At 51.1% G+C, this 69190-nt stretch overlaps 3 protein-coding genes and 1 long non-coding RNA gene across 10 annotated transcripts; 1 reads left to right on the top strand and 3 right to left on the bottom strand.

Moving 5' to 3' along the window:
• The first annotated feature begins 13169 nt into the window (after nucleotides 1-13169).
• A1BG (alpha-1-B glycoprotein) lies at nucleotides 13170-17572 on the top strand. Its single transcript, XM_082607564.1, has 8 exons — nucleotides 13170-13234; nucleotides 13322-13357; nucleotides 13443-13721; nucleotides 14198-14470; nucleotides 14749-15045; nucleotides 15659-15955; nucleotides 16751-17038; nucleotides 17393-17572. Exons 1-8 carry the CDS (start codon nucleotides 13201-13203, stop codon nucleotides 17398-17400), a joined length of 1512 nt encoding a protein of 503 aa, XP_082463690.1. The 5' UTR covers nucleotides 13170-13200; the 3' UTR covers nucleotides 17401-17572.
• Nucleotides 17573-27064: 9492 nt separating this feature from the next.
• On the bottom strand, nucleotides 27065-45584 carry LOC309795358 (zinc finger and SCAN domain-containing protein 22-like). 3 transcript variants are annotated; one of them, XM_082607638.1, is made up of 4 exons: nucleotides 45390-45584; nucleotides 40173-40262; nucleotides 29585-30037; nucleotides 27065-28032 (listed from the first exon to the last, which is right to left on the bottom strand). In XM_082607638.1, the coding sequence occupies exons 1-4, from the start codon at nucleotides 45421-45423 to the stop codon at nucleotides 28028-28030; spliced, it is 582 nt and encodes a 193-aa protein (XP_082463764.1). In that variant the 5' UTR covers nucleotides 45424-45584; the 3' UTR covers nucleotides 27065-28027. The 3 variants fall into 3 exon arrangements, 2 of the variants coding, with proteins under 2 accessions (XP_082463764.1, XP_082463763.1); XM_082607637.1 differs by having other exon boundaries at nucleotides 27065-30037; XR_014292240.1 differs by lacking the exons at nucleotides 27065-28032; nucleotides 29585-30037; nucleotides 45390-45584 and adding an exon at nucleotides 38662-38719 and having other exon boundaries at nucleotides 40173-40260.
• Nucleotides 34569-37748, bottom strand: LOC309795359. Its single transcript, XR_014292241.1, has 3 exons — nucleotides 37664-37748; nucleotides 36814-37425; nucleotides 34569-35843 (listed from the first exon to the last, which is right to left on the bottom strand). It is a non-coding gene; the product is annotated as an uncharacterized lncRNA (long non-coding RNA).
• A 1182-nt stretch (nucleotides 45585-46766) lies between the features above and the next one.
• On the bottom strand, nucleotides 46767-63471 carry ZNF8 (zinc finger protein 8). Of its 5 annotated transcripts, none has more exons than XM_082606575.1 (5): nucleotides 63307-63471; nucleotides 58691-58817; nucleotides 58307-58402; nucleotides 52369-53812; nucleotides 46767-50609 (listed from the first exon to the last, which is right to left on the bottom strand). In XM_082606575.1, the coding sequence occupies exons 1-4, from the start codon at nucleotides 63370-63372 to the stop codon at nucleotides 52416-52418; spliced, it is 1686 nt and encodes a 561-aa protein (XP_082462701.1). In that variant the 5' UTR covers nucleotides 63373-63471; the 3' UTR covers nucleotides 46767-50609; nucleotides 52369-52415. The 5 variants fall into 5 exon arrangements, with proteins under 5 accessions (XP_082462701.1, XP_082462697.1, XP_082462699.1 ...); XM_082606571.1 differs by lacking the exon at nucleotides 63307-63471 and adding an exon at nucleotides 62868-63040; XM_082606573.1 differs by lacking the exon at nucleotides 63307-63471 and adding an exon at nucleotides 62868-63040 and having other exon boundaries at nucleotides 46767-50425.
• Nucleotides 63472-69190: the final 5719 nt, after the last annotated feature.

The raw sequence follows: 69190 nt of genomic DNA, 5'->3' as shown, positions 1-69190 counted from the left end.
GAGCTTGGCTTGTGATTCAGGGTGGTGGAGCCGCCCCCGCCTCGGCACGGAATCTGTGCCCTCCTCACCTCAAAACTGCCTCTTTTTTTTTTTTTGCGTTATGTCGGCCTCTCACTGTTGTGGCCTCTCCCGTTGCGGAGCACAGGCTCCGGACGCGCAGGCTCAGCGGCCACGGCTCACGGGCCCAGCTGCTCCGCGGCACGTGGGATCTTCCCAGACCGGGGCACGAACCCATGTCCCCTGCACCGGCAGGCGGACTCTCAACCACTGCGCCACCAGGGAAGCCCAAAGCTGGCTCTCTTGATTTCCCTGAAAACCCTCTCATTAGCCTCAGTGGGCCACGTCCAGGTTCTGAGAACGTTCAGCCTCACTAACCTCCTTTCCATGGGCTGTTGCCATGCGGTTCTGCAGGACTCGGCCTGGGTCATATTAACCTCTCAGCACCCCACCTCCCTGCCCAGAGGTGGTTGCCTCGTGTCCTATTCCCGTACACCAGCAGCCCCGGGGACAGTTAGAAAAGCTGGGCGAGCACCTAGAGTGGAGGTCGTGGTTACCCAGGGCAGACGGGAGGTTACTGGTAGAACACCTGGAGCAGCTGCAGTTCAGGGCCAGGGACAGGTTCCTGGCAGCCCTTGCCGAGCTCAGTCACAGATCCTGGGTCCATGGCTGGAAGGTCATCCAGCTACAGGTAAGGGAGTTCGATGGTGCAGGCTACGAGCAGGGCAGGAGGGGCGGAGAGACGCAGCCATGGTCTGCAGCTTCCCTCTGCTGAGTCCAGCGCCGGGAAGCAGTTGGGCAGAGGGGCCACGGTGGGAGCAGGGTGTCTGGGGACAGTTCTGGAGGTGCCCTGTGCACATGGCTAATGGGTGCCCTCAGCCCCTGCCTCCTGTGAGTTCAGGGTCCCTTCCTGTAAGACGGGGGCTGCTGCTTCCTGGGACCACGCAGTCTTCCTGACCCTCTATCTAGGCACTGACCAGTCATCTGACTCTGCATCACCAGGGATCAGGAGAGCCCCCTGTGCAACCCACCCAACCTGTCGAGGGTGCTGGGCCGGTCTCTGCATTGGTTTCCTGTAGCTACTATAAATTACAACCTACTGGGCATCTTAAAACAACAGAACTTTATTTTCTCATTTCGATAGGCCAAAAGTCTGAAATCAAGGTGTTGGCAGGGCCATGCCCTCGGCAGGCTCTGAGGCAGAAACCATCCTGTACATCTGTCATGGCTTCTGGTGGTTCCATGTGTTCCTTGGCTTGTGGCTGCCTCACTCCAATCTTGGTCTTCTCTGTCTACCTCCCTGTTATAAAGATTCTGTCACTGGATTTAGGGACCACCCCAGGAATTCAAGATGATCTCATCTCAAGATCCTTTTTTTTTTTTTTTTTCTGGCCACACCCAGCGGCATGTGGAACTTCCCCAACTAAGGATCAAACCCGCACCCCCTGCAGTGGAAGCACAGTCTTTTTAAAAATTTTTATTTATTTAATTTAAAATTTTAATTTTAGTTATTTTTTTATACAGCAGGTTCTTATTAGTTATCTATTTTATATATATTAGTGTATATATGTCAATCCCAATCTCCCAATTCATACCACCACCACCACCACCCACCACTTTCCCCCCTTGGTGTCCATACGTTTGTTCTCTACATCTCTGTCTCTATTTCTGCCCTGCAAACCGGTTCATCTGTACCATTTTTCTAGGTACCACATATATGCGTTAATATATGATATTTGTTTTTCTCTTTCTGACTTACTTCACTCTGTATGACAGTCTCTAGATCCATCCATGTCTCTACAAATGACCCAATTTTGTTCCTTTTTATGGCTGAGTAATATTCCATTATATATATGTACCACACCTTCTTTATCCATTCGTCTGTTGATGGGCATTTAGGTTCTTCCATGACCTGGCTATTGTAAATAGGGAAGCACAGAGTCTTAACCACTGGACCACCAGGGAAGTCCTCAAGATACTTAAGTACACCTGCAAATACCCTTTCCCCAAATAAGGTCACATTCACAGGTTCCAGGGATTAGGGTGTGGACATATCTTTTGGGGGTGGCGGTGCCATTCAATCTACTACAGCCTCCTTCAGTGGAACCTGCTCAGTCCTAGGTGACCTCATGTCCACTGATTCCACGGTGACTGGTTGTCCTGGGTTGGCCAGGCTGCCCTGACGTCTTCTCTCATCCTCTGGGTCCTTGGCCTCTGGGTCCCTGGGAGTCCAGAAAGTCATACTCGGGATGGCCTGAGGCCCTGCTCTGGCTGCCAGCTGTTGTGCAAACCAAGATGTGAGGCCAGCAGTCATGACCCCACGGGGGCAGCATTCACTGGAAGCCTTGGGACAGGTCCCAGTATCCTTCACACAGGTGACCTGGTGTTGTGTCAGAGGGACCTGGAACCTGGCTGTGGGGCTTCCAGGATACACATTGTAGAAGTCTGGTCCCTCTCCTGAGCTGATGCACAGAAACCTGGGCGCCTGCCCTCCTGCTGCTCAGCACTCATGTGGCGTCCCCTCCTCTGTGTGAGGGGCTGGAGTTCACCCTGGGGTTATAGTTGTACAAGGAGAAGGGGTGGCAGGGTCCCCACATCAGCACTCATGGCTGGGGAGCCCCCGCTCCCTTGTGTGTGGGGACCTCGGATCCTAGCCTGGTGGTGTCCCTGGACTGCTCCCCATTAGTAGAGGGTCCTGGTGGCAGCGCCAGCAGCTCTGCAGTTGGTCCCCCTGCAGGGTCAGCCTGGCTTCTCGGAGGCAGACCAAGGAAATCCACAAAACCTGCAGCGCCCAGAGGCAGAGACTCAGGGGTACAGGGAAAGCTGGGGTGATGGCGGCATGGGCCTGACCTGCACAGCTCTCTGGCTGGCAGACACCTGCCAGAGGGTGAAGCCCACACCTGTGAGAGGCAGATGCTGAAAGCCGTGGGTGGTGGTAGAAGCCAGTGGGCCCCCTGGGTGCGGAGACAGGGCTCCAGGGTCAGACAGGCTCGGCATGAGCGCACGTGCTCCACGTCCTGCCCGTCTCGCTCTCGCTGAATCGCAGCTTGCCATCTGTGAATTGGGACAGCAGTGCCCTGGGGCTGGGGACACCATAAGGCGTCACCCTGTGCCCAGCATGCTACCCTTTATTCCCAGCAGGTATGTCCAGCTTCCCACAAAGCGTCTTCTTCTTGAAACGAGTGGATTAAGAGACACCCGACTGAAGAAAAGTCTGTGCCCTGTGGGAGAATGCTGCCAACCCGGCATTAAGCTTCTGATGTGAAAACTGCTTGGTGTGCAGTTAGCTTGGCCATGGGCAAGAAGTTGATGTTTTATTTTTACCTAACGGTTTTGTAGACCTTGTTTTTCTTGCTATAAGAGTATTGTATAAACACACACACACACACACACACCTCCTTTCCATGCAGTATTGTCCCTGGGGCCGGGGCTCAAATGACTTCCTGGATGTGGCAGGGTGGGCTGGCCCAGGCAGCCTTGGGCAGACACACCGGCACACCAAAGGCAGGAACACCTTGTGGCATGAGTGCATTCCATTTTTTGGGGGGAGGGGATACAATTCACATAACATAAATGAACCATTTTAAAGTGTACAATTCAGGTTGGCTTTTGGTATATTTTTTAGTTTATGTGTTTTCTGTGTTGTGCAGTCATCATCACTAATTCCAGCATCCCAAAATGAAACTCCACATTCATTAAGCAGTTACTCCCGATTCTTCCTCCCCTCAGCCCCTGGCAACCACGAATCTACCCTTTGTCTCTGGATTTGCTTTTTCTGGATTTTTCATATAAATGGAATTATACACTATGTGGTCTTTTGGTGTCTGGCTTCTTTCACTGACCATGATATTTTCCGAGGTCCAACCGAGTATCAGTACTTCATCTCTTTTTATTGCTGAGTAATATTCCATTGTATGGATAGACCACAATTTGTTTATCCATTCATCAGCTGATGGACATTTGGGTTGTTTCCACTTCTGGCTGTTATGAAGAATGCTGCAGTGAACATTAGCATACACATTTTTGCTTGAACACCTGTCTTCATTTCTCTCAGGTAGATACATAGGAGTGGAGTTGCGGTGTCATGTTTAACCATTTGGGGCAGCTTCCAGGCTGTTGTCCACAGTGGCCGGCCGCGTCCTTCTCCACTCCCACCAGCCGTGTGGGAGCGTGTTCTGCACTTGCCTTTTTCTCCCGGCTCTTCCTGTGCATCTGTCCTTGTCAGGGCAGACTCTGCCTGTGGAGAGTGCTGGATGAGTCTGAGCAGTTTACCTGCAGTGGGTGACGCACAACAGGGCTTGCTGCCAGCAGCTCTGCGAGTCCTGGTGTACAAGTGACGCTTTTTGGAAACTGGACCCTCCAACTTGTCTACTTTATTTGCACAGCACACTCCACATTCTAGAGAAAGCGCCTCCCTTGACCTCCCCCAGGCAGGGCCCCTCAGGAGCCACGGCCACTGAGCCCAGCTCCATCACCCCTGAACTCGTGTCCGCTGTAGGTTAGATTTGTCCCCACCTGCTGATGATCACGCTAGTGGGCAGGTGAGGCCCACAGCTGCCTGTTTCCCAGTGTGCCCAGGTCACCCCCACCCATGTTCTCAGGAAGCTGCACAGTCAGTGTCTCAGGTGGACAGGCAGGATTGCATCCAGTCCACTTCCCACATGGGAAGAATATCCTTGGACTCAAACCCACAAGTGTTTGGGAAAGAGATGTTTCTCTTTCACATCCTCCCATTTTTTCACGTGGTGATGGGTGGTGACTCTGTCAGGGTCCCGTGGACAGTTCACCATGGGGCAAGATGTGCCAGTGTTCATTGTCACCCAGGTGTCCTCATACTTGCTTGGAGAAGGGGCTCCGAGTACCCACCCTTTGGTCTCGAGATCCAGCTGGCTAACTTGTCAGGTGGAGAAACCAAAGTACAAAGTGGCAGTTGCCACAGTGCGGGGGAGGTGTTGGATTTCCAAGGAATTAGCCCTGATCAATGCCACGGGTGGGGGAAGGAGAGCCAGCAAGGGGAGGGGGTGGTGTCGGCTTCACCTGCCCTGGGTCAAAGGCCAGTCCTGCACAGGCCCAGAGGGGATGGAAGCGTTGTGCAATTATCACATGTGTGATGGATCCTGCAGGGTCCTGTCCTTCTTGTCATCCTTTTTTTTTTTTTTTGAATTTTATTTTATTTATTTTTTATAACTTAGTTATATAGATAACTAACTTATTAGTTATTTATTTTATACATATTAGTGTATGTATGTCAATCCCAATCTCTCAATTCATTCCCCCCCCACCCCCCCTGCCACTTTCCCCCCTTGGTGTCCATACGTTTGTTCTCTACATCTGTGTCTCTGTTTCTGCCCTGTAAACTGGTTCATCTGTACCATTTTTCTAGGTTCCACATATATGCGTTAATATATGATATTTGTTTTTCTCTTTCTGACTTACTTCACTCTGTATGACAGTCTCTAGATCCATCCACGTCTCTACAAATGACCCAATTTTGTTCCTTTTTATGGCTGAGTAATATTCCATTGTATAAATGTACCACATCTTCTTTATCCATTCGTCTGTCGATGGACACTTAGGTTCCTTCCATGACCTGGCTATTGTAAATAGTGCTGCAATGAACACTGGGGTGCATGTGTCTTTTTGAATTATGGCTTTCTCTGGGTATATGCCCAGTAGTGGGATTGCTGGCTCGTATGGTAATTCTATTTTTAGTTTTTTAAGGAACCTCCATACTGTTCTCCATAGTAGCTGTATCAATTTACATTCCCACCAACAGTGCAAGAGGGTTCCCTTTTCTCCACACCCTCTCCAGCATTTGTTGTTTGTAGATTTTCTGATGATGCCCATTCTAACAGGTGTGAGGTGATACCTCATTGTAGTTTTGATTTGCATTTCTCTAATAAGTAGTGATGTTGAGCAGCTTTTCATGTGCTTCTTGGCCATCTGTATGTCTTCCTTGGAGGAATGTCTGTTTAAGTCTTCTGCCCATTTTTTTGATTGGGTTGTTTGATTTCTTAATATTGAGCTGCATGAGCTGTTTATATATTTTGGAATCCTTTGTCCATTGATTCATTTGCAAATACTTTCTCCCATTCTGAGGGTTGTCTTTTTGTCTTGTGTGTAGTTTCCTTTGCTGTGCAAAAGCTTTTAACTTTCATTAGGTCCCATTTGTTTATTTTTATTTTTATTTCCATTACTTTAGGAGGTGGATCAAAAAAGATCTTGCTGTGATTTATGTCAAAGAGTGTTCTTCCTATGTTTTCGTCTAAGAGTTTTATAGTGTCCGGTCTTACATTTAGGTCTCTAATCCATTTTGAGTTTATTTTTGTGTACGGTGTTAGGGAGTGTTCTAATTTCATTCTTTTACATGTAGCTATCCAGTTTTCCCAGCACCACTTATTGAAGAGACTATCTTTTCTCCATTGTATATCCTTGCCTCCTCTGTCATAGATTAGTTGATCATAAGTGTGTGGGTTTATCTCTGGGCTCTCTATCCTGTTCCATTGATCTATATTTCTGTTTTTGTGCCAGTACCATATTGTCTTGATTACTGTAGCTTTGTAGTATAGTCTGAAGTCAGGAAGTCTGATTGCTCCAGCTCCATTTTTTCCCTCAAGACTGCTTTGTCTATTTGGGGTCTTTTGTGTGTCTCCATACAAATTTTAAGATTTTTTGTTCTAGTTCTGTAAAAAAAATGCCACTGGTAATTTGATAGGGATTGCATTGAATCTGTAGACTGCTTTGGGTAGTATAGTCATCTTGACAACATTGATTCTTCCAATCCAAGAACATGGTATATCTCTCCATCTGTTAGTGTCATCTTTGATTTCTTTCATCAGTGTCTTATAGTTTTCTGAGTACAGGTCTTTTACCTCCTTAGGTAGGTTTATTCCTAGGTATTTTATTCTTTTTGTTGCAATGGTGAATGGGATTGTTTTCTTAATTTCTCTTTCTGATCTTTCGTTGTTAGTGTATAGGAATGCAAGAGATTTCTGTGCATTAATCTTGTATGCTGCAACTTTACCAAATTCATTGATTAGCTCTAGTAGTTTTCTGGTGGCATCTTTAGGATTCTCTATGTACAGTATCATGTCATCTGCAAACAGTGACAGTTTTACTTCTTCTTTTCCAATTTGTATTCCTTTTATTTCTTTTTCTTTTCCGATTGCCATGGCTAGGACTTCCAAAACTATGTTGAATAATAGTGGTGAGAGTGGACATCCTTGTCTCGTTCCTGATCTTAGAGGAAATGCTTTCAGTTTTTCACCATTGAGAATGATGTTTGCTGTGGGTTTGTCATATATGGCCTTTATTATGTTGAGGTAGGTTCCCTCTATGCCCACTTTCTGGAGAGCTTTTTTTTTTTTATCATAAATGGGTGTTGAATTTTGTCAAAAGCTCTTTCTGCATCTATTGAGATGATCATATGGTTTTTATTCCTTAATTTGTTAATATGGTGTATCACACTGATTGATTTGCATATATTGAAGAATTCTTGCATCCCTGGGATAAATCCCACTTGATCATGGTGTATGATCCTTTTAATGTGTTGTTGGGTTCTGTTTGCTAGTATTTTGTTGAGGATTTTTGCATCTATATTCATCAGTGATACTGGTCTGTAATTTTCTTTTTTTGTAGTATCTTTGTCTGGTTTTGGTATCAGGGTGATTGTGGCCTCATAGAACGAGTTTGGGAGTGTTCCTTCCCCTGCAAGTTTTTGGGAGAGTTTGAGAAGGATGGGTGTTAGTTATTCTCTAAATGTTTGATAGAATTCACCTGTGAAGCCATCTGGTCCTGGACTTTGGTTTGTTGGAAGATTTTTAATCACAGTTTCAATTTCATTACTTGTGATTGGTCTGTTCATATTTTCTATTTCTTCCTGGTTAAGTCTTGGAAGGTTATACCTGTCAAAGAATTTGTCCACTTCTTCCAGGTTGTCCATTTTATTGGCATAGAGTTGCTTGTAGTAGTCTCTTATTGATGCTTTGTATTTCTGTGATGTCCGTTGTAACTTCTCCATTTTCATTTCTAATTTTATTGATTTGAGTCCTCTCCCTCCTTTTCTTGATGAGTCTGGCTAAAGGTTTATCAATTTTGTGTATCTTCTCAAAGTACCAGCTTTTAGTTTTATTGATTTTTGCTATTGTTTTCTTTGTTTCTATTTCATTTATTTCTGCTCTGATCTTTATGATTTCTTTCCTTCTACTAACTCTGGGTTTTGCTTGTTCTTCTTTCTCTAGTTCCTTTAGGTGTAAGGTTAGATTGTTTATTTGAAATTTTTCTTGTTTCTTGAGGCAGGCTTGTATTGCTATAAACTTCCCTCTTAGAAATGCTTTTGCTGCATCCCATTGGTTTTGGATCATTGTGTTTTCATTGTAATTTGTCTCCAGGTATTCTCTGATTTTCTCTTTGATTTCTTCAGTGATCTCTTGGTTATTTAGTAACGTATTGTTTAGCCTCCATGTGTTTGTGTTTTTTACGATTTTTTCCCCTGTAATTGATTTCTAATCTCATAGTGCTGTGGTTGGAAAAGATGCTTGATATGATTTCAGTTTTCTTAAATTTAACAAGGCTTGATTTGTGACCCAAGATGTGATCTATCTCGGAGAATGTTCCGTATCCACTTGAGAAGAAAGTGTAATCTGATGTTTTTGGATGGAATGTCCTATAAATATCAATTAAATCTATCTGGTCTTGTGTCATTTAAAGCTTGTGTTTCCTTTTTAATTTTCTGTCTGGATGATCTGTCCATTGGTGTAAGTGGGGTGTTAAAATCCCCCACTATTATTGTGTTACTGTCAATTTCCTCTTTTATAGCTGTTAGCAGTTGCCTTATGTATTGAGGTGCTCCTATGTTGGGTGCATATATATTTATAATTGTTATATCTTCTTCTTGGATTGATCCCTTGATCATTATGTAGTGTCCTTCCTTGTCTCTTGTAACATTCTTTATTTTAAATTCTATTTTATCTGATATTAGTATTGCTACTCCAGCTTTCTTTTGATTTCCATTTGCATGGAATATCTTTTTCCATCCCCTCACTTTCATTCTGTATGTGTCCCTAGGTCTGAAGTGGGTCTCTTGTAGACAGCATGTATATGGGTCTTGTTTTTGTATCCATTCAGCGATTCTGAGTCTTTTGGTTGGAGCATTTAATCCATTCACGTTTAAGGTAATTATCGATATGTATGTTCCTATTACCATTTTCTTAATTGTTATGGGTTTGTTTTTGTAGGTCCTTTTCTTCTCTTGTGTTTCACACTTAGCGAAGTTCCTTAGCATTTGTTGTAGAGCTGGTTTGGTGGTGCTGAATTCACTTAGCTTTTGCTTGTCTGTAAAGCTTTTGATTTCTCCATCGAATCTGAATGAGATCCTTGCCTGGTAGAGTAATCTTGGTTGTAGGTTCCTCCCTTTCATCACTTTAAATATATCATGCAGCTCCCTTCTGGCTTGTAGAGTTTCTGCTGAGAAATCAGCTGTTAACCTTATGGGAGTTCCCTTGTATGTTATTTGTCGTTTTTCCCTTGTTGCTATCAATAATTTTTTTGTCTTTAATTTTTGTCAGTTTGATTACTATGTGTCTTGGTGTGTTTCTCCTTGGGTTTATCCTGCCTGGGACTCTCTGCGCTTCCTGGACTTGGGTGGCTATTTCCTTTCCCATGTTAGGGAATTTTTCGACTATAATCTCTTCAAATATTTTCTCAGGTCCTTTCTCTCTCTCTTCTCCTTCTGGTACCCCTATAATGTGAATGTTGTTGCATTTAATGTTGTCCCAGAGGGCTTTTAGGCGGTCTTCATTTCTTTTCGTTCTTTTTTCTTTATTCTGTTCCATGGCAGTGAATTCCACCATTCTGTCTTCCAGGTCACTTATCCGTTCTTCTGCCTCAGTTATTCTGCTATTGATTCCTTCTAGTGTATTTTTCATTTCAGTTATTGTATTGTTCATCTCTGTTTGTTTGTTCTTTAATTCTTCTAGGTGTTTGTTCTTTAATTCTTCTAGGTCTTTGTTAAATATTTCTTGCATTTTCTTGATCTTTGCCTCCATTCTTTTTCCGAGGTCCTGGATCATCTTCACTATCATTATTCTGGATTCTTTTTCTGGAAGGTTGCCTATCTCCACTTCATTTAGTTGTTTTTGGGGGGTTTTATCTTGTTCCTTCATCTGGTACAAAGTCCTCTGCCTTTTCATTTTGTCTATCTTTCTGTGAATGTCCTTCCTGTCATCCTTGTTTCTTTCTTTTTTTTTTTTTTTTTTGCAGTACACGGGCCTCTCACCATTGTGGCCTCTCCCGTTGCAGAGCACAGGCTCCGAACGCACAGGCTCAGTTGCCATGGCTCACAGGCCTAGCTGCTCTGCGGCATGTAGGATCTTCCCGGACCAGGGCTGGAACCCATGTCCCCTGCATCGGCAGGTGGACTCTCAACCACTGCCCCACCAGGGGAGCCCAAGAACATTTTATAAATAAAAATAAAATTGTGAGTTTCCTGCTGTTCCAGTGGTTAGGACTCCACTGCAGGGGGCAAGGGTTCAATCCCTGGTCAGGGAACTAAGATCCTACATGCCAGGCAGTGTGGCAAAAGAAAAAAAAAAAAAAACAGAGAGAGAGAAAAGAAATACATTAAGGGCTTCCCTGGTGGCGCAGTGGTTGAGAGTCTGCCTGCCGATGCAGGGGATACAGGTTCGTGCCCTGGTCTGGGAAGATCCCACATGCCGCGGAGCGGCTGGGCCTGTGAGCCATGGCTGCTGAGCCTGTGCGTCCAGAGCCTGTGCTCCGCAATGGGAGAGGCCACAGCAGTGAGAGGTCCGCGTACCGCAAAAAAAAAAAAAAAAAAAAGAAAAAGAAATACATTAAAATAAAATAAATACTAAACCAAGTAATGTAATAAATAATGACAAATACATTTAAATAATAGAATGGAATCATAGTTAGCAAACAAAATTGCCAATAAGTAATAAAATGACTAAAGTGAAAATAATTAATTAATGATGAGAGAAAGGATAAAACACTAAGTATTAAAAATAGATAATGCAATAAATGACAACAAATTAATAAAAGTAAAAAAATAATGTTAGAAATATATAGTATAATAAATAAGAAATACATTAAAGCAATAAACGAATATTTAAATGATGGTTTGTTTATAAGTAAAATAATTGATGATAATAAAATAATAAATCATAAATAAAATAAAAATAAATAATAAAATTATGAGGCACCTACTGTTGTGGTTCACAGCATTCTGCACGTGGACTTGGGCAGTAGGTGGTGTTACTATCAGTTCCACGTTAGGCGTGAAGGAAATGAGGCAGCTGGGGGCCTGTCCTCCTGGCATGTTCCCCTCTGCAGGGCCTCTCATGTCCTCCCCCCAACAGCTGAGCAGTACTGGGATCCCCACTCACCCTGGGGCAGGTGAAGGCAGTGGGCAGGGCCCAGGCCAACCCCAAGCCCCACGTGGGCCCACCCAACATGCAATGTCGGAGGTGTGCCAGCCAAGGTAGGATTCGCCTGTGTCTGGATTTTCTACACTTGGCATCACATGGGCCTCCTGCAGGCGCATCCTGGCTCTTGCCTGGAGCTGTGGTTCCTTCTCCCTCGTTGGTTAATTCCACAATGTGTGACCCACCATGGATTTGGAGACACATTTGCACCCAGGCCGTTCAGTTCAGACCTGTGCTTCCACCCTGGTCCTGCCCCTGTGCTCAGGTTGTGGACAGTTTTCTGAGCTGCCTTTGGTCATTCTTGTGGCTGTCACTCACTGTGGAGAGGCCAGGCCTCGCCTGTCCCCAGTGGGCCTCCCCCTTTCCCTAAGACATAGCCCAGTGGGAAAGAGTGGGAGGTGTGAGGACTTGTGTTCTCACTCTGGACCTCTGAGGGGGTCCAGTCATCCCACCCCTGGAGGTCTGGTCCTCACCCCGGGTGTCCAGGCCCCAGCTCTCCAGCTTGTCGAGGGCTTGTGAAAACCTCCCAGCTCTCATCTCCCACCTGACCCGCCTTCCTCCTCACCCATGCATCCCACAAGCATGTACTGAGCATCTCCTGTGTGCCAGACACAGAGAAGACAGTGTGAAAATGTCCACCCAGGCCCTGCCCGTGTGGAGCCCAGGCTGGTCAGGGAGACAGAGGTGCTGGGAAGAACACACATCCCGAGGACATGGTGGAGACTGGGGCAGAGGGGCCATGTGGCTCTGGAGGGTCAGGGAAGGCCTCTTGGGGATGTTGAGCCCTGCGCGTCACTGGGGGAGGAGCATCAGGCAGAGGGAACAAACAGCGTAAAGGCTGTGAGGCAGGTTGAGCAGTGAGGAAACCAGGATGGTGGGAGTGGGGGAGCGGGGGAGGTGCACAACACCTTGAACACACAACAGTAGGTGCCTCGTAATTTTATTACTTATTTTTATTTTATTTATCATTTATTATTTTATTCTCATGGATTATTATTTATAAACAGATCATCAATATAAATATTCATTTACACTTTCATGTTTTTATTTTATTTTTTGGCCGCGCCACTCACCTTGTGAGATCTTAGTTCCCCAACCAGGGATCAAAACCAGACCCCTGCAGTGGAAGTGCAGAGTCCTAACCATTGGACACCCAGGAAATTCCCACTATAATGTATCTTTTATTTATTATACTACCTATTTCTAACATTTATTATTTTACTTTTATTATTAATTTGTTGTCATTTATTGCATTATCTATTTTTAATATTTAGTGTTTTATCCTCTCATCATTAAATAATTTATTATTTTCACTTTAATCATTTTATTACTTATTGGTAATTTTATTTGCTAACTATGATTCCATACTATTATTTAAATGTATTTGTTATTATTTATTACATTACTTGGTTTAGTATTTATTTTATTTTAAAAATTATACTTATTTTTCCATTTACATTATTTTATTATTTATTAATTTTCTTCATTTGTTGTTTACTGTTATATCATTTATTTTGTTATCTTTACTCTTTATTATTAATTTAGTTTATTCATTCTGCATAGTTATTGATTGTTGCTATAGCTGAGACTCCTGAGGCCACATCTGCCCTTTGTCCCTACCCCCTGGAGTCCTGCTTTCCTGGAAATACGAATGAGCTGCGAGGTCAGTGCCCCGCACCCTCCCCCACGCCCCACCCTCCCAGCCACCCTGGCTGGGCCTTATCACCCGGCAGACACTCCTGGAGCTGCAGTGAGGCTGACCATGTCCGCACGGGTGGCCCTCCTGCTGCTCTGGGGTGAGGCGTCCGGCCTGGGGTCCCCGGGGCCGGATGAGGGGCGGGAATGAACAGCCATGGGGTCTCACAGGTGGTGGGTCTCCGCAGGTCTCACCCTGAACCCAGTGACTGAGGAGGCTGTATGTGAGTGGGCCAGGCCTGGGCATGGTGGGCGCTGCGGGGTGAGCCCCTGGCTCGGCACCCAGATCTGACACCCGTCCCCACACAGTCTTCGACACAAGGCCAACCCTGTGGGCAGAGGCCGAATCGCTGCTGGAACCCTGGGCCAACGTGACGCTGACATGCCAGAGCCCCCTCTGGACCCTGGAGTTCCAGCTCTTCAAGGATGGGGTGGCCCAGGAACTGGTGCACCTGGGTTCACCTGCCACCGAGTACAGATTCCCGTTGGGAGCAGTGACCGGTGACACCCGGGGTCTCTACCGCTGCCGCTACAGCATGGACAGTGGGAGGACCAGCCTGAGCAACCTCGTGGAGGTGACTGGAGCAGGTGAGTGGAGGGCTCACGGGCCTCGAGGCAGGAAGAGAGGCTGCTGGAGAGGTCTCCCTTCCTCCACTCCTCACTCTCCCTGTTCTCTTCCGGCCCCCTCCCCGAGTGGCTGGTGGCCTTGGGTAAGTCAGGTGACATCTCTGAGCCTCAGTTTCCCCATTGGTAAAATGAGGGTGATGTTTGTACCAACCCTAGAAGGCTGTGAGGAATAAATGACTGAATCCTCAGGAAGCGGTTAGGGCAGGCCTGGCCACAGTTGGGCCCTGAATGCGTCTTCCTCTTGTAGTAGTCCCCTGTCCCTGTCTCAGCTTGTCCCGCCACCCCTCCACCCCTCCACCCCAGCCAATGCCTTCCATCTCCTGGATCCCTCACATTTCCATGAGTGTGGAGGTCCAGGTCCGGCTGGGGCCCTGTATCTTCCAACTCAGGCAGAACCAACCATGACCCCTGCACCCCACCCCCCGCCCCCGCCGCAGATCCCCTGCCCCCACCCTTGCTCTCAACCAACCCCGTGCCCTGGATCACACCGGGCCTGAACACGAGACTGCTGTGCCTCGGGGGACTTCGCGGTGTGACCTTCCTGCTGAGGCGGGAAGGCGATGACCAGTTTCTGGAGGTGGCTGAGGCCCCAAAGGACAGGCAGGCCACCTTCCCAGTCCACCGGGCTGGCAACTACAGCTGCAGCTACCGGACCCACGCATCAGGCGCCCCCTCGGAGCCCAGTACCACTGTGACCATAGAGGAGCTGGGTGAGTGTGTGGACCATCCCAGAGGGCTTCCTGGGGGAGGAGGCTCCTGGAGACAGAGTAGCTTTTACCCTCTGACCCCGGCCCTGAATACCCCTGCCCAGGACTGGCTCTGGGAAACAGTGGCCACGTAGTTGCCCCGCCTTGATAGTGGCGTGGGAATTTGCCACAAGGAAGGTTGTTCCCAGGGCAAAAGGTCTGGAGGCTGGGCTCCAAGGAACGCTCCCACAGCGCGGGTGGCTGGGACTCTGGCCGCCCCAGTGACTGTCCCTGCCTTGCAGCCACGCCGCCGCCACCCACGCTGACTCTGAATAGCGGGTTCGACGGGCTCCTGCGCCCCGGCTCGGGCGCGACTCTCACCTGCGTGGCGCCCCTGAGCGGGGTGAACTTCCAGCTGCGGCGGGGCGAGGACGTGCTGCAGGTACCCGTGGCCACTACCAGCCCAGACCGCGTCTTCTTCCAGCTGAACACGCTGGCCCCGGGAGACGGCAGTGTCTACACGTGCCGCTACCGGCTGTCAGAGGAGCTAGCGCCCTGGTCCTTGGACAGCGCGCCCGCTGAGCTGGTGCTGAGCGATGGTGAGCCTGGGGGATGTGGCAGCGGGGAGGGAGGGCGGGGCGCTCTGCCCGCGGGGCAGCGGAAGGAGAGACCCAGGGAAGGGTCCCGGTAACTGCACGGCTCAATCCCGACTCATCTGCCCGGCCTCAGTTTCCCCAGCTGAGGATAGAAAAATGAGCCCAGCCTTGTGGCCCCGCGAAGAATAATTGGGTCCACGCGCAAGTCTGGCCATGCAGGCGCTACATGCACGGGGGCCCCCAGCCTCCGGGGTCCGGGTGGGCGCTGAGGCCTCTCTGTTGAGAGTGGCCAGTTTGGGGCCGCAGGACCCGCCAAGGACCAGGGGCGTAAACCCCAGGAGTGGACGCCGGCGGGGGAGGTGGGCGCGGATGCTCCGCCAACAAAACACGACCCCACACCCCTCGATTTTTGTGGGCACACAAATTAGTTAGGAACAGTGTAGGAGCGTGCGTGAGCGCCCAGGGAGGACAAGGGCCGGGACGTCAGGCGGATGGTGCGGGTTTACGCCGGGCGGTGCCGGCGGGCCTCCCGGGAGGGAGCAGAGGGAGCGGGGCGCACTCTTCCCGGCGGAAGGATGCGGCGTTGGGCGTCAGCCTTGCCGCGTCCTGCCCGCAGGGACGCTCCCGGCGCCGGAGCTGTCGGCCGAGCCCGCGACTCCGAGTCCCGAGCCGGGGACGCTGGTGCAGCTGCGGTGCCGGGCCCCCCGCGCCGGCGTGCGCTTCGCCCTGGTGCGCGAGGGCGCGGGCCAGCGCCGGGTGCACCGTCTCTTGAGCCCCGCGGGGACGGAGGCCCACTTTGAGCTGCGCGACGTCTCGGCGGTCGACTCGGCCAACTACAGCTGCTTCTACACAGACACGGCGCCGCCCTTCGCGGGCTCCGCGCCCAGCGCGCCCGTGGAGCTGCGCGTGCACGGTGAGCGGCGGGCACAGCGGCCCGGAGCCTCCCTCTGCCCGTGCGCAGAGCGAGGGTGACTACCTGTCCCAGGACGCCGAAGGGAAGCGCTCTGGGCCTCGGCCCTGCCCGCAGAGTCGGCTCCTTAGGGGAGCGCGAGGTCGGCCGCCAGGGCCCTGGGACACCCAGCCTTTTGGCCTGTTTCCCACCGACGTGAGCACCGGGGCTACGTGTAGCGCTTTGGTGGAGGTCGTGGAGAGAGGACCCAGAACTTAGGGTTCAGAGTGCTAACGGCTTTGAACTGGCTCACGCCTTAGGTTCCCTGTGCGACAGGCCTGTCGGCTGCGGTCAGATTATGACCCCACCGCTGCCTGCGCCCAGGGGCCCACGGCGAAGGGTTGAGCTGTAATTCTCCCCGAGCTCCCGCCGGCCCTGGGGTCTGTGTGTTCCTCTGATTTCCTCATCCGGATCTCCTGGGGTCGGAGGTCAGGCAGAGCCCCCCGCACAGGGTCCACCGCCAGACCACTGACTGCGCTGTGCCCTCTGCGGGAACCCGCTCCCCTGGATCCTGTCTTCCTTCTCCTCACCTGTCTTGAAGCCCTGAGTGCCGTTCGCTGGGGACCCCAGGAAGTCTCAGAGAAGGCCCGGGTCTGGGGGGTGGGGGGGCGTGTACGGGGAGACACTACAGTTACAGTGCAGTGACCACGGTGTGAGGCCAGCAACCTGGGCTGGAGAAGGGGGCTGGCAGCGGAGCGGGGCTGGGCCGCTGCTGCCTGGGGCAAGGGGCTTCACTTGACCGACCCGCTGCTCTCCCAGGACCCCTGCCCAGGCCGCGGCTCCGGCCCCTGTGGACGGGAGCCGTGACTCCGGGCCGCGATGCTGTCCTACGCTGCGAGGGCCACGTGCCCGACGTCTCCTTCCTGCTGCTACGGTCCGGTGAAGAGGAGCCCTCGGTGGTGGCCTGGACCACCCACCCCTCCGCGGACCTCGTGCTGACCTACGTGGGGCCCCAACACGCCGGCAACTACAGCTGTGGCTACCGCTCCAACTGGGCCCACTCCCTGCTGTCCCAGCTCAGCGACCCGGTGGAGCTCCAGGTGGCAGGTGGGGCTCGGTTCCGTGGGCACGTCGAGGCTCCCGGCCTTTGCCCGGATTGTACCTTCCTACAGGAGTGCCCTTTCCCGCACCTCCTCCCACCACTAACACTGGCCTAGTCTGCTGGGGTGCGTGGGGGGGGAATTGCAGGCAGGGAACCACATAGGCAAAGGCCCTAAAGCAGAGAGTGGCGTGGCCAGCTGGAGCACCTGGAGGGAGGCCCAGGTCTGTGTGTGTGGGAGGGGGGGTCTTAGCTGGCAGCTGACCAAGCCACTTCCTTCCTGGGGGGTCTCAGTGAGGTCTGCCCTGACTCACCAGGGAGCCTCCTTCCCCTAGCATTTCTCTCCTGTCAAATTTGTCTAGGAAGCTGATCCAGCTGCAGACCCACGCTGCTGATGGTATCCTTGGGAAGTCCTTTCTCCAGTCTGGCTCTGATCTTTCTTCCTGCAGCTGGAAGCTGGACTTCCCCTGGGGAGAGAGGGCAGGGATGGCTCTTCCTCAACCATGCCAGGAATCAATAAATGTGAAGACAGACTTTAAAAATGTGTCTTTGGCCAGTGGCAGCCCCGGTGCAGGGGGGCTGGAGTCCCAGAGCCGAGGGAAGTGGGCTGGGATCCTGGGTCTTGAAGGTGGATGGGCTCCGGGTTGGATCCTGAGGGTAGGGGTGCCGAGGATTGGCTTCTGGGCCCCCACTTTTCAACTGCCTTCTTCTGCCTTCTTCCATTAAGCTGCTCCCCAGTCCCCTCTGCCCCATCCCCAGCAGGTGTGGGTGGGCAGCGTGAGGCTCCAGACACACCCTGACTGAACTGGGAGGCAGTTTGGAGGCTGCACTGTGTAGTTATCTTCCCAGTCTGAGTGGCCACCCTGTGGTGGTGCCAGACTGTGTCTCCAACCAGAGGCCAGGTCTCCCACATCAGAGCTTGGAGCTGTGGGAGGAGTGGGAGTCCTGTCCTTCCCCACTGTCCCTCAATTCTGAGCCCCCTTTGCCCACCCGATGCCCTCCTGGACTATTGCCCAGCCCCTGCCTGGAGCTTGGCCCTCTAAGTGCTGGCATACAGCAGTTGGGTATTAGGCTACCATTATCAACTAATACTTGATAAACTGTGTTTTTTCAAGGAATTTGCCTATTTCTTCTGGGAGGTCTGATTTACTGGCATGGAGTTGCTCATAACACTCCTGCATTCTTTTAGTGCCTGCAGGGTCTGTAGTGATGTCACCTCTTTCATGACTGATGTACTGTCCTTTCTCCCTTTCTCTCTGTCAGTTTAGCTAGGGCCTCATCAACTGCATTAATCTTTTCAAAGAACTTACTACATTTTGGCTTTGCTCATTTTTGTATTGTCTCTTTTCTACTTTGTGAATCTCTTCTTGTATCATTACTAGTCCCTTCCTTCTACTTACTTCTGAATTAATTTCTTCTTTTTCCTTTTCTTCATGTGGAAACTTAGATCATTGACTTTTGGGGTTAAACATTAGTAACAGCCTAATATTAGGCTTAAAAATAGGTTTGTCTTACTTTATTTTTATTTTATTTTATTTTTTGTGGTACACGGGCCTCTCACTGTCGTGGCCTCCCCCGTTGCGGAGCACAGGCTCCGGACGTGCAGGCTCAGCGGCCATGGCCCACGGGCCCAGCCGCTCCGCAGCATGTGGGATCTTCCTGGACCGGCGCACGAACCCGTGTCCCCTGCATCGGCAGGTGGACTCCCAACCACTGCGCCACCAGGGAAGCCCTGTGTTACTTTAAATCATGGGAAATTACTTCTTTGTGAACAAAAAAAAGATCGACTATTGGCAGTTCATCCATTACATCCAGTTGGTTGATATGTTGTTCAGTTCTTTTGTATCCTTATTGATTTTCTGTCTTCTTGTTCTGCTGATTCTAGAGAGAGGGGTGTTAAAGTCTCCAAGTATAATTGTGAATTTGTCTGTTATTTTCTTTCAGCTCTACCAGGTTTTGTTTCCTGTATTTTAAGGCTTTGTTGTTAGATGCATACATATTTGGAATTGTTTTGTCTTCTTGGTGAATTGGCCCTTTATTACTATGTAATTTCTCTCTTTATTCCTGGTAATTTTCCTTGTTTTGAAGCCTACTTGGTTTGATATTAATATAGTCACTGCAGCATTCTTTGATGGAGTTTTCACATTATATACCTTTCCCCACTCTTTTACCTTAAGCTTACCTATATCATTATATTTAAAGTAGGTTTTTTATTTTCTTTTTTAAAAAATTCCTTTTAATTGGTATGTTTAGACTATTTACATGTAACAGTGGATATGCTTGGGTTTTGGTCCACCTTTTTCTTTTCTGTTTGTTCCTTCTGTTATCCGTCTGTTTCCCCTTTCCTGCCCTCTTTTGGGTTATTTTTTCTCAGGTTCCATTTTATTAATTCATCTACTGAGTTGTTTTTTTTTTTTTTTTTTTTTTTTTGTGGTATGCGGGCCTCTCACTGTTGTGGCCTCTCCTGTTGCTGAGCACAGGCTCCGGACGCACAGGCTCAGCGGCCATGGCTCACGGGCCCAGCCGCTTCGCAGCATGTGGGATCTTCCCAGACCGGGGCACGAACCCGTGTCCCCTGCATCAGCAGGCAGACTCTCAACCACTGCGCCACCAGGGAAGCCCATCTACTGAGTTTTTGATCATTTCTTTGTATAGTCTTTTTTAGGGATTTCTCTAAGGATTACAGTATGCATACTTAACTCTTCATAGTCAACTTAGAATTAATATTTTACCACTTAAAGTGGGATTTAGAAACTTTATCACTATATAGGTCTCTTTATCCTCCCCTCTTTAAATTGTTTTAAAAATCTTGTGCACTAATGGTTTTCTTTGAGATATAATTTATATACAGTAAAATGTACAAATATCAAATATATCACTGAATGAATTTTGATACCCTCCTCTCTTTATGCTGCAGTTGTCATATATACCACGTTAACATACACTGAAAACCCTACCAGAAAATGTCATAAATTTTACTTTCGACCATCATACATATCTTAGAGATCAAATGTAAGCAATCTAAAGTCCCTTTAGCATTTCTTTTAGTACAGGCCTGCTTGCAACAGATTGTCTTAGTTTTGCTTCACTTGAGGATGTCTTTATTTTGCTTTCTTTCTTTTTTTTAAAAATTCATTTTATTTATTTATTTTTGGCTGCACTGGGTCTTCGTTGCTGCGCACAGTCTTTCTCCAGGTGTGGCGAGCGGGGGCTACTCTTCATTGTGGTGCGCGGGCTTCTCCTTGTGGTGGCTTCTCTTGTTGTGGAACATGGGCTCTAGGCCTGCAGGCTTCAGGAGTTGTGGCACGTGGGCTTAGTAGTTCTGGCTCGTGGGCTTAGTTGCTCTGTGGCATGTGGGACCTTCCCGGACCAGGGCTGCAACCCATGTCCCCTGAATTGGCAGGCAGATTCTTAACCACTGCGCCATCAGGGAAGACCCTGCTTTCATTCTTGAAGTGCATTTTCACTGCATATAGAATTCGGACTGACAGTTCTTTTTCTCAGCACTTTAAAAATGTTGTTTCCCTGCCTTCTGGCCTTTATGATTTCTGATAAGAAGTCTATGATCTTACAGGACTTCGCTGGTGGTCCAGCGGTTAAGATTCTGCGCTCCCAATGCAGGGGGCCTGGGTTCAATCTGTGGTCAGGGAACTAGATCCAGCATGCTACAACTAAAGATCCTGCACGAGGCAACGAAGATCCTGTGAAACTAAGATGTGGCACAGCTAAATAAATAAAAAAGAAATCTATGATCTTTTGTATTAATCTTTATGTGAGGCATAGTTTTTCTCAGCGGCTTTCAAAAAGTTTAAATGTTTTTAGTTTTCAGCTTTGATTAGGATGTGTCTGGGCATGGATTTCTTTGAGATTCTGCTGTTTGGGTTCACTGAGCTTTCCAAACCTGTAAATTTATACCTTTTGCCAAATTGGGAAAGTTTCCAGCCATTATTTCTTCAAATATTCTTTCCACCATCATCACAAATAATATGATTTCATTTCTGACTATACTTATGGTTTCATGAGTCTCTCATTGTGATTCTGTCCTATAACAAGGCTGTTAAAACCTGCCTGGTTTCAAACTATTACATCATCTTAATGCATTGTTCCTTTTATAAAAATACAGTGATCCTTTGATCTTAATGTCTTTCTGCATTAACAGCTATTTTGTCTGAAATTAATACAGCTCCATCAGCTGGCTTCAGCTTCATGCATCCCTTATATATCCTTTTGTGTTCCTCTACCCTCAACTTTCCCATGTCCTTGTTTTAGGTGTATGTCTTCTAAAGAACATATGTCTGGGGAATTCCATGGCGGTCCAGTGGTTAGGACTCCATGCTTCCACTGCAGGGGACATGGGTTCAATCCCTGATCGGGGAACTAAATCCTGAAAGCCCCGTGGTGTGGCCAAACAATTAAAATAAAAAAATAGAAAACATATGTCTGGATTTGAAAGAAATCCAATCTGTTAGCATTTGTCTTATTTGGTGTGTGGAGTATAGTCATGCTTACTGAAATCACTGATATATTTGGATGTGCTCTCAAATCCCAGTGCTTCCATCCTTCTATTCTACATTCTCTGACCCCTCTCTGCCTCTATATAATGGGGATGCTGGGCTTCCCTGGTGGCGCAGTGGTTAAGAATCCGCCTGCCAACGCAGGGGACACGGGTTCCAGCCCTGGTCCGGGAAGATCCCACATGTCGCGGAGCAACTAAGCCCATGAGCCACAACTACTGAGCCTGCGCTCTAAAGCCTGCAAGTCACAACTATTGAGCCCGTGTGCTACAACTACTGAGCCTGCGTGTCTAGAGCCCGTGCTCTGCAACAAGAGAAGCCACCACCATAAGAAGCCCGTGCACCGCAAGGAAGAGTAGCTCCCGCTCACAGCAACTAGAGGAAGCCCGTGCACAGCAACGAAGACCCAATACAGCCAAAAATAAAAAAAAAAAAAAATAAATTTTTTAAAAAATGGGGATGCTTGTCCTGCCCTCAGAGTGTTGTGTGAGGATTACATGAGATGCTGTATATAAATTATTTGGCAGACTGACCAACACAAGTAGACCATTAATAAATATTCCTTTCTTCCCCTGACCTCCTTCCCCTTTAGCAAACATGGGCAGACACACTTCTCATGGCAGAGTGGGTGTTAGAGATGCTCAGAGCACCGAGGGGAAGATTTGGTTCCTCAGTGACAGAGACTGAGAGGGTGGGGGCAGAGAGGTGGAGTCAAATGCCACCGGTCAGAGCAAGCGGCCAGGCCCTGGATCAGGCGCTGCACAAGGCTGAGTAGGTCACTGAGGTGCAGGGAGGTCACTGATCCAACGCCCCCAAAGCAGCCTGACTTCAGGGCCACTCCCTGCAGCCTGTTGGAGGCCTGGGGACACTGGGAACATGCATCTCTTGCCTCTGAGTCTCCCCCCACATCTGTCAACTTTCTCAGTCTCTTGGCCTCGGCCGCACTCTGTGTGGAAGTCGACCTGTGTCTATGTGTACCTGGGACTCTCTCAGAGATGCTGACACAGGATCTCCGTGTCCCTGGGTCTCAGCCTTCCTGTTCTGAGCCACCCACGTCAGTCGGTCTTTGTTTACTCATGACACAGAAGGAACGAATCCAATACGGAGGGAGAAACACAGGGAGAGACGGTGACGATGACCAGTACACAACAGTATGGGGGGTGGTGTCAGATGGTTCACACGCGATGGGGTCATCAGAGAAACAGAAGAAAGAAGGCTGACGCCCTGGCAGTTAGGAACAGAGGCTGCGACACCCAGTTACAGACATGGGCCCTGCAAGAGGGACAGGGATACCGCATTGTGAGAGAAGGCAGAGAGCACAGTGACAGGATGCTGGCTGCCAGAGCCCATGGCACGAGGGGGGCTCTGGGGCCATGGAAAGGGTGGACTCGATACAGGAACATTTTTTTTGAGGCTGCTGCATGCCAGGCTGGTCTGAGTGCTGGGGCCCTGGAGAAATTGGATTGTTTTGCCCTGTAGGGCCCACAGTTGGTGTGGGGGAGAGAGCCACGTAAACATCTATAAGGACGACGTAGGGTGGAGCGTGGTGACCGCCTCCGGGAAGGCGTCAGTCATGCATTCAGCAGACATGGGTCAGGGCCTGTTGCCCTGTGTGCTGTGGATACTGAGAATAAGACATGGCCCCTGCTCTTGGAAGCTCACAGTGTCCTTGGGAAACACAGTTTCCAAGCTCTGTAAGGAGTACATATAATATGACAGGAGGCTTAAGAGGAGCAAGGGGGAGGCGCTCTGGAAGCACAGGGGGCGAGCTGAAGGCTGTCTGAGGTGGCTGGGGAGGGACACTGGAAACCTCTTGGAGGGAAGGAGAGAGGCGGGTTCCAGGCACAGGCACAAAGGCACGTTCGCGGGAAAAAGGGTGGCTTCTTCAGGAACCGCACGTTGTTCCGTGTGGCTGGTGCGTGGGAGGTGTGGCCACGGGAGACAAAGGCTGGGGGCCAGTCATGGATGACCGTGAACAGCAGGTGACGGATCTGAGGTTTATCCCGCAGGGCAGTACTTGGAAACCATCTTCACTGCACACACAGAAAAATGACAGTATTCCTACACACATAGGAAGGTAACTGGAGAGACGGCTTGGCACCCAAAGCAACTTATATCTTGGCAAACTTGTAACCCATTCAGGAAGCTTTGCTGTAGAAGGTGATGCAGTGGAGAGCTTCCCACATGGAGAGATACAATCAGATTCGGGCTGTGGAAAGAGCCTGCTGGAGGCTGGTGTGGAAAAGAAAACAATGGTGTGTGTGTGGGGGGTGTGTGTGTATGTCTGTGATGTGTGTGATGTGTGTGTGGTGAGTGTGTGTGGTGTGTGTATGTGTGTGGTCTGGGATGTGGGTCGTGTGTGTGTGTGGTGTGTGTATGTACGTGGTGTGTGTAGATGTGTGGTCTGGGATGTGTGTGGTCTGGGATGTGTGTGGTGTGTGTGTGTGTGTGTGTGGTCTGGGATGTGTGTGGTGTGTGTATGTACGTGGTGTGTGTAGATGTGTGGTCTGGGATGTGTGTGGTGTGTGTGTGTGGTGTGTGTATGTACGTGGTGTGTGTAGATGTGTGGTCTGTGATGCGTGTGGTCTGTGATGTGTGTGTGATGAAAGCAGGAAGGGGTCAGGAAGGAGGCCCCTGCTGGAAGCCAGGTGACAGGTGATGTGGGCTTGCAGAAGGTAACAAAGGCGGAGGAGATGGAGCAGAGGTGGTTGTAGGTAAAACCAGCAGGGCTGACGACTGGCGGGGTGTGGAAGGAGAAGGGAGGGAGAAACGGATGCCAGGCAAGCGGCCAGCCGTACCCTCAGGACACAGAAGATGCGATAGAGGCTGAGGGTCTGAAAAAGGCAGCCTCACAAGCTGGCCTTGGAGTCAGACATGAACAGGTGGAGGGAAACAGCATGTGTGAAGGCACAGAGGTGGGCGCGGGCAGGTGTCCCTCCTGGGCTACGCGGGAGAGGAACAGGCAAGAAGAGACGCCATGTGGGAATGTGAAGCTGGAGCCTCCCCACCCCAAGCATCCAGGGACCACTGAGTCCTGAGAGCAACCTGACCCTGACTGCCTTGGCTCCGAGGACCAATCCACATCCTCAGCTCAGCTGTCCTCTCTCTGAGATGGGCTTGAGTGGGGTATGGAGGGCAGCCGGAGCCTTCTGGAAGCTTCGCCAGATGACCTGAATAGCTTTCTGTTCATCGGGGCCTCCGTCTGGGTCCCAGAATGAAGAGTTGTTCCCGGACAGCCCCAGAGTGTGCCCTTTAGCATCTGGTAATTTGGGGGGATTCATCAGTCACCCACCCCGCCCCTCCCAGCTCTTTCAGAACTCAGGTTTCTCTTCGATGCTAAGCCACTGTGGGGAGGCTTCCTCGGTCACTGCAGGACGGTGATGTGGATCCGCAGGTGAGCCATGAGGGCCGAGCTGTGGCTGAAGGCCTTCCCACAGTCGCTGCATTTGTAGGGCTTCTCCCCCGTGTGGAGCCTCTGGTGCTCGAGGAGGGATGAGCTCTGTGCACAGGCCTTTGGACAGACCTGACGCCGATAGGGCTTCTCCTCGGAGTGGGTCCTCAGGTGCCGGATCGGAGCCGAGCAGTCGCTGAAGGCTCAGCCGCAGGCGTAGCACCTGTAAGGCTCCGCCCCTGTGCGGGTGAGCAGGTGCTGGGTCAGGTGGGAGCTCTGGCTGAAGGCCTTGCCGCACTCCACGTACGCATACGACTTCTCCCCGGTGTGGATCCTCTGGTGCTGGGTCAGGTGGGTGAGCCAGCTGAAGGCCCTCCTGCACTCCTTGCATTCGTGGGGCTTGGCCCCCATGTGGACCACCTGGTGCTGGGCCAGGTGTGCACTCCGGCTGAAGGCTTTCCCACCCTCACTGCAGGTGTGGGGCATCTTCCGAGCATGGCTCTTCTGCTGGGCCTCCAGGGCCAAGGGGCTCCGGAACGTCTTCCAACTCACCACACTTGGAGGGCTTCCTCCCCAAGTACGTGCCTGGAGGCTCTGTGCCATAACCATCCAGTGGATCCACTTTCTCTCTGGAAGGAGTCTTCTCTTGGGAGGTGAAGTCTGGCCACACGTTGGGACTGTCCTCCAAAGCACCAGCTTCACAGCCGGGCTGGTCTGTGAGGGCGCCCTTGTGAGGCCCTGAAGTTTTCCTGAAATCCATCTCTTGGGTGACAGACTTTGTCCACATCTTCCCTGAGAGTCCGGCCTGCCTCTCTGAGCTGCCCTCAGGTTCGCAGGCATCACCAAAGGTGGGTCCTGGGGAAAGCTCTCCTACCAGGGTTTCAGTGGCCCTGTCCAACGGCTCTGACTCATCCGAATGGCTCTGCTTACAGCTCGCCTCTGAGAGCTCAGATCCCAGCACCTGCCTGTAACAATCCGAACCACAGTGTCACCACTTTTTCCATACCAGGCCTCCCCTCTCTGCTGGGCCCTGGCCTCACTCTGAAAGGGGAGATGTGGGCCACTCCTGATATTTGGCCCCATTTCCAAAGGAGAGTTTCTCATTTGGTGTCTTGGATGACAAAAGGGCACAGTGCTGTCCTCCCGCACCATCAAAGCCAGCGTCACACACACAGATGGCCAATAGGCACATGAAAAGATGCTCATCATCGCTAATTATTAGAGAAATGTAAATCCAAATTACAATGAGATGTCACCTCACACCAGTCAGAATGGCCATCATCAAAAAGTCTACAAATAAGAAATGCTGGAGAGGGTGTGGAGTAAAGAGAACCTTCCTATACTGTTGGTGGGAATGTAAATTGGTGCAGCCACTATGGAAAACAGGTGGAGGTTCTTCAAAAAACTAAAAATAGTGTTGCCATATGATCCTGTAATACCACTCCTGGGCATATATCCAGACAAAACTATAATTCAAAAAGATTCCCCTATGTTCATAGCAGCACTATTCATAATAGACAAGACATGGAAGCAACCTAAATGTGCATCAACAGATGAATGGATAAAGAAGATGTGGCACATATAGACAATGGAATATTACTCAGCCATAAAAAAGAATGAAATAATGCCATTTGCAGCTACATGGATGGACCTAGAGATTATCATGCTAAGTGAAGTAAGTCAGAAAGAGAATGACAAATACCGTATGATATCACTGGGAGTTTGGCATTAGCAGATGCAAATATTATATATAGAATGGATAAACAACAAGGTCCCACTGCATAACACAGGGAACTATATTCAATATCCTGGGATAAACCATAATGCAAAAGAATTTTAAAAAGAATGTATGGGACTTCCCTGGTGGCACAGTGGTTAAGAATCCACCTGCCAATGCAGGGGACACGGGTTTGTTCCCTGGTCCAGGAAGATCCCACATGCTGCGGAGCAACTAAGCCCGTGTGCCACAACTACTGAGCCTGCGCTTCAGAGCCCGCGAGCCACAACTACTGAGCCCACGTGCCACAACTACTGAAGCCCGTGCGCCTAGAGCCTGTGCTCCGCAACAAGAGAAACCACCGCAATGAGAAGCCCGCGCACCACAACGAAGAGTAGCTCCTGCTCTCCACAACTAGAGAAAGCCCACGCGTAGCAATGAAGACCCAATGCAGCCAAAAATAAATAAATAAACAAATAAATAAATTTATATATATAAAAAGAAGAATGTACACATGTGTATAATTGAATTGCTTTGCTGTACAGCAGAAATTAACACAACATTGTAAATCAACTATACTTCAATAAAAAAAAAAGAGCCTGCATGACATGTTTCCATCCACCCCTCAAACCACCCACCGCAAACTCTCCATTCTTTAAGGCTCCTGATTTTGTCACAAGTGTCAGGAAGAAAACCCTGAGGTTGAATGGATCTGAAAGAGAGAGGGAGGGAGAGGGGGAGAGCGAGTGCGCCAGGCGCCTGTGTACCTGCTCCCTTGGGCAGGCTTGAGCTCCGTCCCCACCACCTGGATCTGGATGCATCTGCAGATGCTCAGTAAACACCGGCTGAATGAGGGAATCAATCCAGGATGCAGTAGACTCTACCCTGAACCCCAAGTAGACACCTGCTGCTGTGGTGGGTGGGTGATGCCTCCACCTGGCCTCCCTGAGCCCCCGGGAAGCCTGAGGCCTGCTCTTTATAATGTGCTGTGAAGGCAGCGCATGGCTGAGCGGCAGCTGGAGATTGGCTTGTGTGCGAGGTAGAAGCATTCCTGAACGGACCTGCCCTTGACGGGTACACAGAACACCTTAGCACGCCTGACTGGACATCGTTTACTGGACAGATTCCAAGAAGTGGTGGTGGGGGGTGTGTGTGGCCGGAATAACTGCTGGTTAAATCCACAATGGGGCCCCAGCTCTGCCGCTTGCCAGCTCCAAGGGTTGGGTAGTCCTGCCCTCGTCTGGGCCGCCGTTTCCTCATCTGCAAGAGCGGGATGCTATTCTGCTTGCCTCCCAGGGCTGCTGGCCGCCGTTAGGCTCTTGTTCTGGGCTCGGCTCCAAGTGCAACGGGTAACTCCCACTGCCGCATTTCAGCTTCATTCTGCTCTCAGAAAGGGGCACTTTGACAACTGGGTCTCAGGCAAGGAAACTTGAGGCCCAGCTGAGGGGAGGTCTTGAGTAACTGGTACAAGACCACATGATTAATTCAGAGAGGCTGAGTCGCTTGTACAAGGTCACACAGTTAGCTAGTGGCCAAGTCGGGATTTCAGCTCTAGAATCTCCTCCTCTAGACCCACAGGTGTTCCCTAAGTCCCTCAACCTCCCTAGCCACATGCTGGGTCCCGACCACCCTTTTTTCCTCTATTCCAGAAACACTGCACCACCTGCTCTTCCCAGAATGCAGCAGTGCATACCATACCCCAGGGGCCTTTGCCTCTCGCCATTCCTCTGCCTGGAGTGTGGCTCTTTCTTGCTGTTTCAGTGCCATTTTGCATTCTCCCTGAAGACTCTCTTGACCCTACACAAGCATGGGGCCGCGCCCTCCCTCCTCCCCCGTCCGTGTCTCGGCTGACGGGGCCAAGGGAGCGCAGCTGACAAGCTCTTTCAGAAAGGTTCGCTTCTCAGGGAGCAGAACACGTTTTCCTAACAGCTCCAGTTTCCACGCGTCTGATTCGTGCAGGCACCGTTTCACAGGCCGCATAGACTGCCTTGTTCACACCTCTCGATGACGCTGAGGTAAGTATTAGGACTACAATCCCCATTTTACTGACAGGGAAACTGAGGCACAAAAGAAACACACAGCCAGGAGGCGGCAGAGGAGTGGTTGGACGTACCAAGCCTCGATGATTCTCCTGAGCCCAGACTCCATGGTCTCCCTGCCCACGACCTCCGCCCTGGTTGCTGGCACACCCACCCCACCAAACGCTCCCATCAGGTGGGGCTGGGTCCTGCTGGTGTCCCATCGGGTCTCCCTGGGCCGCGACGTCTGAGTGGGTCTCTAAGCAATGGTGCCCACTCTGGCCTGGGGCAGGTCTGTCTCACCCAGATGCTGGAGGTCAGCATAGGGAGGGCTCCGAGGGGGTGCATCGGGACACACGGCGTTTCTGCCCTCTCCCCAGCCCCAGGCATCCAGCCCCCTTATCTGATAGCAGCAGCCTGGTTTTCCTTTGGGGAACTTCCCTTGCTCACATCAGTCCCTGAGGCTTTGGTCAGTCAAAGACAAGCACAAGACCCTGACCAGCTCAGCTCAGCTCAGCTCAGCGAAGCTCAGCTCGGGGATCTTTCGCTGTTCTCCCCATGAGGTTTCTACGTTGATAAGGCACAAGCATGAGATTGCTAGGCCAACTGTGTCTCCCTTGGGGACAGAAGCTACTTAAAGATGAACCTAACGTAGGAAAACTCAACTGAGAAAGAAAGGAGAATGAGAGAATCCTGATGCCGTCACCTGAGCTCTTGATACACAGCCATGAAACCTCCCTCCTTGGCTTCTGTCAGTTTGAGCTGGGCTTTTGGTCACTGGCAGTCAAAACAGACCTGCTTACCGCAGCGTGTGAGGGTTTGGGTGAGTGCCCCCAAGTGCAAACCTGTGCCCCCAGCATTCCAGTCCAGGCTTTGCCCCGTGTGCTGTGGGCACCTGCCCGTCACCCCCTCACCTCTCTCGTCCAGCGTCTGAGTCAGGTCCTCCACGAGCACCACAGCCTCCTCGCCACTCTCGGGGCACTGAGCCCGCACGCGGGCCTGGATCTCGGGGGGCAGCGCGCCCAGGAACTGCTCCAGCACCAACAGCTCCAGCATCTGCTCCTTGGAGTGCACCTCGGGCCGCAGCCACCGGCGGCACAGCTCCCGGAGCCGGGCCAGCGCCTCGCGGGCACCCGCCGCCTCCTCATAGCGGAAGTGCCGGAAGCGCAGACGCGCAGCCTCAGGGTGGGAGGTGTGGCCAAAGTTAGACTCCTGGACCTGAGAGAAGCTGGCCTCCTCATCCTCGACCTTCACTCGCAGAAAGTCATCCTGTTCCCAGGGCACCGGGCTCACAAGGCTCTTGGGGATGGCCACTGGGCAGCAGACCTCCAGTGAGATATGGGATGGCTGGAGCCTTGGAACTGGGTCTGCAGGAAGATCAGAACTTGGTCATCCTGTGAACTTGGGGCCCTGCCTTGTGGCTGCCGAGTAGGGCAGATGCAGGCCTGGGGCCTGTGAGATGTGACTCACTCTCACAGAGTCACAGATGATCAAAATAATCAGGGCAGCGCCCGTTTGGTGCTGAGCACCTTTCTAAATGCTTGCATCCAGTCACTCGTTCAAAACTCACAACAAACTCAGGAGATGGGGGCTTTCTCTCATTATATGGTATAAAGACAGACAGACAGGAGAAAGAGATTTGCCCAGAGTTTCCCAGATAGTGAAAGGAAGGGTGGCTGCTGAGCTACAAACCCCAGTAGCCTGAGCCCATGGCCAGTCTGCTTCAGGCCTATGCTCCTCCCACACAGAGCGGGTCTGTCTTCCATCTCACACACAACCCACTCCCCTGGGAGCCACAGGGGCATTCCCTTACTTTACTTGCTAATTATTTTGTAGTTTCTGAGATGAATATTTAGACAACTGATACTCAGCCTTTCTTCTTTTCTAATACATGTATTTCAGGCTATAAATTTCCGTATAAACATAGCTTTAGCTGTACACCCACAAGTTTGGTTTTGCATCTTCATTATCATTTAGTTAAAAATATTTTCTAATTTCTCTTTTGGTTTCTTCCTGAACCATGGGTTACTTAGAACTCTGCTGCTTCATTTCCGAACAATTCAGAGTTTTCTGATAGTCTTTTTATTACTGATTTCCAGATTAACTCTGTTGTGCTCAGAAAATGTGCTTTGGTCAGTTTTAATCCTTTGATATTTGCTGGTTTGAGACTTGGTTTGTGACCCAGTGTATGGTTTTGTGGTCAGTGTTCCACATACACTCAAAAATAATGCAAAGCCATCTTAGGTAAGTGACAAAAGAGGAAATAGATAAACTAGACTTCAACAAAATTAAAAACCTTTGTGATTTGCAGGACACCGTCAAGAAGGTGAAAAGAGGAATTCCCTGGCAGTCCAGTGGTTAGAAGTTGGAACTAAGATCGTGCAAGCTGTGTGACAAGGCAAAAAAAAAAAAGGTGAAAAGGCAACCCGCAGAATGGGAGAAAATATTTGCAAATCGTATATCCGATAAGGGACCTGTATCTAGAACAACTCCATAATAAAAAGACAAATAATCCTAAATTAAAGAATGGGCAAAGGATTTGACTAGATATTTCTCCAAAGAAGATATACAAATGGCCAACAAGCACATGAAAAGATGATCGACATCATCGGCTACCAGAGAATTACAAATCAAAAGCACAAGGAGATATCACTTTACACCTGCTAGGATGTAATACTCAAAATAACAGATAACAGCTGTTGGCACTGGAGCCATGACCTTGGGCACAGGGAGAAGTGAACACGAATACAACAAGATCTCAGTCCTGAAACCTTTCAGTGGCAGCTGGTGATTTCTGGCAAAGCTGTGCTCTAGCCCCTAACTCCACTGTAAAGCTTACTTGGGCCTCTTGCAACCTTGCCTTTGCCATTATCCCAACTCCTGAATTCCTTTGTCCCTGTTAGTCTCTTGTCCTAAAATCCCCCTCTGCACCTGAGCAATTTCTCCTAGTTCTCCAGGCCCCACTTTAGCTGTCATCTTCTCCAAGAGCCGTCCCAGCACCTGGGAGCAGGCTGAGTATCCTTCTGAGTGCCCCGGGTCATTCTCCCCCAGCTCTGTGCTCTAACCTTGTTTCCCCAGAGAGACTGGGCATGCTGGAGCCGCAGTGCCTATATAGCAAGTGCACAGTGAACAGGTGCTGAGAAAACGGAGGGACCAGGAAAGGCGGAGTCTGAGGCAGGGAATCATTGTTCAGAGGAGGGGGAACAGGGTGGCAGGACTGACAATAAATACAGAGACAGTTTCCGAGCTCCCTTGTGTACCCCTGAAACTGCTGTTTTGGAAGATCCCTGAGGACAGTCTCTGAGACACAGGGACGTGAACCATGATCAGCTCACCCCCAACGTGCTGACCTCGCATCAGGTCGAGGTCCCCTGTCCACAGCTGCTTGACCCACTTAGGAGAGCAGTTCTTTCATTTCTTGCTCCGTCCTGTACCCGTCCTGACAACAGGCCTGGCACACAGCAGACATGCAGTACATGCCCAATCTGATGACTCCACAGCCCCTGCCAGGCTTAAGTCCATAGAAGGTGCTAGTGGGCATCAACGCAGCTGGGTGACTGCAGGTCACATAATTTCAGCTGCAGACAAACTCTCTGTCACATACTTGGTAAACTCCCTGCAAATCATCCAAATAGAGTCCCCCTGACAAATCCCAGGCAATCCCATAGTTACATGCATACACCCTACCTCAGGCGTAGTCTGTCAGTCATATCCCAGAATATACCCCTGCACCCAAACTTTCTCAGTGTCACTCATAGCCAGTCCAATAAACACAGGAGCTCACAGCATCGCCAGTCGTTCATAATCATCACTCACTGTCTCAGCCAGTCACATACACAGACTCTCGGTTACGCCTGAAATCACAGTCACAGACACACCCTCTCACGCACAACACACAACCCTCCGACAAAATCTCAAACAACTTCTTTGTCAGTCGCACACTTGATCAGGTCAGTCAGGCATCCTATCAGCCGACCACACGCTCCCAGCCTGTCAGTCAGAAACACACCAAAACGAGTCAGACACAGAAACACAACCACACACACATACATACAACTGGTCAGTCAGCCGGTCCCGCACTGGAACAGAGTTCCACACTCGGTCTGTCTGTCGGTCCACGCGCGGCTCGGGGTCAGCCCCTCGCTCCCCATCTGCGCGTGTCGGTCCCACACATCTCGCTTAGACCACCGCAGGCGTTCGCCGCCTCGAGGTTTCCCGTAGTTTCTCTCCGGCAATCCGGGGGGAACCCCACCCAGACCCACCTCACCCGCTGGCGCGCGGGCGGACGCTTCCGGGAGGCGACGCGGCGGCGATGGAGTGAGGAGTCCGCGCGCCAGCTGAGACCACAGCTCCCAGAACGCGCCGCGTCTCAGGCGCCCCGGCTCGTGCGACTGCACGCCCACCTGGACTACAATTCCCAGAAGGCGCCGCGTCGCCCCCCCCGCCAGCAGCCCGGGGTCACGCCGGGAGTTGTAGTCCGGCCAGGTGCGTGGGCCGTGGGGACAGCGGCCGTGACTTTGTGGGGCAGTGGTGGCGGTGTGTGGATGATCCGGCCGGAGGGTGTGCGGGAGGCGGAACCGTGCATGGTGCGTGGGGGGTGAGAGGTGTGAGGGGTGTGTGAGGAGGTGTGTGAGGAGGTGAGAGGTGTGTGAGGAGGTGAGGAGGTGAGAGGTGTGAGGGGGGTGTGAGGAGATGAGAGGTGTGTGTGGGGTGTGAGCAGGTGAGAGGTGTGAGGGGCGTGTGAGGAGATGAGAGGTGTGGGGGGGTGTGAGCAGGTGAGAGGTGTGAGGGGCGTGTGAGGAGATGAGAGGTGTGGGGGGTGTGAGCAGGTGAGAGGTGTGAGGGGGGTGTGAGGGGTGTGGATGCTGTGGGAAGGTGTGTATCATGTATGGAATGTGTGTGACACGCTGCAACCATGTGGTCACAGTGCCTCTTTACCTGGTCCTCTTTCCGTTCTCTTTCCCCTTTAAACTTTTTGACCATTTTTCTGGAGCTGTAACTCACATACCTCAGTTCACCCTTGTAAAGTGCACAATTCAGTGGCTTTTCGTATCTGTGCAAGGCTGTGCAGCCATCAGCACTATCTATGTCCAGAACACTTTTATCGCCCCCAAAGGGAACCCCATGCCCATCAGCAGTCACTCCCCACTCCCCCGACACCCACCAATCTGCCTCCTGCCTCTGGGGATTTGTCTGTTCTGGATATTTTATGTAAACGGTCCCTTCGCATTTCCTGACCACCGGTAGGCACACCATGGGCACCCACATCCGAGGAATCCTTCACTTTCCCCAACAAAGACCCATCTCACCCATCAAGTGCTGGGCTTTGGCCTGTGGGTGGCGCTGGTGGCCTTCATTTCTTTGGGTCTTCTTGGCCTTCTTTGTGGTCCTCTTCACTTGTTGTCAAAAGCACAGCCCCACGCTGCCCACCCCCAATAATCATAACAATAAACCACATCTGCACTGAGCCCCGTTTGCACGCCAGGCGATCACTGAGCCCAGTCAGCTCATCCAGATGGTCAGCTCTGCCCACGACCCTCTCCCTTTTTGCACCACCAGAGGCTTTCTCTCTGGCAGCTCTTGCTTCCCACCCTCCAGCCCTGCCCTCTCCACCAAGCCCAGCTTCACGTCACTGATGTCTTGCGGCACCTGCCTTGATACCTCCCTGCCTCCACGCCTCACTTGCCTCCCACCAGTGAGGGGACCCCCGGAGGGTCCTGGTTCCTATTCTATCACTTCTGTGAACCGTCATGTCCGTCTTCCTGTTATACACATGGATGCAGTTGGCTCTGCTAACTGGTCTGATTTGTGTCTAAAGAGGCTGTATTCGTTTCCTATCACTACTGTAACAAATTACCACAAATGCAGTGGCTCATAACAACAAAAACCTCTTATCTTAGGTTTCTGGAGATCAGAAGCCTAAAATGGGTCTCACTGGGCTAAAATCACCATGTTGGCATTTGTGCTCCTTCTGGAGGCTCTCGGGGAGAAATCCACTTCCTTGCCTCTCCCGCCTTCTAGAGGCGCCCCTCGTTCCTGCTCTGTGCACCCGCCTCGCCGTCATCCCATCCCCTTCTCTGACTGACCCTCCTGCATCTCTTTTTCACTTATGAGGATCCTTTGTGATTACGCTGGACTCACCTGGTAATCCAGGATACTTTCCCCACCTGCAAATTCCCTTTTGCCATGTAAGGTAACATACTCACAGGGTCTGAGGATTAGGATGTGGACAACTTGGGGGGCGGGGGAGGCATTATTTTGCCTATTACAGACTCTAATTTCATTGGTCTGGGTTTGGCCTGGGCATCCAGACTTTTTTTTTTTTTTTGGCCACACCATGTGGCATGCAGGATCTTAGTTCCCCGACCAGGGATCGAACCTGTGCCCCCTGCAGTGGAAGCGTGGAGTCTTAACCACTGGACAGCCAGGGAAGTCCCCATCCAGACTTTTAAAAGTTTCCAGATGATTCTAATGTACAGGCAAGGCTGAGAGCCACTGGCTAAGAAACAGCATAATGCAGTAGGAAGCAAAGGCTATGGAGAGGGACCCAGCTGATTTCAATTCCCAGTTCTGCCTCTTAACTCTTTTATGGGCAAATGACTTCATTTATCCGGCCTTCTACTTCCTTCTCTGTAACATGGAGATGATAAACCCTCTCCTCTTCCCAGATGATCATGACGCCCTCTGCTTCTCCATGTCCATGGTGGGAGGCAAAGTTGTACCTGCTCAGACACAGCCACACACTTAGGCTCACACAGACATACAGACCCACATAAAGACACACAGACAAACAAAAACACAACTTGCATCCAGGATATATAAAGAACTCTTACAGCAAAGTCCCTAAATAACCTAATTTAAAAATGGGCAGGGAATTCCCTGGTGGGCCAGTGGTTATGACGGCTGAGGGCCCAGGTTCCATCGCTGGTGGGGAAAATCTTAGTTTCTGTGCTCCATCGCTGGTGGGGAAAATCTGTGGCTTCTGCAAGCCACACAGTGTGTCTATATAAATAAATAAAATAATAATGGGCAAAGACAGTAACATTTACCCAAGGAAAACATGCAAATGGCCAATAAGCACATGAATGGATGCTCAACATCCTCTGTCATCAGGGAATTGCAAATCGAAGCCACACGGTGATGCCACTTCACACCCAAGAGGATGGCTATGATCTGAAAGACAGGTAACAAGTGTTGGTGAGGATGTGGAGAAATAGGAACCCTCAAACATTGCTGGTGGAAATGTAAAATGATGCAGCCTCTGTGGAAAACAGTTGGAGAAATGAAAACATACGTCCACACAAAATCTTATACAGAAATGTTCGCAGTAACGTTGTTCAAAGAGGTAAGGGAGAAGCCAGGATATAGAGAAGGTCTTTTTGCTGGAAAAACAAACAAACGAACAACAAAACATGTAGTCGAACATCAAAAGATTACTGCTAATCGCAAAGAACAGACACCTCAAGTTAATTACGTTCGTGCTTTTCTATGTATTGGAAGATGCAAGAGTCTGGGTTCAGTGAAATTATTCCTTAGACATGTATCTTAACTATCCAGGGCCAGTATCCAAAGCACAGAATGGATAACATTCTGTGTTATCCACAGAATGCTTCCTGTTTTTCTCCATCCTGAATTCCCCTCAGGGCTCACTGTCTGGAGGCATGTACTGGCTGATGGCTTGATCTTTGTCTACTGGAATGGCAGGCAACATTCCCTGTCCACAAACCACAGGGTGGTCTGGGGGACCCCCCAGTAGTTGTTTTGTATTCGGTGTCTCATTGGCTCACTCATGCATTCCCCATATGTGCCAGGAGATAGGGACACAGAGAGTGGACATGTGCTAATGGGGCTCCTGGCCCAGGGGGGCTCTGAACAAAGACACAGGCAAAAGCAACACAAGGGATGTGCTGCCACGGTGGGGGGGCCCCAAGGAGGCCGCGGGCCTCTGACTTGCTCAGGGAGTCACCCTGGAGCTGCTGCTGAGGACAGGAAACCAGAACAAGCTGGGCTGCCTAAGGAACCGGAAGGAGGTAGGTTTGGTCACCGCAAGCTGCCTGGGGGATGACGAGAAATGAGCCTGGAAAAGCGGGCCACGGTGGGGAAGTGCAGGGGCTTCGAGGCTGGGCTTGAGGTTGGTTCTTACCTTGGTGGCCACAAGGAAGCCCTGAGCAAAGTTGTACAGGAAGTGAAAGGCCCCCGCCTGTGATGGGAACAAGCTCGTGGCTCCCAGCAGGCATTTCACCAACGACGTCTGGATTGAGCAAGGGCTGCCCAGTTCCCATGCTGCCTTTGCCTCGAGTGGGTCAAATGGTTCGACTGCTTCTTCAGATGGGACCCAATCCTCCTGTTGTCTCCCAATTCTCAAGGGGGCTTTATGTTCCAGCACCGCCTCCTCACAGGGAACACGTCTGGGTGTCCGCTGAAAGGGGTGGATGGACTTCCACTACGCTCTCCTTATCTGCTACATCTAATATTTCCGTCCTGAACAGTGAATGGCTTCCAGCTGGCCTTGGGCAAGCAGTTTAACCTCTCAGAATCTCAGCTCTAAGTGGGGATAGAAGTGCCTGCATCCCAGGGCCGCTGACAGGATGAGATAGGGACAACACTTGCAAAGTGCTCACACAGTGTGGGCGCCTCACACCGGCATCACCGCCGCAGCTGATTTCAACAAAGTCTTCATGCTGAAGCTGAGGAGCGACGCACAGTCTTTAAAGAGCTGGACTTGGTGACACCACGTTTCAGCACACAGAGCTCCCTTTTTTTGGGGGGTGGGGTGGGAAACAAAAAACCACATGGCCCGAGTTAATGCAAGGCACAAAGGACTAAAAAAAAAAATACCTTTTTTTAAATAGTTTTTTTTTCTCGTTTGTTTGCTTTTTAATTACACTTTTCCCTTGGCGAAAACTTTGAAACGAGCTGTTCCAGGCCTGCTGAGAGGAAGACCATTCACACCTGTGGATCTTTCCTACCAGAGAGTGGGCACCCGTGGGAACCTGCACGTGGGGGAGGATTGGGGGTGGCCGTGACTCCCCTTGAAGTTCACGGAGAAGCATCTCCAGAGGACACGTCCCAGGCCCAGCTCTCTCACCCGACCAGGTGGCCCTGCGTGGAGAAGCGCATTAAGTGCAGCAGGGGCTGCTCTGTACCAGCCCCACGTTCCTGGCGCTCCCAGGGCCCTCTCAGGCTGGGGGGACAACACACCCAGGACGGACAGGTCTCCGCCGCATCTGGCACGTCCGCAGTTCACTGACGCATGAGAACCAAACGATCAGGGAGGGTTTTCCGACACCCGCTGTGTTCGCGTGGTCTCCCCCCACCCCACCCCGCCAAGGCACCTGCTCTGGCGGAAGGCCCCGCCGCACTCCCCGCACGCGTGGGGCCGCTCGTCCATGTGCGCCCTCAGGTGCTTGTCTAGGGTCCAGCTTGGCATGCACTCGGTGCAGGCAAAGGGCCGCTCACCCCCGTGGATGCGCCGGCGCTGGACCGGGACGAGCCCGCGCTGAAGGCGCGCCCGCACTCCAGGCACGGGAACAGCTTCTCACCCGCGTGGGTCCTCTGGACCTTCCCACGCTCCTCGCACGCGTGGGGCTTCCGTCTGCCGGGACTCGGCGGACAGCCCACGAGGCACGCGTTCTCGCCAAACGTACCTCCCCACCCACCGCGTGCCGGCGCGTCCTCCCCAGCGTCGACTCCTAGAGGGAGACTATGGTCCGGAAAAGAGCCGAAGGCTTCCACGCACACGCCCTCTCCCGGATCCAGGGCTGAAATGCACGCGACGCCCTCTTGGCGAACATGGTTCGCGCGAGCTTGCGCCCGTGCCCGCGTGTCCTGATGCTCGGTGAGGAAGGCGAGCCTGGGGAAGCCTCCTGCGAGGCTCCGCTCGGGGCTCTGCTCCCGCCGGCTGCGCGTCCCCGCTGCCGCCTGGCCTCTGTGCTCTGTGGCTTCACGATGGTGTGTGCCCTGGCAGCCCCCGCGTCACCTGCCCTGGCAGCCCCCGCGTCACCCTGGAGCCTGCCCTCTGTCGGGAGCTCGGGACCCAGGCTCTGATTCTGAAATGTAAGCAAGAAACGTGCTCAAGCGGCGACCTGAACGTGCACTGCCGATCTGCGCGGGGACACAGCCCCAGCGGCCTGACTTGGACAACAGAACGAGCTGCTGGCCCGGACCTGCGGCCTCAAGCAAAGGCTCCCGCATCTGAGGAAGGGCACCCACCGCAGAGCACGTACCAAAATTCCAGACTCCCAGAAGGAACGCAGGTGCCCAGTATGAACCATGTTGTTGGTACCCACAGTTCAGGCGCAGTGAGCCGCTGTTACCATTTAGGGAGTGGTGAGAACCCCACACTCCCGAAATCCAAGTTCAGACACCAGCCAAAGGCCAGCCTGGCATCAGGCCCTCCCAAGGACGGCAGCCTCAGACCTGCTGTGTTAACCTTTTTCTCCACAGCGAGGAAGGAAAACGGTAGAAGGGAACAGAGAAAGGCACGGGCCAAGGCCACCGAGAGCCATCCCCTCGGTCAGATGCCATGAGGGGCACAGCCACGCCCTCACCGGACCAGGGCCTGGCCAGCGGAGTGGAGAACAGGCACTCAAACACAAACTTGTATGTATGTGAATGTTCCCAACAGCCAAAACGTGGAAACAGCCCAACTCTCTGTCAACTGAAGAGTGCATGAATAAAATGTGGTCTATCCATGCGATGGAATATCATTCAGCCACAAAAAATAAAGGACTGATAATGTGCTACGATGTTGATGAACTTTGAAAACATTATGCTAAGTGAAAGAAGCCAGATACAGAGGCACAAAGCAGATTAGTGGTTGTCAGGGGCTGGGGGGACTGATTGCTTAATGAGTAAGGGGTTTGGCTCTTTTCTGTTGGGTGTACACCCCACCTCCTTGCCCCAGGAGGAGAAATAAACTCATCTGAAACATGGTGACTATAGTTATAATACTGCATTGTATACTTGAAATGTCCTAAGACAGTTTATCTTAAGTGTTCTCACCACGGTGAAAAAACGGTAACTCTGGGCTTCCCTGGTGGCGCAGTGGTTAAGAATCCATCTGCCAATGCAGGAGACACGGGTTCGAGCTCTGGTCCGGGAAGATCCCACATGCCGCGGAGCAACTAAGCCCGTGTGCCACAACTACTGAGCCTGTGCTCTAGAGCCTTCGAGCCACAGCTACTGAAGCCCGCGCGCCTAGAGCCCGTGCTCTGCAACAACAGAAGCCACCGCAATGAGAACCCGCGCACAGCAACGAAGACCCAACGCAGCCATAAATTAAAAAATAAATTTATAAAAAACAAAAAAACCCCGGTAACTCTGAATCAATAGCTTGATTGTGGTAATCATTTCACAGTGTATACGTATGTCAAAATACAACCTTGTACACCTTAAATATATATAACCTTTATGTGTCAATTACACCTCAGTAAAGCTGGGAGAAAAAAAAAGAAATTTAATTTAAAAAATGATTAGATAGAGAGACCTTCCTTCACTTACCTGGACCTCTCGGGACGTCCCTCTCCACAGTCCACGGGTCCTCCCACTGGTCCCGCTTAGAGATCACGTCTGGTTTGGAATCAGGGAGTCCTGCCCATGGTGACAAAGGAGGAGGGGGTTGCTACAAGCCACTCAGGCCCCAAGAGGCTGAACAGTACTGCAGTGTGTGCCCCGAGGCATGGGAAAGCCCTCTCCCTGGTGATTCAGGGAGAGGCATCCAGTCTGTACAAAGGGCACCCAGCTGGGGACACAGAGCAAGGACACATCTGGGTGTGAGTGACCGGGCACGAGGCAGGGGACGAACACACACACACACACATGCACACTCACACAGAGCATCCTGTGCGTTGGGCCCAGCAACCCCCATTCCTCCCTTGTGAAGCCCATGGCCACGTCCTTGAATGTCACTGGCTCTGAAACATCCCACACGCATTGGCTCAGCCAGGGGCTATGTCTGACAGGGGTCAGCCCCATGGGAAACAGCAGGACGTGAACACCCTGTTGTCATGGGGGGACTCACGCTAAGTGGCCCAAGCCAAGCGTTGGCGCTGTGATCCCACTTGAATATTTGTGTCTCTCCCAAAGTCCTATGTTAAAGCCTTAACCCCCAATGTAAAGGTATTTGGAGGTGGGGCCGCTGGGGGTGATTAGTTTTAGATGCGGTCATGAGCCTGGGTGTTGGCTGGTAAACAGTGTGGCCACAGAGAACCCCATGTCCCACATCTTCCCAGGGTCAGGGTTTCTCCCAAGGTGCCCTCGATTAGTGACAGAGTCACTGAGCTCCACCCTGGGGTGAAGAGAGGAGGAGGAAGAGGAGGGAGAGGAGGAGGTTGGCCCTGCCCCAGGACCCACCCTCCCCGGGGTCTGCAGCTCCAGTTCAGCTCGCAGGTGAAGCGGCGCAGAAGCAGAAACGGAAATGGGTGTGCCTGCTGAGAACATTGGCATTTTGGAGACTCATGTGGACGGCATCTGCCAGGAATGTGGTGTCCTGGGCCTCAGGCTTATGGTCCTTGATCCTCCCCTGAGAGGGAGGAGCTGGGGGAGGGCAGGGGAGGGGCTTGAGGGAGGCCAGATCTGCCCTCAGACCCCAGGGACTGCAGCCCCAAAGTCCCCTCACCCAGAAGCCCTGCCAGCCAGTGGCCCCTTTCCCAGGGACCCTGGCCCTCCCAGTCCAGACCCTCCCACAGGCGTTTGCTCCTGTGCTGCCTGCCCTCGGCCTGCTCCCTCCTGTTCGCCCTCCAGGGCTCACAGAGCCACAACCCCCAACGTTTGCTGTGAGCCAGGCGTGCTGTGCGAACCTTCCGTCAGCTTGCTTGACCCTCACTCTGGCCCCACGAGTGAGGCAACACCACCTGCCCCATTTGACAGGAAGGAAACAGGCATCAAGAGGGGAAGACGCCCTTGAGTTCACATGGACAGATGTGGTGATCTGTGCCCCTGGAATTAGTCTGGGGATGCGGCACACCACCTCGGCTCTGGTGCAGGGGTCTGCACAGCCACCATGGATCCAGGGTGACCCGGGGAAGATGTATGCTTGGACCAGGAAGTCCTGGGCCTCTGGCCCCATATCCCTGCTCTGGGCCTGTTTCCTCGCAGGTACAGCAGGGACAGTCTCCGGGAGGATGGACAGCATATTATGCTGTGAAAAGTCTTTGTGAAATGAAACACAACACGGGAACAGCGCACAGGGCCTTTGCTGCCCAAGGCCACACCGCCTTTACACCCTGCATCCCCGTGTGGCTCCTAGGCTGGGCAAGGGGTCATGGGGCTCAGGGCTCCATAGGGACTTCCCTGGTGGCACAGGGGTTGAGAGTCCACCTGCCAATGCAGGGGACAAGGGTTCGTGCCCCGGTCCAGGAAGATCCCACATGCTGCGGAGCGGCTGGTCCCGTGAGCCATGGCCGCTGAGCCTGCGCGTCCGGAGCCTGTGCTCCGCAACGGGAGAGGCCACAACAGTGAGAGGCCCGCGTACCGCAAACAAACAAACAAAAAAAAAGGGGGTCATGGGGCTCAGGGCTCCATAGAAAGCAGCCCTCTGATTTGATGCTTGGGGGCTGGGCCTCAGACCCTGCCTCTAAAACTGTCCCTGAGCCTAGGCTGAGTCCCTGAGCTGCAGCCCCATGCCACCCCCAGCCTGTGAGCTTCTCAAAGGCTCTCTGTGCCACACTGGCCCAGTTCCCTAATGTGGGGACAATCAGGTACTGTCACTACCCTCTGTTATACAGGTGGGGGAAAACGGGGGCACAGAAGAGTTAAATCTAAGGTTGTGAAGCAAATAATGGGTAGGTGGGGATTTGAAACAAGGCAGTCAGACGAGTCCGTGCCTTCCAAACGGTAATTTTTATTTTTTTTATTTTTTATTTATTATTATTATTTTTTTTTTTTGCGGCACGCGGGCCTCTCACTGTTGCGGCCTCTCCCGTTGTGGAGCACAGGCTCCGGACGCGCAGGCTCAGCGGCCATGGCTCACGGGCCCAGCCGCTCCGCAGCATGTGGGATCTTCCTGGACCGGGGCACGAACCCTTGTCCCCTGCATTGGCAGGTGGACTCTCAACCACTGCGCCACCAGGGAAGCCCAAAACGGTAATTTTTAAAAAGAGAGATATCAGGGCTCAGCTCAATGAGTTCTGAGCAATGCACACACCTGTGTAACCATCGTCCAGATCAAGCTCTAGAACTTTCTGTGAGGATGGAATTTGGCAGCCATCAGCCCCATGTGGCTCCTGAGCAGTAGGAACGCAGGTGGTGTGACTGAGAAACTAGATTTGTGATTTTTAAGTTTATTCCTTTAATTCAGATTTCAATATGTACAACGTGGCTCAAAGATACCAGTTGGAAAGTTCAGCCCTGGGGCGTTTCAGCACCATGGACGGACCCCTCCTGGCTCCCTTCCAGGCAATGCCCTCCCCAGCTAGGAGGTGGTTACTGCTGGGATTTCTGACGGCGCATGAGTTGTGCCTATTCTTGAACTTCGTACAAAGTGAATGATATGCTGTGTAACAGTCTGAAGTCTCAGCTCCAAGCTCTCTCAGGCTTATGGGTAACAGCAGCAGAAGGCACATTTCAGGATCCCTTGTTACAGGGACGGGTGGGGACGAAGTGGAGCTACCAGGGGGGCGAGTACTCAAGAGGGCTGAAACTCATAGTCCCAGCTGTCTTGAATTCAGGTCCTGACAGAGACTCCCAGGAGGGAACGGCTGACTGAGGCCTTCTGACCCTCCCCACAGGGGTGAGAGTGGTGGGTGAGCAGATCCCTGGGGCCCAGGGCGCCCTTCCTCCTGGTGTCATTGCTAAGCTGGGGACAGCGAGCAGAGGTGGGTAAGTGGAGTCTGTCAGATCTAGGATCAAACCCACCGTCACCACTCCCTGATGGGTGACCTTGGGCAGCTCAATTCCCCTGGGGCCTCAGTTTTCTATCTGTAAAATGGGGTAATAATACCTTTTGTGGGAAGCTGTTTGTTCAGTCATTAACAAGTACTCCACAGACTGGGCACCACATCATGAAATTTACAGTCTGTGATGAATGGGAACAAGTGTAAAGTGTTCAAATGTGGTAAGAGATAAAAGCGTAATGTAGGTTTGGGTGGCCAGGGAAGGCCTCTGAATGGCTAAGCTTATACCCTATTGAGTGGCCGGTGGGGCGGAGGAGGAGAATGATGGGCAAAGGGAGAGCCATAGGGGAGGCCTGGAAAACAGGTAGAAGTCAGGTCGTGCAGGGCCTGGAAGGCATGGAAAGAAGTGTGAACTTGTTTCAAGTCAGGGGTCAGCAAACGTGGCCCCGTTGCCTGGTTTTGTGCGGTCTGTGAGCTAAGAATAGTTTTTACATTTTTAAGTGGCTGGGGCGGGGGGGAAAGGTGAAAAGAAGACAAATGTTACATGAAAATCAGATTTCAGTGTCCATCACCAAAGTCGTGGATTACGTCAGGAAAAAAGAAAAGAGCGTGGATGTGTGTTTTCTCTCTTGTTAGATAAGAACCTATACGACATCCTTACTTTTGCCTCTTGGACTGCAAAGCTCAAAATCCTTGCTATCTGGTGCTTTACAGGGAGAGTTTGCTGACCCTGCTCTTATGACTTGGGCAGTGACAGAGGGTTTAAGGGGAGGGGTGGCCTCACCATGCAGCGTTAAAAACCCCTCCAGTCTTATGTGGAGAGAGATGGAAGGGGCAAAGGGTGGCAGAGACCTGTGAGGAGGTGGTGGTCTGGACTAGGCTGAGGAAGGCAAGGAGAAGGGCATGTTTTGAGGGAGATCTGGTTTCTGAAAAATGTCCAGCCCTGTGACCACCACCCTGCCGCCTGCCTCACCTGGTGCCTTGGGCTCCATCAACTGCCATTCTGCTCCATCTCTGGGCTGCTTGGCCTCACCAGATACATGACAGTGGTCTTAGTCTCAGGCTGAGGAGCCAGGCTGTAGGTGACACGGGCAGGGATGGATTCCTGTCCCCAGAGTCTACTTCTCACACAGCAGTGGGGCTCCAAGCTTCTGGCTTGAACCTTGGGGCCCAGGGCTGGGATTCTCGTAAATGAAGTACTGCTGGCTGAGCACAGGCAGCAGGGAGTGGGTGTGGCCACAGCCATACACATGGGCTCCCCAATCGCCTCAGTCCCCCGAATTGAGAACCAACTGCCTCAGTCCCCCGAATTGAGAACATATGTCCACACACAAACCTGTGTGTGAATGTTCACAGCAGCGATGCTTGAGTTAACAAACTGGTCTATTTCCATACGATAGAATATTATTCAACTACAAAAATGAAGTAAATACTGATACACAGCACAACATGAATGAACTTGGAAAACATTACTTCCAGTGAGAAAAGCACACACACAAAAGCACATATTGTAGGACCCCATTTATATGAAATGTCCAGAACAGAGACAGAAGGTAGATTAATGGTTGCCAGGGGCTGGGGAGGAGGTGAACGGGGGAGTGGTGGCTACGGGTTCAGGGCATATAGGCACACACCTGAGGTCACACCTGCATACACAGGCGGTGTCACACATGCGGGGTCGCGCTCGGATGCACAACTGAGGTCTCAACTGCCAGCACAGGTCGCTCCCCCACCCCCACCCGCTGGCGCGCATCACCGCCTCTTCTCTCCCCTCCCCCACAGCCCGGCCGCCCCTGTCCACGCCCCTTGGGCCCCACCGCCTGCACACACGGGCCTCCCCGTTCCTCACACTCGCACCGCCAACACGCTGGGACCGCGGACTCACCACAGAGTGGGATGGCGCCCCTACTCTCCCGCATGCCGCCCTGTGCAGGCTCGCTAAGGCCACTTCCGCCCAGCGCCGGTGGTTGGGGACTTCATCTCCCAGCGGGCCCCGCGCGCTCCGTGCCTGGAAACAGCCGGCATAGGGTGAAGGCCCTTCTGGGAAATGAAGTCCAAGTGCACCGCCAAGGAAAGAGCGTGGGGACGTGTCAGTCCGTCTTCCCCGGGGGGGTTGGAGGACTGGACATACAGTGACAGGCACAGTTTCCTGTGTCCTTTTAGATATGCAACGTATGTACTTTTTTCCTCTTCCTCCTCACACACATACATGTATAAGTATTAATGGAAGAAATTTTCATGTATTGAGGTACGGGGAAGTCATTCTGGCTTGTACACGATTTAACTTTACTTTTACGCTAACTAAAACTTAAGCCTGTTTGCAGTCTATCACACACACATTGTATATCTGCTTTCATCATTAAAGAAAAGTGTGCACTGACCAGAAGTAAAGAATGTCCATGTTAAAAATAAAGATTAAATGCCTTCCTTCCTGGGACAGCAATGCCGGTCCTCCTTCAAAGATAAGCCTCCCTTCCCAGGCGCCAAGGCCATACTGACTCACTGTTTTTTGTTTGTTTGTTTAAATTTATGTTTTATTTATTTATTTTTGGCTGCGTTGGGTCTTCGTTGCTGCACCCGGGCTTTCTCTAGTTGTGGCGAGCGGGAGCTACTCTTCGTTGCGGTGCGTAGCCTTCTCATTGCGGTGACTTCTCTTGTCGTGGAGCATGGGCTCTAGGCGCGTGGGCTTCAGTAGTCGTGGCTCATGGGCTTAGTTGCTCCACAGCATGGGGGATCTTCCCGGACCAGGGCTCGAACCTGTGTCCCCTGCATTGGCAGGTGGATTCTTAACCACTGTGCCACCAGGGAAGCCCCATGACTCACTGTTGATCTGATTGGTTTTGTTTTTGTTTTTTGAAACCTTGAAGGAAGGTATCCTTGACTTCTCTGATGCTCTTTGTTCTGAGAAGATACAAAACTGCACTGAAAACCATGCTTCAGTGGAGCAGTTCCTCAGAGTTATCTGAGATGCTGTCTTCCAGGCTATAGTCCTCAGTTTGGCTCAAATAAAACTTTCTTCTATTCCTACTATAGATTGGTTTATTGATGGGAAATGTATGTGCTACAACTAGCTTGCAGGAAACTTTAGGGAGTCTAGGCTGTTTTACACTCAGTTGGTCCTGTTAGCTCAACACACACGTGTGCACCTGCAGAACAGGTGTGGCCAAGACACACAGTCATGGGGACATTTAACTCGGGGGAGACAGACAGTGAATGAAACAAATGAACAAACTTAGTTTAATTTTAAAGAATTAAGGTTTTGTTTAAATTTATTTTTTGAACTGGTAATACTTTTACATGTTTCAAAATTCCAAAAATATCAAAAGATAGAGTGAAAATTCTTCCTCATCCTTTTCCCCTCACTTCTCCTCCCCAAGAGCAAGTAGTATATATAGTAGTATGTTCACTCTGTACCCTTCAGATATAGTGTGTGTGTGTGTGTGTGTGTGTGTGCATAAGCAATGGCTTTACACAAATGGAAACATACCATACAAACTGTTTTATACCTTTTCACTTAACAATCTTGGTGCTCTTTTCCACAGTTCATAAAGACAGTCCCCATTTTAAGGGCTGTGTAAAAGCCAGCCAGTCCACCGTAAATCACTTAGCCAGTTCCATGTGGTGGACACTGAGGTTGTTTCCAAATTTTCACTTTTGAGATCAATACCGTGGTTAAAACTACATACAAACAGTTTGCACGGGTACAAATATATCCGTAGGATTCATTATCAGCAACTGGCTTGCTGAGACAAAGTGTTTGTAATTTAGATAGCAACCAACAAAGTGCCCTTTACAGAGGCTGTATCAATTCATACTCCTTCAGAAATGTGTATGAATCCCTCCTCCCCCTTTTGGATAAAAGTCAAGGCTGGTAAGATGCTGGGTGGAGGTCACATTGTTACAATCCTCCTGAAAGGTAATTTAAAAAGCTACATGAAATCCATTTTCAGAGGAAAATGTTCAAGATAGAGTAAGAAGTACATGTTACAAGAGAAACAGAAGGGATTCTAATTTTCTAAACACAAGATAACTACACATAAATATTTTTGTTGTGTGTATAAGATTTAATGTTCACTCTATGTATACACACATGTATATTTCAAGAAAAAATTACAAGGAAAATTAACAAAATCTTAAGGTAATGACCATCTCTGGATGGTGGAAGTATGAGGAATTAAATTTTAAATAAACCTCCATACTTATGTGTATTTTACTTTTGTGCATTTTACAGGTTTTGCTACAAAGAATTTGCATTACTTTGACAAACTGATAAAACCATATATTTTCCCTAGTTTATAGTAATTTCCCCTGAGGAGTTTCTTATCTGACTTGGTTTCAAAGCATCTGTAAGGAAATTAGTAGGAATATGATGCCTAGAAAACGTGACCCGAAAAGAGAAATGGAAAATTCCCAAAGATCTGCAGTGCACGGGAGAGGGCGGCAAATGGCAACAGTGACAAGCTTGTTCCAGGCTTACCTGGTGAGGCCACTGTAGCCTCAGCCCACCCAGTGTCCACTCTGAGAACTGTGGAAACATGACCCTTCGGCAGCTGCCATTTTTCGGGCCAAGGCTGAGGGAACGGGGCAATCGCAGGCCTGGATTCCAAGCTGTCCAGAGCTGTGAAGTTACCGCGGGGTCTCCCCTCCTCAGAGCACACTGGCAGTGGGAGCATTCCGAGTCTGCACCCCACACCGCTGGTGGGGCCGTGAGGAGGTAAAGTCAAAAGTGGGGAGGGCTCTGGTGGCCAGGCCACTTGGTGTCATGTCACTCCCCCTCTCGTGGCCATCCTGCACCAGTGGTGGCAGAGGGAATGGAATGGAATGAAGAGAGCTGAGATGTTTAGATGGTAAAACCAACAGGATATCTATCTTCTGGCTTGAGGGATGGGGTGGGGGGGTGGCAACCATCCCCGTGAGAGGGCCCAGGGGAGAAGGAACAGGTTTGGCCTGGAAAATGGCCTTTCCCTCCAGGTAGGCTGTGTTTTGGGACTTTGCAGGACATCTAGGGGAGCTGCCCAGCAGCATGCAGCTGCTGTTCTAGCCTGAAGCTCAGAGACCAAGATGTGGCAGTGAGCAGCACAAAGCCATGGGTGTGGACGAGGACATCTGGGAGTGAGCGGAGCATGCAATGGGCCTCCGGGACCACACCCCAGGGACCCCAACATTTAAGAGGGGAGGGGAGGGGAGGGCAAGAAGCCCCTCGAGAGGTAGAAGGGATCTGGAAGAGTGGGGTGTTCCAGAATGCCAGGGGACCCAGCATTATGGGCAAGGGGGCCTGGCCGGCAGGCTGAACAATCCAGGGGATGAAGAGGCGGAGCTGAGAGGCGGCGGCGGCATCTGATCAGGAAGTGGGGAGCACCAGCGACTCCTCCAAGAAGAGACTGGAGGAGGAGGACTGAGGGTGCTGCCAGCTGCCTATCCATTACCTGCTTCCCGAGACATTCTTCTGGTGCAGTCCCAGCCACAGAGGTTAGAGCAGCTGAACACTAGCTTTCCAAGCGCCCTCGTCGTTAGGCGGCGCCCTGTGACCCAGGCTTGGCCAGTGAGACATAAGGAGCACGGGCTGGAAGCTTCGGGGAAAGGCTTTTCTTTGAAACCTCACTGGAGAGATGAACATAGGCCTGCCAATCCCGCCGTCCTCCAGTCCTGATTGTGGACCAACCGCTGAGGCCGCAGCAGTCTCCCTGCGACGAGGAGGGACGGGGTGGGAGAGAAAACACTGCGTGTGACGTAGCTGAGGCCCTGAGGACACAGCCTGATCTGTTTAAGACATTGTTGACGGGATGCTGACTTCAGGTTCTGGCTCCTAGCCGTGCGAGCTGGCCACGGCTACTTTTGTCCTGTGCCTCATTTTCCTCGCGTGTAAAATGGCACCACCTCACACAACTGTGAGGCACTGCCTGTCTGAAAACACACCTTTTCTGAGCCATGGAAATAGAAGGTTATTTGCTAAGAACGAAGTGGCAGGTGGTGCAGACTAAGCCATGAGGACAGAGGTGTTGAGACAGTGAGAGCCGACAAGGGAAGGCCATGAGGACAAGCCCAGAGGACAGGTGAGCGCAGAGAAGCAAAGCGCGAGGCTTCAAGGGCTCTTGTGGAGCCTCTGGAGATGAGCGGTGAGGCTGGCTCTGAGCGTCCTGGAGGCCAGCTCTGCTGGGATGGAAACCCCACTGGCTGTGACACCCACAGCACCCAAAGAACAGAAATGGACACGAGAAAGTTCTGACAGGGTTCTGACACTCGACCATCACGTCTCAACAGTGAGAGTTCTGAGGCTCAGTCATCCTGACAGAGGTCTTAGAACTGCCGCTGTATCCTTCCACGATGATACTTCTTCCATTCAACTTGACGCTCTGCCAATCCAACATTCTGTGGATATTTTTAGGAACAATTTCCACAAGCTGAGATGTGCCATAACCAATTTTCCTTCCTTCCAATTCTTGATGTTTATGGTTTGTGTTTAACTTCACTGGAACTCAGCTGCAGTGGGAACAGCAAACAAACAAAAAAAGGCAACCATGCTGTGTAACTGGAGCACACGACATAGTGTCCCGGTGGGATGGGCATTTCGCTCTTTCATTGTAGGTTAGAAAGCAGGCAGGTTAAAATCCTTGGTTTTTACATCCTTTCTGCTATGAGATACCAAGGATCACATCTCGAACACAATGTTCTTCTTTATGTCAAGAACAGCATAGACAAAGGTCACAAGGCTTTGCTTTCCTGAGGAGTAAAGTTGGAGGAAAGCAAAAAGATGATCCAGACGAAGTTTCCAATTGTGGACATGAAAACGGTCATGCTAGAATGGTCTGCATCGTATACAAATAAACCATTTTCTCAGATGTCTCTCTTTCCTGGGCACTGACAGCTGAAAGGTCTTCCGAAGGTCTTCCGGCAGAGACCCCAGCAAGATGGGGAGGCGTGCTTGAGATGGGGCAGAGAACGGAGCAGTGAGTCACACCATTCACACGGCCCCTCAGCACAGCCTGGTGACCTGACGCCAAGTCAGAAGTCACTCCACCAGGCCAAGGAGGGTCTGACGGGAAGGCTTGGGACGGAGACAAAATTTAGGTTATCCTGTTGTTTGTTTCCCCCAATATATAAAAGACTAAAAAAGAAAAAGAAAGAAGGGAGACCTATAGATTAAAAGAGACCTAAGAAAAATATTAAGCAAATGCACCGTGTGATTTTTGTTTAGATCATGATTAGAACAAACCAAATAGAGAACAAAACAAAATTTATGAGGCAACCAGGAACATCTGAACACTAGATACTTCATAATATATTGACGAATTACTGTTATTTCTGTTTAGATGTGAAAATGGTAATACAGTTTTACTCGGGGTTTAACGAAATTAATCATTTTTTCCTGCTTCATCCCAGACAACCAACATTTTTTTTCCCTTTACTGAAATGCCGGGGAAGGGAGAATATGAACAACCACCTCGGGACCCCTTCCTTGATTCCCACTCAGGCTCTGGCAGTCTTACCCAGTTGCTTTTGCACTATCAGCGGAAACATCAACTTGGTGAAAAAGGCAAATGACGGCTCAGAATGATTACGAAAATGGTTTCTGTCAGCACGGGCTAACATGCTTTTTAGAGATATCCAGAAAAATGGATGAAATGACAAGATTTCTGGGGCTGATGTAAAAACAATCCCGTGGCAGGCAGGGGTGCCAGTGAAAATGTATTATCCATGTTTTACATGGAATTTCCAAAATAAAATGCTAAAATTTAGATTACTCAGAAAAATAAGTGGATTCTTTTCCTTCATACCAACTACGAATGCTAAAAAACAGTGAAAAAAATTACTAAAAAACATGTTGTGCACATGCTCATGATATCACTTGTTAAAATCAAATGTATATAGGATTGTTAATACAGCCCTGATCAATCAATTTACAGAGTCTGGGGAAAATCGGCTCTTGTGCTGGGCGTGGTTTCTCCACCTCAGGGCCATGTGATTCTTTGCCGAGGGGCTGTCTGGGGCTTTACAGGATGTTCAGCAGCATCCCTGGGCTCCCCTACTGGATGCCAGGGGCACCCCTCCCTTCCGCCGGTCATGACAACCAAAATTCATCCAGACATCATCAAGTGTCTCCCGGGGAACAAAAGCACTCTGAGTGAGAACCTCCATCATAGACCACACTGCTGTTCTAAGGCGATGGTTTCCAGCGGGAGCTGCGACACCCCCAGGGAACACTGTGGAATTTCACGGGGGCTCCTCTGACATTTGACTTGGGCATGAGTGTGGCTGCCATGCATGCTCTAATGGCTCTGAAGCGCAGAACTGGCCCCCAGGGACCGTGTATGTATGTGTGAAACCACCTGTCTGTAATGTATGAATTGAGACCCTGGGTTGACTCCATGTACAAACCAATTAATTCCTGCAAGTTTAAATGTTATGCATAAACCTTCCAGAAATGCACTGGCATTTTGTTTTGTTCAAACCTTTTCCAAGACTGAGTCACCACTTTGGGAAATCACACCCACACAGGAATGCCTCTCGTAATATTTCCATGGTCAACACTACACCCCGTGTACCAGACGGCAACAGGCAATGCCCCAGGTCTCCGGGCACAATGGCCACAAGGTCACAGGGAGAGATACCACCAACTCAGCACACGTTACCCCACTGTAAATTACTTTCGCTTTAATTATCCTTTACAAAATGGGGGCACGTATGGATTTCTCAACATTACACGTGTGTGGGTTACATTACCTGTGAATTCATTTCAGGGTACTGGGCTTGATAGATTGGAGAACCACTGAGCTCAGGTGTTTGGGAAGCGAAGCTTCCTTAGGAAATCAGAGGGCATTTAAACCCCAGCCCCGCCTTCCATAAATACACCTTGTAGGACTTACCACGTTTTTGTACCTGTGGTTCAAAAGTCATCCGCAGAGTTTCTCCCCTAGGTGGATTCTCTGATGTCAAACAACACGGACGTGCCCACAGAAGGCTCTTCCACCCCAATAACATGCACTGGGTTTTTCTCTTGCATGATTTCGTGGATGTCAAACAGGGCCAGTGCCCGGCCTGCCGGCTGCCCTGCCTTCGTCCCGGCCCCAGGGCTCTCACCCGTGGGCCCGAGCTGGTGCCGCCCGAGGTGCGGGCTCCGGCCGCAGGGCTGCGGGCGCCGCCGGCCCCGGCCTCGGGGATCCTCCCTGGTGTGCGTTATCTGGTGTCGGATGAGGTGCGAGCTCTGCGTGAAACCCTTGCCGCACTGGCCGCACCTGAAGGGCCTGTCGCTGCGGGGAGCCCCCTCCCCAGGGGTCAGGGGCTCCGGCCACGCCGGCGTGGGCTCGAAGGCCAGCCTCTGGCGGCAGTCGTAGGGGCCCTCGCCGGCGTGCTTGCGCTGGTGCTGCGCCAGGGACGAGCTGTGCCGGAAGCCCTTGCCGCAGCGGCTGCACTCGTAGGGTCTCTCGGCCGTGTGCGTCCGCAGATGCAGGAACAGGCACGTGGTGCGCGAGAAGGCCTTGCCGCACACGCTGCAGGTGAACGGCTTCTCCCCGGTGTGCGTGCGCCGGTGGCGGCCCAGGGACGAGTTCTGGTTGAAGGCCCGCCCGCAGTCCTGGCACGCATAGGGCTTCTCCCCGGTGTGGATCCTCCGGTGCACCGTGAGGTGCGTGCTGTGGCAGAACGACTTGCCGCAGTCCGCGCACTTGTAGGGCTTGTGGCCCGTGTGGATGCGCTCGTGCTGCACCAGCGAGGAGTTCTGGCTGAAGGCCTTGCCGCACTCCTTGCACGCGTACGGCCGCTCACCCGTGTGGATCCTCCGGTGCACCGTGAGGTGCGCGTTGTGGTTGAAGGCCTTGCCGCAGTCCGCGCACTTGTAGGGTTTCTCCGGCACCTGGCTGCGCGCAGGCTCGGGTTCTGGTTCCAGAACCGCCTGACCAAAAGAGTTGCTGCGGTCACTGTTGTCACACGGCTGTCTTCCCGAGGAGCCCATCTGCTCACCGGCTGCGCTCGGGTTCTGCTGCGAGCCCGTGACCCGTGAGCCGGGAGCACACAGACACTCTGTCCTGGAAGTCTCCGGGAGGGGATTTGGGTTTGGACTCCGGACACAGTTTTCCCCAAGTCTGAGACTTTCGTGGCTTCCATCTTGAACCAGCGCTTCCTTGAGGCTGAATTCCAACTGCCTCCAATTACCCTGCTCCTTCTCGGGCCCCTGTACCCGGCCCTCATGTTCCCAGTCTTCCCCCGGCGTAGCGGGACGTGGAGCCTCCCCCAGGAAGCCTTCCCGCCCCTTCTCCTCAGGAAGGCCCTGCTCCTGGGGGGGTGCTCGGCCCTCAGGTCCAGGCTCCCAGCCTGAAAGAAAACCCAAGAGCTGTGAGGGGCTGGCGGACACACCCTGGGCCTGTGACCTAACCTCTTGCCCCGCCCCCCAATTCTGCTCTCACACTGACCCCAGTGCCCTGTCTGCAAACACAGCTTCACTCATTCATCCTTTCAACAAAAACTTCTTGAGCACCTGCCGTGGGCCAGATATTGGCCTAGATCAGGAACTGGCCAACTACAGCCCCCAAGCGACCAATGCTTTTCATGTTTTTAAAGGGCTGTAGGAAAAAAATATGTGACAGAGATGGGCGGGATTCTGAAGCTGTTGGTAGCTGTTCAGGCAGTCATCCAGGTACTGCTATCAAGGGATTTTGCAGGTGACATGAAGTTTACTCATCAGCTGACCTTAAACCTCAAAATAGGGAGATGATGCTGGATTAGCTGACTGGGCCCAAAGCAATCCCCTCAAGCTTTAAAAGCAGAAGGAGGTAGAAGGCAGAGGCTGGCTGGGCAGGGGGCACGAGCCGGGGAATGCGGGTGCCTCTCAAAGGTGAGAGAAGCTCTCAGCTGAGTCTGCAAGGAAACAGGAATGTCAGTCCTATGACCGCATGGAACTGGATCCTGCCTGTGTCTAGATGCGGATTCTTTCTGTGCCTCCCAGTAAGTCGGCCCCCCGACTCCCAGCCCGCCGACGCCTTGCCTTTGGCCTTGTGGGCCCCAGAGCAGATAAACCAGTCAGGTCTGAAAGAACTGGGAGATAATGAATGTATGTTGTCTTAAGCCGTGTTTGTGGCAATCTGTTTCAGCGGTGACAGAAAACAAACACGGCAACTGCAAGTTGCCTGCCAAGCCTAAAATATCTACTGTCTGGCCCTAGATGCTGGGGACAAGGCAGTGACCCTCTGGAGCTGGGGAGGCAGACACTGAACAAAGCGCAGAAGGAGCAGCCTTGGGTGGGGATCGGGTAGCTCAGTACAGAAAACCTAGGTGTGACAGGCCAGATCCCCAAGTGCAAGTGCCCTCTTGTCTGGGGACACCCTGAAGGAGCAGCACCTGGCCTGCGGATCCTCCAGAATCACCCCTCACGCAGGCAAGGCGTGAAGTGGCAGTGGAACAACTTACCACACACTCACCCCTACAACAGCACACGCCTACTCTCTGGAAGGCAGAGTCTAGAGCCAGGTCTGGCAGGGCCGTGCCCCTCCTGGGGGCGGCAGGAATGGGTTTCCCTGCTGTTTCCAGCGTCTGGAGGCGCCCACGTTCCTTGGCCCTTGCCCTCGCCTCCAGAGCCAGCAGCGGAGCGCCTGCCAATACGTCTCTGACGTCACCTGTCCTCTTCCCGCCTCCCTCACTAGAGGACTGCTGTGACTGCAATGGGCTGGCCCAATAGTCCAACGGACAGGCGCTGGGCATCAGGACGTGGACATCCTTGGGGGCCAGGCTGCCGGCTCACCCCAGCCCTCTCCAACCTCCTCACCTGCTGGAATCCTGTCCACAGCACACTCTATGTATTCATTCACTTAGGGTCCATCTCACCACACCAGAATGTCCACAGCCAGTTCCTAGAGCTGACAGGGAGCAGGTTCTCAAAAATACACGCTTCAGATGCGAGGCAATGAGGGAGCACTGGCCGGGGGACAGGTGCCGTAGGAGCCAAGCCTGACCAGGCAGCAGGAGCTTGTCCCACTCACCTCCGGTCCCCAAACTGGACTCCATGCACAGCGCCCAGAGGGTACTTAACAAAAACACCAGCCAGGCCACAAGAACAAAACCACCAGCCAGTCCACAAGAAGACTCTACAGGAATGTTTACAGCAGCACTTTTCACAAGAGCCAAAAAGTGGCAACAAACCAAACGTCCATAAGCGTGGTCCATCCCTATAATGGGATATGATTCAGCCATGGAAAGGAATGAAGTCCTGACATACGCTACACATGACTGAACCCTGAAAACGAGATGTTCACTGAAAGAAGCTGGACACATACAAACCATCAGGTATTAAAATAAGCTGCAAGGATATATTGTGTTGATACAACACAGGGAATTTAGCCAATATTTTATAATAACTGTAAGTGGGGTACAGCCTTTAAAAATTGTGAATCAGTATATTGTACACCTGTAGCTTATATAATATCATACATCAACTATACTTCAATAAAAAAATAAAAAATAAAACACAAACGGAAAAAAAGAAAAAGCTGGACACCAAAGGCCACATATTTTAAGATTCCATTTAAATGGAATATCCAGAATATGCAAATCCATGGACAGAAGGCGGATTAGTGGTTGCCGGGGGCTGGGAGGGATGAGGCGATAGAGTGACTGCCTTTGATATTGTCACTTATGAGAAATATATATTTGGTCTTCCTCTCTGGTCCCCGGACACAGCTCCTAAAAGCCTTGGGATTTCCTTAGTGAGAGGGGTCAGGAGTGTCTTTTGTTAATTGTAATAAGTCCCCCTCAACCACATGAATTCATGCTAACGAGGTGACTCTTGGTGGGCCTCTGGACAGCTTCCGGATGGGGAGCTTCAGCCCCTCTCCCCTGACATCTGTCGGTTCATTTGTATCCTTTATATTATCATTTACAAAAAACAGTAAATGTAAACAGTGTTTCCCTGAGGTCTGTGAGCTGTTACAGCGCATTACTGAACCTGAGGGGGCCGTGGGAACTCCTGATTTACAGCCAGTCGGTCAGAAGTATGGGAGGCCCTGACTCGTGGCCAGTGTCTGAAGTGGGGGCAGCCTTATGGGACTGAGTCCTTAAGCCGTGGGGTCTGCACCAGCTCCACGGAGACCGCGTCAGAATTGGACTGGATCGTTGGGACACGCGGCTAGTGTCTGGAGGGGTGGAGAATTGGTTGTTGATGTGGAAACCCCACACGTTTGGTGTCAGGAGTGTTCTGTGGGTAAAAACAAACCATGGTACTGCTGATGGACAACCTCTGGGCAGCAGAAATGTTCTGGAACTAGACGCTGCTGATGGATGCACAACCTGTGAATACACTCAAAACCACGGAATCGTACACCTTACATGGATGAATTTTGTGGCACGCGTGGGACCTGGCAGCTGGAAGCGGGCTGGCCTGATGGGAGTTAGTCCAGGGCCTGGGGGTGAAGGCCAGCATTTGGGGCTGGAAGATGTCAGACAGGCTCCGTGGCCTCAGAGGAGACAGGGCACTTGTTAGTCCTGCCCCCGGGTGATGGGCCACACCCTATCGTGGAGGTACCGGGGCTTCCCTACAGATGGTGTCAGAGGCTTTCAGGTGGGAGGCTGGGCTGCAGGTACAGCTGGTTACGTATCCCGTGGTCAGAGCCCACTTCTTTCAGAAAGTAGTCAGGGTACCAATGCACCAGCCCGAGGGAAGGGATGGATAAGCCAGTGATGACAATCTAGACTCCCTCCTTCCAGCTTCCCTAGCAGCGGGGGTGACCCCCTCCTGACCAAGGAGACCTCAATGGACAACATCTGGAGTTCTGATAAAAGGGGACAAACGTGACTGGCGCCATTCTTCCCAGCTCCTCCTGCCCGTCTGGAGCACAGGTGTGACGGCCAGAGCTGCTGCAGCCACGCTGAGCCCCAAGAAAAGGCCAGGAGAATCCGAACCATCAGCCCTGGCATTCCTGGAATGCCAAGCCAGCACCAGCAATGGCCACCTCTGGGTTCCTGCTTCACGAGAAACATGCTGCGCTCTCGCTCTGAGGAGCTCTAGCCCAGCTGTCAGGTATTTGCGGCTGAACACAATCCTGTTCCCGAGAGAACAGAAGGGTGTAGGGAAGAGGTTTACAGGCTGTGGACGTGCAAGAATGAAACAGAGAAGATGAAGGGCACGTTCACACATCAGAAACGACCCTGTGGTAAGGGCGCGCCGGGAAGGTTGCTGAGAGAGGGAAGAAGTGGTGCATTCTGACCCCTCGAGCAGAGGCGGGAGGTCTCTGAGCTCAGAGAAAGGGGAGCACAGGTGAGGAGGCCTCGGAGCACCGGGAGCACTCCAGGCAGGGGACGGGAGGGCAGGGCCCAGACTGCCTGTGCAGAAAAGAGCTACAGGGTCGGCCCAAGGCTGCCATCCTAAGAGGGCCAGCTTTCAAGGCTGGTCTTTGGCTGGGTCTGGAACTTGGGTTTGGGGAGGGCTGCCATGAACCTAACTGGTCAGAGAGGCTCACTTGTGCCCAAACTCTGTGACAACAATATGGTTTAGGGCGAACACCTGCTTTCTCCTGGGAGCCTGGAGTCTTGGTCTGTGCCAGGTAGGGGGTGCCCCCGTGACGAGCCCCCAGTAAACCCCCTGGCACAGAGCCGATAGTGAGCCTCCCCGGCAGCCAGCACTTCTCCCTGGTGTCACAAATCACTGCACCTCCAGGGAGGGATTCTGAAGCTGGCGTCTGGCTCCCTCTGGACTCGGCCCCACTGGCCTCTTCCCTGTGCTGACTTTCCTCTGTATCCTTTCTCGGGGACCCTGACACACCACCCCTTCCAAGCAGCACAACTGCTCCTGTTAGGGGTTCCCACTTGGCGAGTTCTCACCTGGACAGCAGCCCTGGGCAATTCCTCTCTCTGCCACCCATAGCTCAGCCCCTTGCTCCAGCTGGGAGATGACTTCGGGTTTGGGAAGCTCAGGCCCTGGAAACAGAGAAAGACAAAGGAGGTGGGAGCCTGCTCTGGAGAAAAAGAACCAGCCCAGGCTCCAGCCCTAGATTCCTGACCGTCAGGACATGGGGGCACCTCGTAAGTTTTTGCGTTGGGACAGGAAAAGGCAGACACCCTCCTACCCGCATGTCCCACAGGAAATGAGGATTCAAGGTCTCTGATCCCAGGTCAAGTCCTCACACCAGAGGCCCTAGGACCCATAACCCATGAAGAATAAGTCACCACAGGGATCTGATCGTCAGCTTGGGAAGTGGGCCTCACCCACAGAGAGCAGGTGCCCGAAGGTCTCCAGCATCACATCACGGTACAGGGTCCTCTGGGCGGGGCCCAGTTGCCCCCACTCCTCCTGGGTGAAGTCCACAGCTACGTCCCGGAAAGTCACCGGCTCCTGAAACATCACACACACTCTCAATCAGCTGGACTGTCCTCATCAACACGCTCGGGAAAAGGAGGAGGAGAGGGGAAGGTGAAGACAAGCAGGCCAGTGTCCAGAGAGTGCATATTCCGAGCGATGCAAGTCAGGTTTCACTGGGCACCTACTGGGCTGTCTCACGCGGGGGTGGGCTGTATGGTGAGGACATGAGAAAGGATCCAGGCAAGATCAAAGCCAACCACAGCTGACCTACAACTGATCTCAGACAGGTGCCGGTGCCGACAGAGACCAGTTTAAACTGCTGACTTGCAGATCTGTGGGCTAAAGAAATGGCTACTGTTCTAATCCACTAAATTTTGGGACAGTCTGTTGTGCAGCAACAACTAACTGACACACTAAGAAATCCTCAGATTCAAAGCAAGGCTTATCATCCTCCCTGAAAAGAGGGATGTGCCGTTGAGGTCAGAAACTCACTGGCCTTGAGAGACTGGGCAGGCTCACAAGTGACTAAAGTGGGCCCATGTAAGAGCTTACGAGGGTTTAACCTATAAGAGGTGACACGGGAAGTGATGAGTAATATGTGTGACCTGTATGCAGGGGTGGCTGGGACTCAGAATCCGTTGACTGTGGGGAAATACAGGCCCCATGTGGTCAAAACTCCCAATCTCTGGTGAGAAGCTGAAAATTCGGTCACATTTTATGAAGTGAAAACTTTAAATTTTGGTAAGTTTACGCAATGTATTTAAAATGTTTCCCACAAATGAAACCCTTCTGTGGGCTGGCTGTGGCCATGATTCAAAGCTGGATCGAAGGTTTGGCTCCGCCATTTCCTCGAGAGGCAGAGAGCAGGTACCCACCTCTGCCTCCTTGTTTCCTTGTCTACAAAGAATCACTCCTTGGGAGCTGTGATAGGGATTCAGTGGCTGTTAAACACTTCTGACAGGGCAACTGGATAGCCACATGCAAAAGAATAAAGTTGGTCCCCTACCTCACACAATATATAAAATTGAACTCAAAATGCATCAAAGACATAAATGTAAGAGCTAAAACTATTAAATTCTTAGAAGAAGGGACTTCCCTGGCGGTCCAGGGGGTAAGACTCTGCACTTCCAATGCGGGGGGCCCAGGTTCGATCCTGATCCAGGAACTACATCCTGCATGTATGTCGCAACTAAGAAGTCCACATGCTGCAACTAAAGATCCTGAATGCTGCAACAAAGATCCCACGTGCTGCAACGAAGACCCAGTGCAGCCAAAATAAATAAATAAATATTTTTTAAAAAAATCTTAGAGGAAAACATAGTGCTAAATCTTTATAACCTTGTATTTGGCAAAGGATTCTTAGATATAACAGCAAAAGCACCAGCAATAAAATAAAAAAATAAGTAAAATGGACTTCATCAAGATGAAAAACTTTTGTGTTCCAAAGGACATTATCAAGAAAGTGAAAAGATGGGAGATGATAACTGCAAATCATATATCTGATAAGTGACTTGTATCCACAAGATATAAAGAACTCTTAAAACTCAATAATAAAGACAATCCAACTGAAATGGGCATAGGATCTATATAGGTATTTCTTCAAGAAGATATAAAAGAATATATAAACAGCTAATAAACACATGAAAAGATGCTCAACATCATTCACCACCAGGGAAATGCAAGTCAACATCACATACCAAATACTTCAATTTTAAAATTGTATTTTCTTTTAAGAAAAACAGTCAGATTTAAGAACATTAAAGATATTAAAGAAATATAGTACAGGTGGCATATGGCTCTGACAAAAATTGTGCAGCAAATATGCAGAACCCTTTGGTTGGGAACAGAGGTCTCTGCTCCTGTCCTCATATCCTCATCTCCCACTCAGAAGGTCCTCCAATCCCGACAACATGCTCCCTGTGCCTCCTGCCCCCACCCACCACCACCTAATCTGCATGGGGTACCAGTGACAGCCCAACCACCAGGTCTTCAGACCCCTGCAAACCTCCTCCTCCTCTGCACTCTTGGGACCTAGAGAATGGGCTTTGTCAGACCCCATCCTCCCCCCCACCTGGTGCCTTAGTTAGCTCTCAGTGTCTCTCCTACCCCCAACCCCCAGATGCCTGAATGTTTTTTCTCAAACCCATGCCATTCCTGCTTAAAATACTTGAATGGCTCCTTTCCATCTTTGGATACAGGATGACCCCTTTTAGCCTGGCTATGGTTGGCTGAAAAACGGCCCCCAAAGGTATCTGGGTCCCAGTTCTTAGAACATGTGAACGCTACCATAAATGGCAAAAGGGATTTTGTGGACGTGATTAAGGATTTTAAAAATAGGGAGATTATCCTGGATTATCCAGGAGGTCCCTAAATTCCATCACAAATGTTCTTCTGAAGGGAAGGCAGAAGCAGAGTTAGTTACAGAAGACAACGTGACCACTAAAGCAAATGCTACGCTGCTGGCTTTGAAGATGGACAAAGGGCTATGAGCCAAAGAATGCAAGGTCTACAGCTCTAACAGCTGGAAAAGGCAAGGAAACAGATTCTACCCTAGAGCCTTGACAGGAAGGGTGGATCTGCCCACATGTCGATCACAGCCCAGTGAAGGTGACTTCACACCTCTAACCTCCAAAACTCTAAGAACAAATGTATATATTTTAAGCCACCACAACTGTAGTAATGTTATGGCAGCCAGAGGACGCTAATACACTGGGCCTCAAAGCCCTCCACTTCGGGCCCTCGCCTCCTGTGGTGGCTGGCCTCCAAGATGGCCCCCAAGGATCCCCAGCCCTTTGTAGCCCCCTCCTATACGAGCAAGTTTGACTTATGTAACCAATAGGATATAGTAGGGTGTGAATTCTGACCCCAGGTCATAAGACATTGTGGCTTCCACATAGCTCCCTCCTGGATCACTCACTTTGTGGGAAGCTAGGTGCCATGTTGTGAGGCCGCCCAGGCAGCTCCACAGAGAGGCCCACATGAGAAGGAACAGAGGCCTCCTGCCTGTCATGTGAATGAGCCATCCTGGAGGTGGATCCTCCAGAACCAGTCGAGTCTCAGGTGATAGCAGTCCAGGCTGACACCTCGACTGCCATGAGCCCAAGCCAGAACCAACAGCTAAGTCATTCCAGGATTCCTATCATCAGAAACTGAGATCATATTTATTGTTGTACGTTTTTCATTATTTGTTACACAGCAACCGATAATGAACACACTTTCTCTTAAGCCTCTCACTGCTGACAAAGACTCCTTGACCAAACTTTAGTCTGGCTCCTCACAACCCTCTTCCCAACTAAGCTTTGACTTCTGGGCTTCTGTGTCCGTTTCTGCATCACCCAGTTTTACCAAAAATCCACTGATTTAGCCAGAATCCCACCCTCCATATCTGACCACTCTTGGTATCTTTTCAAAGTCCTCATCCCCCAAAATCCTCCAGATAACATCCCCTCATTTGGGTGCTTCAGCAATAATCCTGTTTTAAGTCAGTTTAGCAAGAATTACCCCCGCCCCCCCCCCACTATAAATACCCGCTTTTCCCTGTTGTATTCGGAATAGAGCCCAGTTCTATACTGAAGTCTCTTTCCCCCTATTGCAACAGTTCCCGAATAAAATCTGTTTTTACTGCTTTAACTACTGTCCAGCTCTGGTATTCTTTGACACTGCTCACTCCCTGCCATCCACAGCAAAAGCAAACTAAAGCGTAGTTGCATTTCCTGCCAATCTGCAACAACACGTCTCTGAACACATGCACACCTAGGATTGTCAAGAGTCTCACTCTGCATACCAAATGTGAAATAAGTGCAAACCCCCGCAGACAACAAGAAAAAGACAGAAAGTCTGTAATTTCAAAGACCCGGAGCTTCAGGAATTATGAATTTCTTTTGGTTCCTGCTGCGTGGAGTCAGCACTACATGGAGAACAGAAGCCACTTTGTCTAGAAAGGCTGCAGCTTTGAATCACGCGCCTTCCCAGACGGCCTTGCAAGCAGACTACCCTGTACTGAGGTCCCCCACAGCCCCGTAGGGGTCAGACCCGGTGGTCGCTCCCGCCCCATTAACGCGGTGTGTGGTCACCTGTCCTCACCCCAGAGGCTGTCCCCGTCCGCGGGCCAGGGGGTTCGGGGAGCGGGGCTCTGGGTGGGTGTCGGTTGACTCCGCATGTTGAAGCATCTCTACTCCAGTTACTATTACCCATCCTCACGGTGGTCTGCCTTCGGGGCGGGGCCAGCCCGGTCCTCGGGAATGACCCCAAGTTCTAGGCCGGGACAGAAAGGCGGGGGGACTTGCGGAGCATGCGCAATCGGGGACTGGAAGGCCTGGGTTCTATTCCCGACGCCACCCCTCACCAGCTGGGCTAGTCGGGGCGCCCGACCTGGGCTTCAGTCTCCCCGGATGACCAGGGGATAACGCCCGACCCTGCTCACCGTGCGCTGCGAGGGGTAAAGGGTCAGTATCTGAGGGAGATGCCCGGCCTGGGGCCCGCTGCCGTCGTTGTTATTGTTACTGTTATTGTACCGCCGTACCTGGAGCCGTTCCGCCGGCAGCCCCGTAGCCATCGCCAGTGCCGCCGCTTCCTCCTCGGGGTCCATCCTGGGCCGACAGGTCGAGGACAGGCGCCCGAGGTGATCCTGAACCAGAGAGCCCCAACCGCTACAGGGAGCGCGGGACTCGCCGCCCGCCGGACAATGGCGGCCGCGCCGGCGACGCTGCAACTACAGCTCCCAGAAGGCTGTGCAGCGCGCTGCAGCCCCGGCCAATGAAAGCCTTCGTTCATCGAGCCTTCGACCAATGGGGGCTTCCTCTCGCTTGCCCTTCGGCCAATGGGGCCCCTCAGGCCGCCGCTGTGGGCCTAGGCGGGCGGGGGTCCAGTGCCAGTCGCTATGGTGTTGCGGACCCGATGGTGGGGGAATCGTTCTCCCAGACCAAATGCCAGTCTGCGCCCTGCGGCCCCGCTTCCAAACGCCAGTCTGCGCCCTGTGGCCTGGCATCGGAAAGCCAGTCTGCAACCTGGAATGCCACGGCCCGGGTTGAAATCTGGGCCTGCTCTTCCCAGCTGGAAAGGCGCAGGAGGAGGCCCGGGGCTTTCCTTGTTTGTCTGTGGATCGTATACTGACGTTGTGCTTAAAATATTTCGGTGCTTTACAATTACATGAACGTTTAAAGATTTTGTTAATAGAATAGGTTTAGGGGGCTAGTGGCCCAGAAGGGGCACAGGCGGGTTCTGAGAGCTGATCATGTTCTGTTTCTCGATTTGGGGTATTCCTTTGTGAAGGGTCATATCTGTGGTTCTGTTAGAGTCCATTAAAAAGTTTATTGGAAAAGAAGAAAGGAAAAGCAGATGTTCACCAGGATGCAGTCGAACCAGAACAAATATTTATTTGATCATGTACTGTGTGCTAGGAACCAGGCACAGCAAGGCAGAGAACAGAGATACTCGCCCGCCCCCACGGGGCTGTTGGTATAGTGGGGAGAGACAAACAGTAAACCACAAACATGACAAAAGGGTGAACGACCGTGGTCACCGCGGGGATGGGGTAGCCGCGGGGATGGGGCAGCCGGCTTCCAAGGGGCGCGCGGTTTCCGCACTCACTCCCATTCCTGTCATCCCTTTGCTGCTCCTGCGTCTCTCCACTTCAGTCCAACCACCGCTCTGCAATCTGCTGGGCATCTCCCCTGCAATCCCACCCAGGACCCAACCCCACCAGGCCTGCGGTGCCAGGAGGAACATGTGTTCACTCACCACTCACCGTGGCTGTGGGAACCACGGATCAGGCAGCCTCCAGACCGAATCTGGCTTCTGCTGGGAGCCCAACAAAATTTCCTGGTGGTATCCTTTCTCCGTGGGCAGAGAAGGTCCCAGGAGGTCCCAGGAGGATCTATTGCCTTCCCCTTAGCAGCAGCTCCCCAGAGGGTGGAGAAGGTGGTGGTGGGGTGTTGAGTCTATTATCTTCTCCTTGGGAACAGCTCTTTATTTATTTATTTAAAGTAAAGTTTTTTTAATATATAAATTTATTTATTTTATTTTTGGCTGTGTTGGGTCTTTGTTGCTGCGCGCCGGCTTTCTCCAGTAGTGGCGAATGGGGGCTACTCTTTGTTGTGGTGCGCGGGCTTCTTTGGTGGCTTCTCTTGTTGAGGAGCACGGGCTCTAAGTGCGTGAGCTTCAGTAGTTGTGGCTCGCAGGCTCAGTAGTTGTGGCGCACGGGCTTAGTTGCTCCGCGGCATGTGGGATCTTCCTGGACCAGAGCTCGAACCCGTGTCTTCTGCATTGGCAGGCGGATTCTTAACCACTGAGCCACCAGGGAAGCCCTGTATCCTTTATTTTTATTCTTAAGTTTTTGGCTGTGCCACATGGCATATGGGATCTAGTTCCCCGACCAGGGATTGAATCTGGTCCCCCTGCATTGGGAGCACACAGACTTACCCACTGGACCACCAAGGAAGTCCCAACAACTGTGTATCCTTAGTACACCACTGCCGTAAATCTCAGCCGTGAATACAGTTAGATGCTGAGCCCCATGAATTCTAGAAAAATCTCTAGATGTGGGAGTGGTCTTGTGGGCCACCAATAGATTCACTACTGGTTGTAACAAAAATACATTATGATTATTTTGGTATCTGTGTTTTAAAAAGCAGGGGTGGGGGTGGGCAGGGAGAATGGATTTCTGTTAAAAGGAGCCCCTGGGTCACATGTAACACAGGTGTGGTATCTGTTTAAGGTCTTCTAAAAATTAAGCCACAAATGTAAGTGAAACCAACAACGAGGAAATAGATACATGGATATACAATTTTGAGATAACTTTTTTTTTTTTTTTTTTTTTGTGGTACACGGGCCTCTCACAGTTGTGGCCTCTCCCATTGCGGAGCACAGGCTCCGGACACGCAGGCTCAGTGGCCATGGCTTACGGGCCTAGCCGCTCCACGGCATGTGGGATCTTCCCAGACTGGGGCACGAACCCGTGTCCCCTGCATCGGCAGGAGGACTCTCAACCACTGCGCCACCAGGGGAGCCCGAGATTACTCTTTACAACATGTTAAGATGGGTCCAATAGCTGTAATTCTAACACTTCCTTTCAGGTGTGTCTTATGTATGTTTTGATTTGGAACCACTGGGTATGAGTATCATTTGGGCAGAAAGGTCTCAGGTTCCTATTTCAAATGAGCCCACTTCTTGGGTCCTTAAGAGCCTCCGGTTTCCGATTTATGAAAGGGTAGAACCCCTCTCAGAGCAGGGCCTGAAGCACTCACGGTGTACACAGCAACTTCTGTCTTCCATCTCCCCCAGCCCCCTACATGCATCCTTCTTGTGTGATTCCCACAGGGTGTGGTCTCCAGGAACCCATAACCCCTATGCTCCTGTGTGGTTTCCCCATCTTGGGAAGAAGGACTTGAGGGCACTGCGGCATCACACGCATCTTCCGTACTGAGTCCCTAAATAGTGCCTTCACTGAACAAGGCTACTTTTAAGACTTGCTGAATGGAAATGTCTCTCAGGTATTTGGTCAACAAGAATCGTCAAACAACACTCACTTTGCTAGATCCATTGCGCAAGTCCTTCCTCCCAGGCCCCGGCATCTTCTGAAAGCTACATAAGGTTGGTCTCAGCAGCAGGACCAACTGCCTGACCAGGCAGCAAAGTACCCTCTGTTCTGTCCCGGCCACTGTAGGAAGGCATTTCCTGTCTCGAACTCCGAGTCTCATATGAATCATGTGGGCCGTTACTTATAGGGTCTTATGGAAAGTAAATACCAGGTAACTGCCAGAGTGACCTTGGGGAAGTACATTCAGTATGTGGTGGTTATACAAATTCACACACCTGTCTTGTCCGCCCAGGTGTCACAGGATACCAGCACCTCTCTGGGGCCCACTGACTTCCTGGTGATAAGGCTTCTAGAAAATAAAGTCTTAGAGCCTTAAAAGGACTCCAAGGAATTCTAAGAAGCCATGGAATCAACTCTGATTGGCAAAACAGAAGAGCCTGACATCTTTTCTTTAAGCTCTTGCTTCTTTAATCTTCAATTTACAGTGACACTGAATCAAAAGGAAACGTGTACATAACCCCCAAATCAACTGCAGATGTCTTCATGCACTGTAGTTTTGCTCACCTATAGATACACATTTGAAATAATTTGTTACCCAAGTTAAGAAGTGTACCACCAGGGAATAAAACACTACAGAAGGTTTAAAATGGAAAGCAGTTGTCTCCTGCCCCACCTTACCCAACAGTCACAAATCCCATCAACCACTTTCAGCCATTTCTATTCTGGTTCTTCCTGAGGCCACCTCTGCAATTCTGAGCTTTCAGTCTATAGACTTTACTGGCTTTCTGCTCTGATGAGGAATTTAGATTTGACTCACGTCGCTGCTCTTCTATTTGCTTCCAACTTTTTGTCATATTACTGTTTTGAGCTCTAGTTTTGGTCTCCTAATAAGCTAAAGTATTGTATTTTAAAGCCCGCTTCCTAGGATGATGATACGGGGATACACTCCCTCCTTTCTACTGCTCTTCCCCTTTCTACTTTGTTAACAGCCACAGGCTGTGCCATGACTATTGGTGACAGGACTGGGAACAATGGCACGCCACTCTGTTGCCATTATGAAATCTATTGTGTCACAGATCTGGGTTTCTCCCTAACATTGAAACATAAAAATGAACAGTATCTACTGTTTCTCTCGGAGCTCTGCAGACACTGTTCAGTGACGGGCCATCAACACAAGTCTGTTTCCCCCTTGTTTTCCGATTTCCTGAGTCCTCTGCCTCTTCCAGGAAGAATTATTAACACGAGGGTCAAATGAATACTCCTTTCTAAAGTTTGCTTCAGGGGCTTTCCCGGTGGTGCAGTGGTTAAGAATCCGCCTGCCAACGCAGGGGACACGGGTTCAAGCCCTGGTCTGGGAAGATCCCACATGCCGCAGAGCAACTAAGCCCATGCGCCACAACTACTGAGCCTGTGCTCTAGAGCCCAAGAGCCACAACTACTGAGCCCGAGTGCCAGAACTACTGAAGCCCGTGAGCCCAGAGCCCGTGCTCCCCAACAAGAGAAGCCATGGCAATGAGAAGCCCACACACCGCAACAAAGAGTAGCCCCCACTCACCGCAACTAGAGAAAGCCCAGGTGCAGCATTGAAGACCCAATGCAGCCAAAAGTAAATAAATTTATATTAAAAAAATTTGCTTCACATTTGGACTGCAATTGTCTTGTACAATCTGTACATTTTCTTGAACAATTTGCTTATTTTGGAGTCTCTGATTAACTTTTTTTTAATTAGAAGAAACATTCTATTTTCTTAAAAAATATTCCTTTTCTACTTTCAAAATTCTTTCCAGAAGTTTCTGTGATTTTATGTGTGTGTGTGTGGGGGGGCTTTCTTGGGTCTTTGTTGCTGTGCGGGCTTTCTCTAGTTGTGGCAAGCAGGGGCTACTCTTTTGTTGTGGTGCGTGGGCTCCTCATGGTGGCTTCTCTTGTTGCGGTGCACAGGCTCTAGGCACACGGGCTTCAGTAGTTGTGGCTCCCGGGCTCTAGAGTGCAGGCTCAGTAGCTGTGGTGCACGGGCTTAGTTGCTCTGTGGCATGAGGGATCTTCCCGGACCAGGGCTCGAACCTGTGTCGCCTGCATTGGCAGGCGGATTCTTAACCACTGCACCACCTGGGAAGTCCCAGTCTGTGAGGTCTTTTTAATTGTGTTCTCAATTTCTCATGCTGCATGGATTTATCCATGATCTGAAGATCTTTCAGCTCTGGAGAAGTTTCCCTTTTTCTTTCTTTCTTTTCTTTTCTTTTTGGCCCAACAGTCTTACTTTTAATTTCAGGAAGGCTATTCTTTTTAAAAGAGCATCTTGGGTTTATTTTTCATTTGCAATTATTTGACTCACTCCTAGAATAAAACATATAAAATATTTATTTCTCCTGAATATCTCTTCTCTTTGGCCTTTTTCTTAGATTTAAAAAAATAATTTTATTTATTTATTTTTGGCTGCGTTGGGTCTTCGTTGCTGTGCGTGGGCTTTCTCTAGTTGTGGTGAGCGGGGGCTCCTCATTGCGGTGGCTTCTCTTGTTGTGGGTCATGGGCTCTAGGTGCGTGGGCTTCAGTAGTTGTGGCTCACGGGCTCTAGAGTGCAGGCTCAGTAGTTGTGGCACACAGGCTTAGCTGCTCTGCGGCACGTGGGATCTTCCCGGACCAGGGCTCGAACCCATGTCCCCTGCATTGGCAGGCGGATTCTTAACCACAGCACCACCAGGGAAGCCCCAGATATTTTTTCATTCACATTGGAAGCTTTCTTAATCTTTCACTCCCTAGTTCTCATGATATTGAAGAAGCTATCAGAAAGCAGAGGGGAAGCTCCACAGATGGGTGGGGCTGGTTTAATGGCACACTTTGCTTTAGGATTAAAAGGGTAAGAACCAGCTGT

Source organism: Mesoplodon mirus (assembly GCF_964341445.2).
Source record: "Mesoplodon mirus genome assembly, chromosome: 19".
Taxonomy (NCBI): domain Eukaryota; kingdom Metazoa; phylum Chordata; class Mammalia; order Artiodactyla; family Ziphiidae; genus Mesoplodon; species Mesoplodon mirus.
This window is presented reverse-complemented; position numbering and strand designations above follow the sequence as displayed.

Bases quoted from the DNA above. Each gene is read 5' to 3' on its own strand.
- A1BG (XM_082607564.1), top strand. From the start codon at position 13,201: ATGTCCGCACGGGTGGCCCTCCTGCTGCTCTGGG. The intron at 13,235-13,321 runs GTGAGGCGTCCG...GGGTCTCCGCAG, and splicing joins GGCCCTCCTGCTGCTCTGGG to GTCTCACCCTGAACCCAGTG. The intron at 14,471-14,748 runs GTGAGTGTGTGG...CCTGCCTTGCAG, and splicing joins TGTGACCATAGAGGAGCTGG to CCACGCCGCCGCCACCCACG.
- LOC309795358 (XM_082607637.1), bottom strand. From the start codon at position 45,423: ATGCGGGAGAGTAGGGGCGCCATCCCACTCTGTG. The intron at 40,263-45,389 runs GTGAGTCCGCGG...CACCATGGGCAG, and splicing joins GGGCGCCATCCCACTCTGTG to GACTCCCTGATTCCAAACCA. The intron at 30,038-40,172 runs GTAAGTGAAGGA...ATCTTCCTGCAG, and splicing joins GGACGTCCCGAGAGGTCCAG to ACCCAGTTCCAAGGCTCCAG.
- ZNF8 (XM_082606571.1), bottom strand. From the start codon at position 62,978: ATGGGTAATAGTAACTGGAGTAGAGATGCTTCAACATGCGGAGTCAAC. The intron at 58,818-62,867 runs GTGAGGACAGGT...GTGATGTTTCAG, and splicing joins GGACGGGGACAGCCTCTGGG to GAGCCGGTGACTTTCCGGGA. The intron at 53,813-58,306 runs GTGAGAACTCGC...GTTTTCTTTCAG, and splicing joins TGCCCAGGGCTGCTGTCCAG to GCTGGGAGCCTGGACCTGAG.